Consider the following 72,089-nt stretch of genomic DNA (forward strand, 5'->3'; position numbering starts at 1 on the left):
ACCCAGTATACCAAGGTCAATATTACCAATGACACCACTAAACAAGAGACAAATAATACCACCACACCATGACCACATATTACTACCACATAGTGACTAAATAATACCATCATACGGTTACTGAATAATACCTCCACACCAAGATCTCATATTACCACCACGTAGTGATTGAATAATACCGGCATACTGTTAATGAATAATACCGCCACACCATGACCACATAGTGACTGAATAATACCGGCATACTGTTACTGAATAATACCGCCACACCATGACCACATAGTGACTGAATAATACCGGCATACTGTTACTGAATAATACCTCCACACCAAGATCACATATTACCACCACGTAGTGACTGAATAATACCACCATACTGTTACTGAATAATACCGCCACACCATGACCACATAGTGACTGAATAATACCACCATACTGTTACTGAATAATACCGCCACACCATGACCACATAGTGACTGAATAATACCGGCATACTGTTACTGAATAATACCAACACACCAAAATCACATATTACCACTATGTAGTGACTAAATAATACCATCATACTGTTACTGAATAATACCGCCACACCAAGATCACATATTACCACCACGTAGTGACTGAATAATACCGGCATACTGTTACTGAATAATACCGCCACACCATGACCACATAGTGACTAAATAATACCGGCATACTGTTACTGAATAATACCGCCACACCATGACCACATAGTGACTAAATAATACCACCATACTGTTACTGAATAATACCTCCACACCAAGATCACATATTACCACCACGTAGTGACTGAATAATACCACGATACTGTTACTGAATAATACCTCTAGACCATGACCACATATTACCACAATATAGTGAATGACTAATACCCCCATACTGATACTGAATAATACTGCCACACCATGACCACATATTACCACCACATAGTGACTGAATAATACCGGCATACTGTTACTGAATAATACCGCCACACCATGACCACATAGTGACTAAATAATACCGGCATACTATTTCTGAATAATAACTCCACACCACGATCACATATTACCACCACGTAGTGACTGAAAAATACCACCATACTGTTACTGAATAATACCGCCACACCATGACAACATAGTGACTGAATAATACCGGCATACTGTTACTGAATAATACCTCCACACCAAGATCACATATTACCACTATGTAGTGACTAAATAATACCACCATACTGTTACTGAATAAAACCTCCACACCATGACCACAAATTAGTACTACATAGTGACCTAATAATGCCACCATACTGTTACTTCTCACTGAGTATTTAATCCTTAGGAATATATTGTTGTTATCACCTAACCGTGATTACTTGATTCGTGAATCACATTGGCATAGTTAGATTATGACACCAATTACTGTTACTGAATAAAACCTCCACACCAGTGTATCTTTGTTTCTAATGCTTTCGCACTTTACATTGACACTTATAAAGTAGTAAGGTAGATCAACAAAAAATTGTTATGTTTCCACTTGTAGTGCTTATCTGAACTATTTAGTATTTTTATATTATTTTTATCATTTATTTATACTTTTTGTTTTTATTATTGTTTTTCTTTCATTTAGAAAAAGTGAGGACCAGTAACCTCACTTCTCAATTTTTTGCTGTAGGCTATCCCTGTATGCTATGCTTTCATGAGTCCCTACACCAGATTTGGAGGTGTGTAGGGTCATAGGGTATAGCACATGCACAATCAGATAGCACTAACATAACAATTTTTTGTTATTTTTTATAATACTACCATACCTCCACACCATGACCACATCTTACCACAACATAGTGACTGAATAATACCACCATTCTGTTACTGAATAACACCACCACACCACAACCACATAGTGACTGAATTATACCCCCATACTGTTACTGAATAATACCACCACACCATAACCACATAGGGACAATAATACCCCCCATACTGTTACTGAATAATACTACCACACCATTACCACATAGGGATTGAATAATAACCCCATACTGTAACTGAATAATACCGCACACCATAACCACAGAGTGACTGAATAATATCCCCATACTGTTACTGAATAATACCGCCACACCATAACCACATAGTGACCGAATAACCCTATTCGGTTACTGAATAATACCGCAACACCATAACCACATAGTGACTGAATAATACCCCCATTCTGTTACTGAATAATACCTCCATACTTTTACTGAATAATACCTCCATACTGTTACTGAATAATACCTCCATACTGTTACTGAATAATACCTCTAGACCATGACCACATATTACCACAATATAGTGAATGACTAATACCCCCATACTGATACTGAATAATACTGCCACACCATGACCACATATTACCACCACATAGTGAATGACTAATACCCCCATACTGTTACTGAATAATACCTCTAGACCATGACCACATATTACCACAATATAGTGAATGACTAATACCCCCATACTGATACTGAATAATACTGCCACACCATGACCACATATTACCACCACATAGTGACTGAATAATGCCACCATAATGTTACTGAATAAAATCCACTAAACAAAGATCAATATTACCACCATACAGTGACAATATAGTGATAGATACCAATTCTACACAGGCACTCTGCAGACCATATAAGTGACTACAGTACGTTGACATCCAGTGACTCACATGTTGAGAAGGCAGATGTGAGCCTTCTAAACTTAAACCGATCTAAACTTCTGATATATCTTTATGACATATCAAAAGTTTGATGAAAGTGAAGTTACTCTTCAGGCAAAGTATAAAGGAGACATTGGAGTATGTTGTGATTTGGATCAATATATAGTCTCCATGACAACACTGAAACTGACGGGAATCAGACGGGACATGTTGCCTTTAGAACCTCTCAGTAAGGGTATGTGCACACGCTAACTGCATTTACGTCTGAAATTACGGAGCTGTTTTCAGGAGAAAACAGCTCCGTCATTTCAGAGGCAATTGCTCGTACTCGCATTTTTCGAGGCGTCTTTGACGGCCGTAATTGTGAGCTGTTCTTCATTGGAATCAATGAAAAACGGCTCAAATTACGTCCAAAGAAGTGTCCTGCACTTCTTTTGACGAGGCTGTTATTTTACGCGTCGTCGTTTGACAGCTGTCAAACGACGACGCGTAAATTACAGGTCGTCGGCACAGTACGTCGGCAAACCCATTCAAATGCATGGGCAGATGTTTGCCGACGTATTGTAGCCCTATTTTCAGGCGTAAATCGAGGCATAATACGCCTTGTTTACGCCTGAAAATAGGTCGTGTAAACCCAGCCTTAAGCAGCTCAGGCTTTGGGGGGAAACTTCAAGTGATCACACAGCATAGAAGTAAGATATTAAAGAATAGTTTTCACAGTTTTAATATTCTGGTAGGTCTCCATAATTAAGCCCGATTGCCCAGCAGTATTATATATCCGCTGTTGGTCAGATGCTACAAATGGCAACATATTATAGTAACTCTGTTACCCATCATCCTTGACTATGAATAGCCCGATATTATACAGAAGCTATTGATGAGCCAATTGTAAAGAGGCAATAATCCAACCTCATGTTAGATTAATGTCATCAAACCTTTATTAAAACCTTGTTTTTGCAGGATATATTAAAGAATTTTCCGTCTCTTTTCAAATCTACTCTTGGTTTGCCTTCCAGGTTTCAGATGACTACTTTTCTATGATTGTGTCCACACTGCTCTCAGTCATAGTGACCTCTGAGCCTCTTCTCTTCTATGATGTTGTCCCCTTTTTACATTATCTGGAACCTGATGAGCTTATAGGGCTTCTACCTCCACTACAAGACGACAAGGAGGTGTAAGTTTCTCTAGTAATGCTAATATATCTATTTTATAAGTCTTGGAACTTTGCCTACGGCTGATCATCTAAGGAGTGAAAATAGTACCCAAATAATTGCAATTTGGATGATGTCATGGGCCTATCTAGAGCAGTAGCAGCATTAGCAGTTGTTATGGGGACCCACTGAAATGCAGGGACATTGCTCCTCTGTAAAAAGACAGTGTTGGCTTTCTGCTGTGCGTTGTCCTTTGTGCAGAAGATGTGCTCAGTGGAAAAAGGTGGTAGGAGCCCTTTGCTATTTTGCCCTTTGTATTTTATTTATGTCCCTGTATTATTCAGTTCTGTCTCAGTTGAAGCGTTGATGACATTTTCTTCATGTTCTATATGTAAGCTCATGTAATATCTTGTAGTAGTATAGATCCTCCTCCATTTTGGAAATGACCAGACAGTCTGAAATATTTAATCAAAGCATATTAACCCATTAATGACCAGGCCAGAAAAGGCCTTAATGACCAGCTAAATTTTTTCGTTTTTGCCTCTTTGTCTTTCAGCAGCCATAACGTTTTAATTTTTTCATTGAAGTGGCTATATGAGGCCTTGTTTTGTGCGGGAGAAATTGTATATTTTCCTGAGCAGTTTGAGGGTACAAATAATTTACTGTGTAACTTAAGTCATTTATTTTTGAGTCGGCGTGAATATAGAAAAGGCGATTTTTGGCATTGTGTCTCTTTTTTTTTTCATTTTTAATTTTTTTTAAAATCCCAGTCACATTTCATGCTAAATTACCTGTTAAGTTAATTCTTCGGGTTATTACGGTTGTGCAGATACCTAATATTAGTAGTTTTTTTTAATGTAATGTATGGACAATAAAACGTATTTTATGCTAAATAATTACTTTTTTGCAGACTTTTTTCTTCTTATTTTTTTGTTACACTTTTTTTTAACAACTTTATTGTTTACTTATAATGTATTAGCATATTCCTGCATGCTATTACATTATACTGTTTTATTATGACACAGGCTGCTGTTAGGGAAACACAATGTGTTCCCTAACAGCAGGCATACTGAACAGACAGCCCTGGAGTCCTTTCTAGGTCCCCCAGTCTCTAATTGCGTCACCGAGTTTCCTGTGCGATCGAAGAGGGGAGTCCCTTTTAATCATGCCGCGGTTACTGACCGCGGCAATCAAAGGATTAGACATCTGGGGTTGGAGTTTCCTCTGATCCCAGCTGTGTTCACTAGGCTTCCCTATGTACAGGAGCTGTTCATTACAGATCCTGCTTAGAGAATAAGTGTTCACAGGAGCGCTCATAGGCCTTTTCTACAGTGACGCCAAAAGATGTTGCTGTAAATTGGGGACCTGCACCGCCCACTGTTAAAAGACATTGGGCAGTTGTTATAGGGTTAAGGAATGAGGCCTTTTATTGTAGTACAAAACCATAATAACAAAAAGTTCTCTATTCCAAAGAATCTCAACAACTTACTTTATTAATATTATATTATCAGTCGATTTCTTAAAAAATAAGTTAAATATAAAGCAGGAAATTTATCAACACTGGTGCAAAGTAAAAGTGGAGTAGTTGCCTATATCAACCAATCAGATTTCACCTTTCATTTTGCAGAAAATGAAAGCAGAAACCTTATTGGCTGCCATTGGCAACTACTCCGTATTTCATTTGCACTAGTTTTGATAAATCTCCCCCCATTGATTTTGAGTACAGTTTGTGGGAGTGAGAGGCTATTTTCATTATATCGTTTCCTTAGATCACAGTCACGGGGCTGTTTATTCATATTGGTAACTGACAATGTACATGCTGAATGCTTTCACACTGGCAGAGATACACTGAAAACCTCTGGCAGCAGATTTCTAAAACTGATCCTGTTATTAACAATTGTAAGATATCCTGTACAGGCTTCAGGTCCTCAGTCACTATGCTGGATCTCTGTCCGAAGAACAGCGACTTGCGCTAGGGTTCTGGCTCCGCAGATCAACCTTGTTTCAGAATCTAACCCGAATGGACGACACTTTTATACTGCGAGTAGGAAATCTGCTTCCTCTCTTCTCATTGGATGTGTTTCTGCAGCTCAGTACACAACAGGTAAGAGGCAGTGACCAGTAACATAATGGACAATATGAATTCCAGTTAAAAACAACAGACACTAAAAAAAAATCTTGGTCACCCATCATAACCATGAGTTCCCTATGTGGGGCAATGCAGGGAAAAAGTTATCCTCTCTTTCACCCAGGGCAAATATTCAGCTTAGTACCCCTCCCCCACAATTTAATGCATACAAATCCCTGTATGTGGATTTGCCTAAATGGGTCGGTGGCCCAATCATAAGCTTGCCCTACCTGGGCATGCTGCTGACGGGTAATGGCCTTGCTCTCCTCCCCCGTGCAATGTGAATCTACTGACAAAATAGTATGTGTCCTCCTCATTAACACTTTATTAAAAACTCATGCTTTTGGTTTTAATGGCGTCCCCCCTCTACCCGACACTCATCACCTGGGGCACATGCCACGCCAGTCTCCCATCCCCAGCTACTCCACTCGAAACTATAATGAAAAGTATTTTCTATTAATGAGTGGTTCAGATTGAAGCAAATGTTTTTTGACCTTTTTGCTCTTCTATCAGGTTGTGAATATCCTCCCTTCGCTCCCATGGGATTTAACTCCTCCATACCAGAGAATTGTTGCATCCAAAGTGTTACAGGCACCAAATATAACAGTGCAGGATGTGGAGTTGTGAGTATCGTAGGGTCACCTCTGACAACTGGCGGATCATCTTTGTTCTCACACTCATCTTATAGACACGTTGTTGTTTTTTCCACAGAATGGGAAGATGTGTGTGCCAGGCCGATGTTCAAGATCTGAAACCATATGGCCAGAATATGGATATTTCCTTAGCTCTGAGAAGAAACCTTTTCGAGTGTGTGAGAAGAGGAGACTTCTTTCCAGACTCCATGGTGAAGTTCAATAAATCAACACAGACAATAAAGATACTATACCATTTTCTGGATTTCTTGATTCATAAGCAGGGACGGGACGTGCTCTGTTGTTGCCCAAGTCGGTGGTTTCAAAAGATAACCCGGGCATTCAACTGTCCCTTATCGCTACTCTCCCCGCCATTCCATAGTTTTCCTATTATACTGGAGAACATCGATTGGCTGAATAACATAGCTTTTTTTTTTTAAATTCCGCCCTTCCCTCTTTGTTAGGGCTCTAGACGACTGCCTACTCTGCATGACTTCCATAGATAAATATGGATAGGTACAATGTGAATGATGGTGTTTCATAATCCGTCATCAGTTCCAAGCTCTAATCCTGTGTCTCATTATTGTCGTCTGCTTAGATGTTGGAATTCCTGTTCGGTGATCTGCAGTTTCAGGACATTCGAAATTTCAGCTTGGAATCAGTCCCCAAACTATCTGTGGTCATACGTTCTCTGGGATACAATTTCCTACAGGGTCTGCGCCCAGAGCAATTGCTTCCTGTCCTTTCTGATGTGGCCTCAGTGACACTAACATCAGCTCAGGTAATACTACTTTATTATATGTAGTAATAGCAGGTTAGTGATAGCAACCTCTGTAGCAGTTCTATCTATCTATCTATCTATCTATCTATCTATCTATCTATCTATCTATCTATCTATCTATCTATCTATCTATCTATCTATCTATCTATCTATCTATCTATCTATCTATCTATCTATCTATCTATCTATCTATCTATCTATCTATCTATCTAGTAATCCAAAAAAACAGGCAGCACACCGTAGTTGAAGTGTAAAAAAAGAGTGGACTTTATTGCCCCATGTGTGACGTTTCAGCTCTATCCTCTAGAGCCTTTCTCAAGCCTTTCTCTAGAGGATAGAGCTGAAATGTCGCACATGGGGCAATAAAGTACCCTCTATTTTTACACTTGAACTACGGTGTGCTGCCTGTTTTTGGGATTACTGTATAGCTGCGATCTCGGTCTGCTCCCCAGGGCTTGCACCCACATCTTTTATCATAAACATAAGGGCAAAATCAAATTTAGCATTCATTATACTCACTCCACTAATATAATGAAACGTGAACATATCATACGCTATCATTACAATGACAGAACACTTTATAAAGAATGAAAGACAGGAAACTTATGGATATAATATAAGGACAGGCCTATATTGCATGTTGCTTTGAGATTTGTGTAAAAAGTTTTTTTATTTTCTTTTATATCAACTTCAGATAAAAATCTGCACAAAGAGCTGTAATTTACATATTGTCCACAAGATGGCAGCAGACGTTTTAACAGTTTATTGGTTTCACTAAATGTTTTGGGTTATAGCTTATTGTATATCTAACCTTTATATTTGGATCTTTCTGATTTACGTACAAATAGCATAATAATGACTGTGATAATAACAACTACAAATATATCATATGTTGAGGCAAAAAGTAGCAGTTATTAGAGGGTTTAGCTAACAATAAGTCTCTGTTCACATTGCTGTGGTCTACGTTCTGTCAGGTTTCTGTTGCCTTTTGACGGTAGGAGTAGATAAGTATGCAGCAGAAAAACTGAAACCAAATGGACCAAAAATAACTTAATTGGATCCGTTGCCATGAAGTGGTTTTGTACATAGCCCTAACCAGAACATTTTGCCTTGATTAACACAGGACGGAAAGGCTGCAGATTTTCCACAGCATATTTGCAGCGCTTCTGTAGCAGGTTTTTTTTTTAATAAAAGAAGCATTTCTAGACCTTTTGGGAATATTCCTGAGTGGAGCAACGGCGGTGCTTAAAAGTCCTGCGAATTGGGATTCACATGTATGTGTGTAGGTATGCACACAGTACATTGTTGTCATTTATTTTAATTTTGCATTTATTTCTGTATGTATTTTAGGCACGGGAGCTTGTTCAGAAGGTCCTAAATCCAGGAAATGTGAGTCTGAAGCAGTGTGTGCCTAAATCAATGTATCACAATATATCATTTAGAAATCCCATAAATGCAGAGGTCAGGACACGATTTTATTATAAGTGAGTTGGGCTGAGCTCCAATACCACACACATCACGAGAGAATAGAGTAACATCTTATTTTTGGGAAAAAAAAAATACCCTTTTTCTTAATCTCGTACAATCCTTTCTATAGTGGAGGGAGCAACTGGCACAGCAAGCTCCTCATTTGTCTGATCCCCTGAGGGCAGTACCACCCCTACTGCTCTTATATGACTGTATGCATTAGTGCAAGATTGGTTCTAAGTAGTTCAGACTTTGTCACTTTTTCTAAGACCAAATGTCGGCCATTAATTCCATGGTCATTGAAATGTCCACCATACTATCAATTGTTAGAGCAGCCACATGGATGTAATATTTAGGTGTTAATGTAATCCACCATGTGGTTTATGTATTTACCTTTATTATTTCTTTGTAGACATGAACGTTCTATATTAAACCAAATCTCCCACACACAGGTCTCAGATGAAGTGTTGTCACATTTGGGTTCCTTGGTGTTGGGGATCAGTCCTACGATTCTTCAGACGTTATCAACCAATCAGCTTGTAAAGCTACTGCCAGGCCTGACCAGTAATGCAGATATGCTAAGTTCTGCTCAAATTATGGCTGTCTTCAGGACAATGTGGGTATGTGTAGATGTCAAAATCGTTTCTGTTTTTGTTAATATGGATGTGTCCTTTCATACCCTTCCTCATATCTCAACATATCCTGAGATGTGTGGCGCGAGATGACCAGCTTTGAAAATACATGATTTTGCGAGACTCTGTCACGAGATGTCAATGTAATATATGTGTTTATGTGTGACCTCCCAGTGGTTGTGATATGAATTGCAACTTGTGGAGGGTTTTTATAGCATGTCGCGATATTGTATTGAATTTGTTTTATGAGAAATTGAGTCCTTAACCAAATTAAAGCAAAAGTTAAGGGTGGACACATCTGTATGTAGTGCACTAAATGATGTTTACTCTTCTGGGGCATACATTTCAAAAAACAGCCTTACTTGCTTCTAAAAGGGTTATTGGAGTGGGCACCAGTTTAAGTTGACCTCAACTTTGCTTTACAGACACCACAGCATAAAAAAAACCAAGGGAAGGAGGGTCTACATAGAGGGTAAATCTGCACCAGGCCCTGATTCCAGATTGGTAGTGTGAAAATGTAAACTAGGACATGGGGGGGGGGGGGGGGTGGGGGTATGGGGCCTCTTTACTCAATGTAGGATCCTGTACTTGTATTATATATTATATATTAACATATTTCCATTTGATATGTATTTGTCATATACAGGCATCAGGGAATGTTTCACTAAAGCTTATGGAGCTGGGTCCTCTTCTACCATCATTGCCACTGATTATGTTACGTACAAGAAGCAAAGAAGTACTGTCTAGCCTGTCCAATCTGAGGCCTATGGCTGGGGTGAAGTGGAGCCAGCAGCAGGTAGGACCCTTTATAATCAGTTAATTGTATTGATAATGTCTGCATACATATAATGTTACTTTCATGGTCTTTATAAATTGTACTGAAAGTTCCTGCTTCTCCTGGTTAGTAGAAAAAATCTGGAAACACGGTTTTAGGGCCACACTAATGTTTCATTTATTTACAGTTGTTGAATACTTTTAAGGCCTCATGAATATGGCACAACCATGTGCTTGGAGTCTCTTATGGACTTCAGGTGCCGCCATACAGCGCTGTTTTGCAGTGATATACTTCCCATAGATTTCCCACCAACCATTCACAAGTTAGTCCCCACACTTCTCAAGAGTGTAAAACAAAACAGGAAAATATATCACTTTTTCTAGTAATGAAAGAATTTGTATTTTCTTGTATTTTGTATTTTCATTCTATGACTTGTGATTTTCATTAAATTCTGGAGTTTACTCAGTAAGATATGAACATCAAATATTCTATATAAATACGTCATACTTATATTGAGTGTTCATGTTAATGAGTATTAGGAGGTTAATGTGACAATCACACACTTATCACATTCACAGCAGGGTACCATTTGCAGGCAGTTGAGGGAATTCATCACCCTTTCTATGCCAGTTTTCTGGCGCAGAAAAGTCACACAAGGTCCAAAATTTTATGCTGGCAGAAAAGTGGCGTAAATAATAGAGGAAATCTACACCAGCCCCTAACTGCCGTAGATTTCACTCTGTGGGGCATAGCACGATAAAGGCCCATGCCGAGCCCCGTGTCTTGCCTCCCCCGATCAGACTACCCCCCTTCCTCATTGGGCAATTAAAAAAAAAATGTATGCTCACCTCACTGCTGCTCTTCGCTTCTCCTTTTCCAGTCCCCTCAGGCTCCCTTAGCAGGCCACAGTTCATACGATGTCCTGATGCCGGGCAGCAGTCAGGACGTTGTATGTGATGCAGCAGTCAGGACGTTGAGTGCTGAGTCACATAAAAGGCCCGGTCGCTACTCAGCATCAAGACATTGTATGAGCCAAGGCATGCTGAGCCTGAGGGGACCCGGAAGAGGGAAGCGAAGAGAAGCATAAATTATTTTTATTTTATGTCTAATGTTGTCCAATCGGGAAGGGAATGGTTTGCGCACAGTTGGTGCAAGGTCAGGGGAAAGATGCGACAGATTTATTAAGACGCGTGCGCCCAGGGCCGCCATCAGGAATTTCAGGGCCCCCTACAGCTAAATTTTCTGGGCACCCCTACCGTGGCACCGCCTGTTAACGGTACTCCGTCCAGCACTATATCATGGTACCCAGGGCCGCCATCAGGGGGGGTATTATGGGTACTGATGTGAGAGGCCCGGCCAAACCTAATTGAAAGGGGGGCCCGGCAACCGCCGCGACTTGCCTTTGGTAGAAAAAAAACAGGCTCCTGCAATGGGGCCCGTTTTTTTCACCAAAAGAATGTCGTGAGCTGCGGGCCCACTTTCAATTAGGTTTGGCCGGGCCTCTCACATCAGTACCCATAATACCCCCCCTGATGGCGGCCCTGGGTAGCATGGGGGTCGTCATGGGGGCCGTCAAACACTGCCGCCCGTGCGACCGATCGCGCGCACCCGCAAACTCCCGCGCATGCGCACCCGCGACCGCCTGGAACCGCTCAACGAATTTTGAGGCAGATTTTGACCTGCCCACACTATCTTGCCGCGTTTTTTGCCCGCGGCGATTGAGGACAGCAGTCAAAAAACGCAGGGAAAAATGCATTTTCTGCCTCCCATTGATTTCGATGGCAGGTCAGAGGCGGAACTGCGGCAAGAAAGGACGTGCTGCTTTTTCTTTTTTCCGCGACTGGCTCCCATTGATTTCAGATTAAATCAATGGGAGGCGGTTTTGGAAGTTGTTTGGTGCTGATTCTGACGCAGTGTCCGAGTCAATATCAAGGGCCAAAAACTCTGTGAACTGGGCCTTATTGTTAGGGCTTATTCAGACGAACGTGTAATACGTCCGTGCAACGCGCGTGATTTTCACGCGCCTCGCACGGACCTATGTTACTCTATGGGGCCGTGCAGACTGTCAGTGATTTTCATGCAGCGTGTGTCCGTGTGTCCGCTGCATAAAACTCACGACATGTCCGATATTTGTGCATTGTTCGCGCATCACGCACCCATTGAAGTCAATGGGTGCGTGAAAATCACGCCCAGCACTTCCGCAGCAGTATAAACTATGAATGAAAACAGAAAAGCACCACGTGCTACAAACAGAGTGTCATAATGATGGCGGCTGCGCGAAAATCACGCAGCCGCGCATCATACGCTGCTGACACACGGAGCTGTTATGGACCTTTTGCATGCGCAAAACGCCACGTTTTTGCGCACACAAAAAGCACACGCTTGTGTGAATCCGGCCTTAGGGTAGGAACACACTAGGCATGAACACTGCGGATTTTATGCAACACATTTTATTGTGGAAAATCCGCAGCGTATTACAGTCGCAGCAGAAAGGATGAGATTAGAACAAATCTCATCCACACGCTGCAAAAAAAATGGACCTGCCGTGTGGCTTTTGGCTTTTTAAGCCGCAGCGTGTCAATGTATTCTGTGGAATCGCTGCTCCTCAGTTGCGGAAATGCTGCGGTTCTGCCGCAAAAAGCACACATGAGAAAAAAAAAAAAGGCACTTTTTTAAATTTATAAAAAAGTTTAGACTTGCCCCGGCCGTAGTCCTGGTGACGCGATCCTCTATTCTTAGCGCAGCCCGGCCTCCTGTCATGACGTTTCATCCCATGTGACTGCTGCAGCGGTCACATGGTCTACAGCGTCATCCCAGGAGGCGGGGCTACGTTCAGAAGAGAGAGATGCGTCATCTAAACTACGGCCGGGGTAAGTCGAAACTTTTTTTTCCCTGCAGGATTCCCGCAGCGGACACGCCTCACGAAACCTGCGCCACTATTTGGTGCGGTTTTGCTGGCGGAATTCCCTGCGGCTACCGGGGGCGGATAAGCTGTGTCGTTTTACTCAGCATATTCGCCTAGTGTGTTCCTTATGATGTCGCTCCTGGAGCTGCTGCCGGTCTCTAAATAGGCAATTGGTCCAGTAGAATTTGGAATTATTTTTTTTTGTGAACCAGCTTAAAAAAATACAAAACTTTTGTGTTAGGGCCTGTTCACATCACCGTTCGCTTCCGTTCCGTCTGAGGTTTCCGTCGGGTGAACCCCGCAACGGAAAGTGAAAGTGACAGCTTCCGTTTCCGTCACCATTAGCGCAGTCGACTACGCTATTGATTCCGAAAACCTGCCGGAATGGTGACGAACGGAAACCATTAGCGATGTTTCCGTCACCATTGAGATCAATGGTGACTGAAACGGAAGCTGTGCTGTCACTTTCACTTTCCGTTGCGGGGTTCACCCGACAGAAACCTCAGACGGAACCCCGGAACGGAAGCGAACAGTGATGTGAACAGGCAAAAGTTTTGTGTTTTTTTAAGCTGGTTCACAAAAAAAAATTATTCCAAATTCTACTGGACCAACTGCCTATTTAGAGACCGGCAGCAGCTCCAGGAGCGACATCATAAGGGACACACTAGGCGGATATGCTGAGTTAAACTCCACAGCTTATCCGCCCCGGTAGCCGCAGGGAATTCCGCCAGCAAAACCGCACCAAATAGTGGCGCAGGTTTCGTGAGGCATGTCCGCTGCGGGAATCCTGCAGGGAAAAAAAAGTTTAGACTTGCCCCGGCTGTAGTTTAGGTGACGCATCTCTCTCTTCTGAACGTAGCCCCGCCTCCTGGGATGACGTTGTAGACCATGTGACCGCTGCAGCAGTCACATGGGATGAAACGTCATGACAGGAGGCCGGGCTGCGCTAAGAATAGAGGATCGCGTCACCAGGACTACGGCCGGGGCAAGTCTAAACTTTTTTATAAATTTAAAAAAAGTACCTTTTTTTTTTTTTCTCATGTGTGCTTTTTGCGGCAGAACCGCAGCATTTCCGCAACTGAGGAGCAGCGATTCTGCAGCATAAATTGACAAGCTGCGGCTTAAAAAGCCAAAAGCCACACGGCAGGTCCATTTTTTTTGCAGCGTGTGGATGAGATTTGTTTAAATCTCATCCACTCTGCTGCGACTGTGATACGCTGCGGATTTTCCACAATAAAATGTGTTGCATAAAATCCGCAGTGTTCATGCCTAGTGTGTTCCTACCCTAAGGCCGGATTCACACGAGCGTGTGCTTTTTGTGTGCGCAAAAACGTGGCGTTTAGCGCATGCAAAAGGTCATAACCGCTCCGTGTGTCAGCAGCGTATGATGCGTGGCTGCGTGATTTTCGCGCAGCCGCCATCATTATGACACTCTGTTTGTATGTTTGTAGCACGTGGTGCTTTTCTGTTTTCATTCATAGTTTATACGGCTGCGGAAGTGCTGGCCGTGACATTCACGCACCCATTGACTTCAATGGGTGCGTGATGCGCGAACAATGCACAAATATCGGACATGTCGTGAGTTTTACGCAGCGGACACACGGACACACGCTGCGTGAAAATCACTGACAGTCTGCACGACCCCATAGAGTAACATAGGTCCGTGCGAGGCGCGTGAAAATCACGCGTGTTGCACGGACGTATTACATGTTCGTCTGAATAAGCCCTAACAATAAGGCCCAGTTCACAGAGTTTTTGGGCCTTGATATTGACTCGGACACTGCGTCAGAATCAGCACCAAACAACTTCCAAAACCGCCTCCCATTGATTTAATCTGAAATCAATGGGAGCCAGTCGCGGAAAAAAGAAAAAGCAGCACATCCTTTCTTGCCACGGTTCCGCCTCTGACCTCCCATCGAAATCAATGGGAGGCAGAAAATGCATTTTTCCCTGCGTTTTTTGTCTGCTGTCCTCAATCGCAGCGGGCAAAAAACGCAGCAAGATAGTGTGGGCAGGTCAAAATCTGCCTCAAAATTCTTTAAGGAATTTTGAGGCAGATTTTTTCGGCCTGCAAAATACTCTGTGTGAACAGGGCCATACATAAACAGCACTTTGAGACACTTTACTCACCGTGTCAGAAGAGCTGCTCCCACTCCAGTCCTCTTCAGGCGATGTCTTCGGTCCAGATGTCGTCCTTCACCTCCAGGCTCCAGGCTCCAGAAAATGGCAGGGATCGTAGAACTGCCGCCGCGCAACAACTAGACTCCTCCCCCTCTCCTTACGCAGCCACGCTCTGGAGAAGAAGGACGAGGAGGCGGAGTCGTACGAGGAGGCGGAGTCGTACGAGGAGGCGGAGTCGGACGAGGAGGCGGAGTCGGACGAGGAGGACGAGGAGGCGGAGTCGGAGGCGGACGAGGAGGACGAGGAGGACGAGGAGGACAAGTCGCAGGCGGGCCAGCAGGTAAGTAGACTGCGGCGCTGTCCAGTGTGGCTGTCCTTCCCCCTAGATCTTGTGTTGCGGGCGCACCGCCTCCCTCTCGGCGGGGCGCCTGGTCGTTCGCGCATGGGCGCGCGCGCTTGCGGTCGTTCGCGCTCAAGCGGGCGGTGTTTCGCGGCGGTGATAAGAGGGGGGCCCGCAGCTCACGGCGGTGTTTCACGAGAGGGGGGCCCGCAGCTCACGACATTGTTTTGGTGAAAAAAAGAGGCCCCATTGCAGGTGCCTGTTTTTTTCTACCAAAGGCAAGTCGCGGCAGTGGCCGGGCCCCCCTTTCAATTAAGTTTGGCCGGGCCCCCTACACTACTACCCCTAATACCCCCCTGATGGCGGCCCTGCGTGCGCCTCTTAATAAATCCGTCACATCTTAGATTTGTCATATTTCAAGATGACCTCATTTTTGGAATGACACAGAAACGCATAAAGAAATCGTCACTCATTAGATAGACAGACAGACAGACAGACAGACAGACAGATAGATGATAGATAGAAAACACATGACACCCAGACACCCAAGAATAACAATATTCACCCATGATACACATATTTAGCCTTGTGTGTCACAATGCTATTCATTTATGGCTCTAGATTTCCTTCATGTAAAGTGCAAATCAATGTTGTATGATATGTTTATCTAGAGATATAGAGACATCAAGTCACACTTGTATATATGAATACAATAAATTGTCTTCCTCATGTACAAGGCGCTGCTGCTGATCCGTGAGGCCACACAGATGAGTCGTATATCAGATGGAGTCAGGTTGGTTTGTGATGCCTCTATCCCGCAAACTCTGTTTATGGAAAGATATCTCTCCTGCTAAACCTTCTATACCTCCTGTATGCCACCCCTACAATGATGAACTAATATAAACGAATACATGGTTATTTGTTATAGAAGCAAAATGACTAACTAAATCAGTGGCGTTGCTAGCACCGGGCTTTCGGGGCCCAAGCCACCCCCATTTTTCATAACCAACCAGATACAAAACAGCAGCAGACTAGCATTATCAGGGTCGGAAGGGCCACTGTTTTTTGGCTTTCCCAGCTGAATAATACCAGCCTGCGGCCACCCCAGTACCAGACCATCCCTACACATGGTCGGGTACTGGATCGTACCCAGCTCTTCCCGACACCCCTGGTGGATGTGGGTATGGGCTAATAATGGGTGTTAGTGTTAGCCTTTTCACCTGCTAACACTAAACCTTAGTCATGGACGCTGTCATTCAGCCAGCGGACATAACTAAGGCGGAAGTAATAAAGTTTAAAAAAATACAAGGACATAGAAAAAATATTTTCTTGCAATAAAAACCCCCACAAAATCCTCGTTAACCATTTTATTGAGAATAAAAAAAAGCTGTAATCCAAGTAGTCCTCGAATCAGAAGTAGAAAGCGAAGCAATTCTTATACTTACCTTTCCTGGGTCCAACTCTGGAGCTGCACTGTCAGCTAGCTGGGCCCTATATCTAATCCTATCATGTGTGATAATGTCTGCTGAGCCACTGTATCTAATGCTATCCATAGCCATAGGATTGTAGTATATACATATATAGACTTATATACACATATAAATACATGCACACACATTTTTTTTTTTGGGGGGGGGGGTAAACACCCCTGGACTAAATTATCATATTCACTAACCCTGTTATATTTTCCTGCATCCTTCTGTTATCTGCCATACTCAAACATACCCATTCCCAAATTTTTTACCCCATCCTACTTCCCCATGGGTAGCGTTAACTTGAACATGGCTCCTCTTCTTTATAGGCATCACAAAAATACCATAAAAGTATAAAAGGTTTTGTATCTCTACATCAGGAGTTGGGAAAGGGGCAAGTGGACAAGCACCAGGTCTTCCTGTCCTAAGTTGGGTGGTGTGGTGAGATGTGCCAGCACCAGGTGGGGGTACATATTCATTGCTAGCATCTTCTCCCTTGAAGAGTAACTTCTCTGGTATTTTATTAGGAATCAATCATTGGTGCTTGTCATTCTTTTACCAAATTAATCTACAATTTTTACAAATAAAACCACTTCCTGGAACCTCATCCCATTGATCCCCATTTTTTGCTTCCAAAATTATTCCATAAAATAATTTATATCAACATATCGCACCTTATGTATCTATGTTATGTTCATGTCTCCAAATTCAAATCCTCCATCCCAAGTACATTGTATGATAGCTCTCTATTGTCTTCTACTTATGACTTTTAGGTCCTCAGCAAATTCCGTGACTGGAACGAACTGTGATTCCCTCAGAAGTCTTCTGCAAGATAACACCATACAAGCTATAGAAAAGTTTCGTGATGTCATCAACTCATTGCCCCAGCATGTGGTGAGAATAAATAATGGAGCCTTCGTTCATTGTTTGCACTGAATTGACTTCAGAAGAGTTTTCACTTATCAGCAAATTCTGGAATTAGACATCAAAATAGAAGATATCTGAGATATATATAAATATATGTGATATTTACTGTTATTTAATCTCTTATGCACTACTGCTATACCTCTTATTAGACATACCCAGATAAACAGATGCTGGGGATCTGCTAAATGTGGATGTAGCTTCTCTTATCTCTATTTAGCTTACATACACAGTGGTTGGCCGATCACAAGTACTGGCTGTCTATCACATATGCGACAGATACTATGAAGTTTGATATAACTGTTATATCTATTCCCATCTCTGGTTCTGTTTAGGTCCGCTGTGCACTGGATAAAGTAATCCCCCTTCCTCCATCCTTAACACTGTTGAAAAGTTTAAGCTCACAAATGATTGCCGAGATTCAGTAAGTCAAAGAGATCAACATATATGATAGAAAAGTAATGTTGTATGGTAAAAGTTATGGTAAATCAAATCCCTCAGTGCTAGATGTATCTCACAAGCTTTGGGTTTAGCTGTTCTTTAAGGTACAACTAATTTTAAAACCTACATTTTAAGGTCCCTAAAAGAACTTTAAAATATAATTAATTGATTAATGATTACTACATTAGTGAATGTTAAGAAAGGAATATTTCGGTTCTGAAGAGCTATAACCAGTTTTCACCTATGCACTGCGCGTGCTTGCGCTCCATTTAAAGCCTGTGAGACTGACGGAGATAGCTGAGTACAATGCTCGGACATCTCCGTCAATCCCATAGACTTTGATTAAAGCGGCAGCGCACATGATCGACCGCTGCTCCACTCAAATGGGGGAAAAGGGACCCCTCTTTCTGGCAAATGCTGGGGGTCCCAGTGGTTGGACCCCCCACTGATCTACCAGTTTTCATGTTTTCAGTGGGTAAGGGAAAACTGGTTATTGCTTCACTACTGTACCACCCCTTTGATTGTTCCATTGTTCATTCTTTATTTAGGTACTATATGAAGTAGTTATTTCTACACCGTATGACAGTATGCCATATTGGCGGTGGGGGGGGGGGGCACTAACAGAAGGTACTGCTCAGAGCATCATCCAATGAAATGCCAGTCCTGGAATTATGGGAACTTCCCACTATCAGCCCTATATTGTTTGAGCATCAGGTGCCTTTTATTTATTTTCCAACCTAACTCTCTCTCTGTTTTAGGACCAGTGCTGTGTCTCTACTCCCAGCCAAGAGCTGCAGACAAGTACTGAACATACTGAAATCAGAAGCTCAGTCTGTGGCTGCCTTACCTCAACAGCGTCGCTTCGTCTTGCTTGATGCTCTAATAAGTTGTTTGGTGAGAGGACTTATGTGTGGAGTTTGAATACTTTTCACGGATATATATATGTTTATATAAACACTACTGTTTGTTATCACAAAACTATCTTTCTTTGCAGAATTCAGCAGGAACCACTTCCACACAGGCACAATTTATTGTTCTTGGGGTCTTAACTCCATTTGTCAGAGGCTCAGCTTTTCTTACATTGTCTCAGGGAATGATGCTACAGAATGTGGAACGAGTGACAAATTACTGCTATCCTCAAGAAACACAGCTGCCTTTATCACAACTGCTGCAAGAGACACAGGGCTTTGGGTATGTACCCAGTGATGCAGGAATCCGAACAATTTCAGTATATACTTCAGCAGATCAATCAGTAGATGTTAGGACCTGCACCGATCGTGAGAATGAGAGTCACGAACCCCCGTTGCTCCTCATTGTTAGACCGCAGTAAGGAGGACATTGCATGGTAGAGCATGCATGCTGCCACAGGGGGAGCAGTGATGCGAATCTGGGGGTTTGGGATCCCTGTTCTCACAATCCTGTGGATAGGTGATAATTATTGATTCTGGAAATACCCCTTTGAAGAAGCTGTCTGAGATTAGAAACATAGGTCAGTTTTTTCCCCCCAGAAACAGCATCACTCCAACCAGGGCCGATTCTAGCTTTTCTGCTGTCTGAGGTGAAAATTGAAATGGCGCCCCCCAGATCTTGATTGACATCCCTTGGCTGTTCTACATCATCACCAGCCTCCTCCAACTCTTGTGGATGCCTTGTACTTCCCTGGCATGCCCGCTGCAGCAATGAAACCGGGCAGAGTACACCTCGCTGCACGGTTCGTGCCCAAGTAGTAGAGGACAATGGCGCATCCGAGAAAGTTGGAGGAGACTTGCAGTGATGTATAACAGCCAGGGGATGTCAATCAAGCATGGATAGGTGGGTTTGGAGGCAGGACTAGGTGACTCTTCAAGATAGCGGCACCGCCCGATGACCCTTTAATGAGTAATTAGCATATAGTGTGCACCGTTTTAAAAGTTGATTTGATAGATTTTGCTGCATCTGAAAAAAACACGTGGGAATGTTTGGGAATATTGTCAAGTCATGGTGGCGGTTCAAGGGATTAAAACTACCTGACAGGTTCCCATTAAATATACAATGAATTGAAAACAATTCATCTGCCCTTCAATTTTCTTATTATAAATATATCCTACATAATTGCAGCTCCAGAACAAAGCTCATACATATATACAACACCACAACCAAGCTCAGTACATAAATCCAGCACTAGAACCAAGCTCATACATATATACAGTACCACAACCAAGCTCAGTACATAAATACAGCACTAAAACCAAGCTCGGTTCATAAATACAGCACCAGAACAAAACTCATACATACATACAGCACCAGAACCAAGCTCATACATATATGCGGCACGAGAGCCAAGCTCAATACATAAATACAGCACTAGAACCAAGCTCAGCACATATATAAAGTGCCAGAACTGATCGGCGCTAAAATGTAGATAACAACAGTGTTTTTTTATTTTGAAAAACTATAATTTTTGAGCAAGTTATGAACAATTTTAGATTTATGCTAATAAGTTTCTTAATGCCCAACTGGGCATTTTTTTACTTTTGACCAAGTAGGCATTGTAAAGAGAAGTGTATGACGCTGACCAATCAGCGTCATACACTTCTCTCCACTCATGTCCATTTGTATTCACAGCACAGCGTGATCTTGCGAGATCACGCTGTGCTGTCACATACACCCACATTAACTTTACTGAAGTGTCTTGAGAGTGAATAGACATTGCCTCCAGGCAGGATGCGATGTCTATTCAGACTCCCGACACTTCAGTAAAATTTATGTGGGGCTTAATCACACAGTACAACGTGATCTAACGAGATCACGCTGTGCTGTCATTCAGAGCGTGATCTCGCGAGATCACGCTGTGCCGAGAGTGAGTCCCACAGTAACTTTACTGAAGTGTCTGGAGTGTGAATAGACATCACATCCTGGCTGGAGGCAATGTCTATTCACTCTCAAGATACTTCAGTAAAGTTAATGTGGGTGTATGTGACAGCACAGCATGATCTCGCGAGATCACGCTGTGCTGTGAATACAAATGGACATGAATGGAGAGAAGTGTATGACGCTGATTGGTCAGCATCATACACTCCTCTTTACAACGCCAACTTGGTCAAAAGTAAAAAAACGCCCAGTTGGGCATTAAGAAACTAATTATCATAAATCGAAAATTGTTCATAACTTGCACAAAAATTATAGTTTTTAAAAATAAAAACCACTGTTGTTATCTACATTACAGCGCCGATCAGATTATGAAGGAGATAGGGCACTTGTATTCTGGTGACAGCCTCTTTAAGATCTGGGCTCTGCCTCGGCCATTAAAAAAATTTGATCTTCTTCCGGTGAAGCCATTCTTTTGTTGATTTGGAGATATGCTTTGTGTTGTTGTCGTGCTGAAACGTGAAATTCATCTTCAGCTTTTTAGCAGAGGTCTGCAGGTTTTGTGCCAATATTGACTGATATTTGGAACTGTTCATAATTCCCTTCACCTTGACTAAAGCCCCAGTTCCAGCTGCAGAAATACAGCCCCAAAGCAAAATACTGCCTCCATCATGCTTCACTGTGGGTATGGTGTTTTTTTGGTGATGTTCAGTGTATGAGCTTGGTTTTGATACTGTATATATGCATGAGCTTGGTTTTGGTACTGTTTATATGTACTGAGCTTGGTTCTGGTGTTGTATTTATGTACTGAGTTTGGTTCTGGTGTCGTATTTATGTACTGAGTTTGGTTCTGGTGTTGTATTTATGTACTGAGTTTGATTCTGGTGTTGTATTTAAAAAGACCAAATGCTGTCATAAAATAAAAGGGTAATTCAACAAAGTATTAGTTTAAGGATATTTATGCAACCACATTATGTTTGTTTTTTATTTTTATTTTTCCACTCTAAAACATTTCAGTTTGTTTTTCAATGGAATTGTTCAGATTGTGGGTCACATTAAAGTGGGAAAAAAGTTATGAAATTATTCATCTTGTACTAATTTTGTAACATGACAAAAACTGGCATTCTAACAGTGGTGTGTATACGTTTTATATCCACTGTATATACAGCACCAGAACAAAGCTCAGTACATAAATACAACACCAGAACTAAACTCAGTACATAAATACAGCACCAGAATCAAGGTCAGTACATATATACAGTACCAGAACAAAGCTCATACATATACAGTACCAGAACAAAGGTGAGTACATATATACAGCACCAGAACAAAGGTGAGTATATAAATACAGCACCAAAACCAAGCTCAGTACATATATACAGCTCCAGAACAAGGCTCAGTACATAAAAACAGAACCAGAACCAAGCTCAGTACATAAATACAGTACCAGAACAAAGCTCAGTACATACAGACAGTACCAAAACCAAGCTCATATTGTAATGATGGGGGTAGGGAAACAGACAAGTGAGCCCTAATCTACCCACCACTCAGTCCCTGCCTACTTGCAATGACCCGCCCTAGGCGACGGGTTACAACTGGGCGACGGTCCCTACGCTCAATAAGTGCACAACAGACAAACAGACAAGGGTACACAGAAGCAAAGGGAAATGGGGCAGTTGCCCACGGCAACACTGTGAACAACAAGAGTGGAGAACGAGCCGAGTCAAACCAGGAGTGTACGAGGTACCAAACGCAGAGCAGGAGAGTAGTCAGTAAGCCAGGGTCAATATGAAGCAGGGTCAAATAGTACAGAAGCTGCAGCAGGGCTAGGAAACCAAACGAGAAGAATCACAAGCAAGGAGGAACAGGAAAGGCAGGTATAAATAGACAGAGGGCGGGAGCTAGCTCCGTCTGGCCAGGCTGTGATAGGCTCTCCCACTCCTAAGCCTGCCATCCTGAGTGGTGGAAGATGGAGTCAGTCTCACAGACATAGAAGCAGGTTGATGAACCCCTGACGAAGCACCAGCGAAACGCGCGTTGGGTTAAGCAGAGGTCCCCCTCCTGGTCTTGATCTCCTATTTATCTTCTTATACGCAGGTGTAGGTATACTACTTTACATGTCGTTTTTACTTAGATTGTACCTTATATATATTCTCTATACTTATTTATGTGTTCATCTGTGCAAAGCGTACCATGCCTAGTACCTGCTCATTAATATGTACTTATGCACTTTAGCCATATATAGGTTGTGTCAGACCATTTTTACATCTGGGGGGCTACTCTGCTTTTACGTTCGGATTCCGTTTGTGTTCGAGGGTCCATGGCATTTTATTATGTCTAAGTGTTATACGTTGTCTCCATGTGTCTAATTGACTTTAATAAAGATTATTTGTATTTTTTCAAACACCTGGTCGTGACTTGTTTCTTGTTCTGGTTTTGTGTTAGGAATATGCAAGGTATTACGGGATGTACACTGTATTCAGCTATTTGGGATACACCGTGGATGCCTCATATGAATACACTAACTTATTTTGTTTAGTGGAAGAACAAAGGGCTCCGTAGAATAGACCAGCTGTTGGAGAATCAAGACCTCAAGTTATTCTCATGTTTGCAGTCAGAATTTGGTCTTCCTCATACTCAATTTTATAAATATCTTCAGCTTCGTCACGCGTACGGCATTGAGAGTAGGACTACTGATATCACGGTAATGGACAATGACCTGATCAGAGTTATCGGCACAGCTAGTCATACTTCTGGCCTTATATCTCATCTATACAGAGGTCTTTTAATGAGATTGATAGATGGATTTCCTTCTGTGTTGAGAAGTAAATGGGAAAGAGATCTTGGGCCCATAGAAGAAAGTCAGTGGGATGATATTTTGTTGCGGATTCCTAGATTGTCCATGAATGAGGCGCATCATATCTCTCATTTATTTCTGATACATGGGTTTATAGAACACCAGTTTTTCTGACTGAAATTGAGTTTCGGGATTCCTCAGCTTGTCCTAGATGTGGTGGGGAACCGGGCACGTTAATACACATTATGTGGCAATGTATACAGCTGCGGCAGTTTTGGTCTGAGGTAGTGGACCTTATTTCTTCGGTGTACGAGGTATCGGTAGATTTCACTCCATTTGTTTGTGTTTTGGGGTATGTGGAGGATATTTCTGTCTCTGAGCATGTCACCTTGACTGTTGCCCGTATGTTATATGTAGCTAGGAAGCTTATTGCACAACACTGGCTGGATGATAGACCTCCTACTTTGTCAGAATTTTGTAATAAAATGAATTGGCTAATGTGTATGGAATAACATATTTATACATCTAGGGATGCTAAACACAAGTTTGATAAAATAAGGTCTCCCTGGGTTTTGAGACAGGGCCTGAATTCCTTGCCTGATGCTGTAGCTGAGATGCGTTCTGGACCGCAATAGCTTTCTAGTATATATGTGCTGCTTAATGCAGCTTGAGTGGCCTATGTGGGATTTTGGTAATCATTATATTTATGTATTATGGAATTGTCCATACTATGCAATATTTTTGATATTTTAATATGTCAGAATACTATGTACTCATGGTCATATTTGCTCTGGAAGATGGGGGGATGGGGGATTGTGTCTTTGGGATGTTGTGTTGTATCAGAAATGTTTTTGTTTTTTTTGCAAAAAAAAATAAAAAAATATTTTATTTAAAATCTATCAGGGTTAGAAGTGGACCAGAAAAGGTGTATGTCATGTAAGTGCTCGATATTGTCATCGAGATAAGACTCCCAAAATCTCCTGAGAATTTGGTGAAAGTCATTAGAATGGTACCAATTTGATGGAAATCTCCAGCGCCAAAAATGTGTTAAACAGAAGAGTTTCCATGACAATGGGCGCATTATTAGAGATATGAATATTATGAATACAGGTATCAGCAATGCGATGAGGAAACCAACCAGTAATCAATACGTGCATGTGAATTATGAGCATGATAAAAATGATGAAATTGTGATGATCGGGATGCTGCAAATGCCAGGGATCCATCAGATCCAAATGTTCCATCAGAAATTGGATTGGAGTGGTTCAACCAGATGTGCAGGATCCCCACGAGCACAACCTATCAACTGTTGAACCCCATTGAAATCGCCACCCAAATGTCCCAGGTTGCCATTACCTCCAATAAATTTCTAAAGAAAGCAAGATTAGGGTCTGCAGGTGCATAAATGTTAATCAAACCAAACAATTGGTATTCAATTTTAGCCTTTACCGTAAGGTACCTGTTCGCTAGGTCTGCCAGAGTGTCAATAATTTCATGGTTTACCTGTGAACTAAATAAAATAGCTACTGCTCTAACCTTTTTGGCTTCAATAAGAGGCTTCAATACAAGAAGGGTACTTTCTACTACGAAGTAAGGGATTCTTATTCTTGAGCTAATGATTCTCCTAGACAAAGACCATATGAAGGTTCAATCTGTGAATATGGTTGACAATGTTTTTACATTTAATTGGGGAATTTAAGCCATCTACGTTCCATGAACACAACTTCAAGGTCCTCAGGACAGAGGGTGGCAGATCAGCGTTAGTACTCATTAACCTATCCCGAGAAGGGGGAACAAGGAACTAAGTGAATGAGCATGAACAAGAGACAGAAACCCATCCCAGCGAGCAGGTCCGCCTCTCCACAATCTGATATATATCCCTATAGAAGATGCACACTGTAAATTCCACCCCCGCCCACATGTAGAACTGTATAGCATAATCTAGCTAATAAGCTAAACCATATCAGCAATAAGTACTTAATCATAACAGAAAAACAAACTATAGGCCACCGAGGGGCCATCAGTAATCAATCATGGAATATCGTGATACCATTCATGTTAAGAAGGAGATGCAGGTGGTGAGGCTTGAGTGGCTGAAGGAACAAGATCCAAGGCCCGCCATAGATCCTCAAATAACCAAGCCTTGTCATTGTGAGAAAAACTGAGTTTCGCCTAATATTGAAGGCTAAATCTAATACCTTTCCCTAGTAATACTTTGGAACCCATTTAGTAACTCAGCCTTCTCTTGTTCCCCTGTGACCAACTCCCCATTACCACTATCTAAGGGTCCTACATGTTCAGACCTTGGCTTTTTTGCATTTATATACTTGAAGAATTTTTGGGGATGTGTTTTACTATCCTTGGCCACCTGCCTTTCATTTTGTATTTTTGCTAATTTTATTCAATTTTTACAGATTTTATTACGCTCTTTATAATTTAAAAAGCCTACAGATGTGCCCTCAGATTTGTATTTTTTAAATGCCCGTTTTTTTGTCCTGTATTGACCTTTTTACAGAAGGTGTAAGCCATGTGGGGTTTCATTTTAGTCGTTTATACTTGTTACCTATAGGAATAAATTTTGCACTATAATTACCCAAAGTAGATTTAAAAATCTCCCATTTATCATTTGTACCATTTTTTTACATTAGTTCTTCCCAGTCTATATCCTGAATTGCAGCCCTCGTCCTGGGGAAATTGTCTTTCTTAAAATTAAGTATTTTTGCCCTCCCAGCCTGTGTTTGCTTTTTTACAGTATAGATAAAATGTAACTATATTGTGATCACTGTTACCGAGGTTTTCACGAATATTAACGTTGACATTCCTAACAAGCTCTGCATTGTTAGAAATGACCAGATCCAACAGGGCTTCACCACTAGTCGGGTCTTCCACAAACTGGCCCATAAAATTTTCCTGCAACAGTGTAATGACGGGGTAGGGAGACAGAAGGTGAGCCCTAATCTACCCACCACTCAGTCCCTGTCTACTTGCAATGGCCCGTCCTAGGCGACGACGTACAACTGGGCGACGGTCCCTACGCTCAATAAGTGCACGACAGACAAAACGACAAGGGTACACAGAAGCTAAGGGAAATGGGGCAGTTGCCCATGGCAACACAGTGAGCAACAAGAGTAGTGAACGAGCCGAGTCAAACCAGGAGTGCATGAGGTACAAATCGCAGAGCAGGAGCGTAGTCAGTAAAGCCAGGGTAAAAAACGAAGCAAGGTCAATAATCATAGCAGGAGCAGCAGAGCCAGGAAACAGAAAAGAATCACAGGCAAAGGAGGAGCAGGAAATGCAGGTATAAATAGACAGAGGGCGGGAACTAGCTCCGTCTGGCCAGGCTGTGATAGGCTCTCCCACTCCTCAGCCTCCCAGCCTGACTGGTAGAAGATCGTGTCACTCTCTCAGACTTAAGAGCAGGTGCAGACTGATTAGCCAAGGGCGTCGACACAGAAGCTGTGTCTGGCAGATCCTTTACAGTACCCCCCCCCTTTTAAGAGGGGCCACTGGACCCTTTCTAGGTGGACCTGGCTTATTGGGGAAGCGAAGATGGATCCTCCTGAGCAATACCCCAGCGTACTGTAACTCCTTCAGGGAGGCAGGTTGGACCCATTCAGCCACAGCCTGAGCCTTGGCAGGGTCCATGCGGAATTCATGAGGAGTGAGGATTTGACCCAAAAATGGTATCTCCTGCACCCCAAACACATATTTTTCGGTTTTAGCAAACAGTTTCTGACAACTTCCTGACATGCTCAATGTGGGAGAACCAGTCCTTGGAAAACACAAGTATGTCATCAAGGTACACTACAAGAAATACCCCCAGGTAGTCTCTTAAGATCTAATTTATGAAATTCTGGAAGACCGCGGGAGCATTACACAACCCAAAGGGCATGACGAGGTATTCGAAATGACCTTCGGGCGTTATAAACGCAGTCTTCCACTCATCCCCCTCTTTGATGCGGATAAGGTTATAAGCCCCCCGTAGATCAAACTTAGAGAACCATTGGGCCCCCTGAACCTGATTGAAGAGATCAGGAATCAAAGGAAGGGGATACTGGTTCCTTACAGTGACCTTATTCAAGTTTCGGTAGTCAATGCACAGCCTAAGACCACCATCCTTCTTCCCTACGAAGAAGAAGCCAGCACCTACCGGAGAAGTAGAGGGGCGACTGTAACCCTTGGCCAGGCATTCCTGGATATACTCTCTCATGGCTTCACGTTCGGGACAAGAGAGATTAAATATCCTACCCTTGGGAGCTTAGCTCCTGGTACCAAATCGATTGTGCAATCGAATTCTCTATGAGGAGGTAACACTTCGGAGGCCTTTTAAGAAAAAACATCAGCGAAGTCCTGAATAAACTCAGGTAGAGTGTTCACCTCCTCAGGGAGAGAAATAAAATTAACAGAAAAACATGACATCATGCATTCATTACCCCATTTGGTAAGATCCCCAGTATTCCAGTTAAACGTGGGATTATGCATCTGCAACCAGGGAAGGCCTAAAACCAAATCGGACGATAATCCCTGCATCACCAGTACAGAGCACTGCTCCAAATGCATGGAGCCAACAAGGAGTTCAAAAACAGGGGTATGCTGTGTAAAATAACCATTAGCAAGAGGAGTGGAGTCGATACCCACTACCGGGACAGGTTTAGGCAAGTCAATCATTGGCATAGCTAGAGACATAGCAAATTCCACAGACATAATATTAGCAGAAGACCCTGAATCCACGAAGGCACTGCCGGTGGCAGACCTACCCTCAAAAGAGACCTGAAAGGGAAGCAAGATCTTATTAGGTTTCATATATACGGGAAATACCTGTGCGCCCAAATGACCTCGCTGATGGTCACTTAGGCGCGGAAGTTCTTCCGGCTGCTTATTCTTACACCTAGGACAGTTGTTCACTTGATGCTTGTCATCCCCACAGTAGAAGCAGAGACCATTCTTCCTGCGAAACTCTCTACGTTGTTGGGGAGAGTCGGAGGCCCCGAGTTTCATAGGTTCATCCGAGTTTTCCGTGGAAGAATGAAGCAACGGAACCTCGGGAGCCATCATGGGGGGGTCAGAGGGGAAGGCACAAAAACGTTCAAGTTGTCGTTCCCTGAGACGTCGGTCAAGACGTACCGCTAAAGCCATAACCTGATCTAGGGAGTCAGAAGAGGGATAGCTAACTAACAGATCTTTCAGGGCGTTCGACAGACCCAATCTAAACTGGCACCTCAAGGCAGGGTCATTCCACCGAGAAGCTACACACCACTTCCTAAAGTCAGAACAGTACTCCTCAACGGGTCTCTTACCCTGACGTAAGGTCACCAGCTGACTCTCGGCAAAGGCAGTCTTGTCAGTCTCGTCATATATGAGCCCGAGAGCGGAAAAAAAAGATCAACAGAGGAAAGTTCAGGGGCGTCAGGAGCCAAGGAGAAGGCCCATTCTTGGGGCCCGTCCTGGAGCCAGGACATAATTATACCCACTCGCTGGCTCTCAGAACCTGAGGAGTGGGGCTTTAAACGGAAATAGAGCCTACAACTCTCCCGAAAGGAGAAAAAAGTCTTCCGGTCCCCTGAGAACCGGTCAGGCAACTTGAGGTGGGGTTTAAGAGGTGAGGTGGGGGGCACTACCAGGGTAGCATCATGCTGGTTGCCCTTCTGAACCAGGGCTTGGACCTGTAGGAAGAGGCCCTGCATTTGCTGAGCCAGGGTCGCAAGGGGGTCCATAGTTGTGTCAGGGACCAGGGTAGAAAAGGTATATGGGCCTGTGATTATGTAATGACGGGGTAGGGAGACAGAAGGTGAGCCCTAATCTACCCGCCACTCAGTCCCTGCCTACTTGCAACGGCCCGTCCTAGGCGACGGCGTACAACTGGGCGACGGTCTCTACGCTCAATAAGTGCACAACAGACAAAACGACAAGGGTACACAGAAGATAAGGGAAATGGGGCAGTTGCCCACGGCAACACAGTGAGCAACAAGAGTAGTGAACGAGCAAAGTCAAACCAGGAGTGCACGAGGTACAAATCGCAGATCAGGAGCATAGTCAGTAAAGCCAGGGTCAAAAATGAAGCAAGGTCAATAATCATAGCAGGAGCAGCAGAGCCAGGAAACAGAAAAGAATCACAGGCAAAGGAGGAGCAGGAAATGCAGGTATAAATAGACAGAGGGCGGGAGCTAGCTCCGTCTGGCCAGGCTGTGATAGGCTCTCCCACTCCTCAGCCTCCCAGCCTGACTGGTAGAAGATCGTGTCACTCTCTCAGACTTAGGAGCAGGTGCAGACTGATTACCCACGGGCGTCGACACAGAAGCTGTGTCTGGCAGATCCTTTACAAACAGGTTGAGGAAATGCCTCCCCTTTGCAGTTGAAGCCGATCCATGACACCAATTAATATCCTGGTAATTAAAATCTCCCATTATCACTACAGTACCAGCCTGTGCAGCCTGCTCCATCTGTTTCTATAGCTGACCTTCCACCTCCTCAGTTATATTGGGGGGGTCTATAGATTACACCAAAATTTATTTTTCAGTGTTTACCTCCCTTTCTAGCTCCACCCACAAAGTTTGGTTGCTCAAAATGCTTGCTAAAAAATGATCGTTTTTCAAAATAAAAACCACTGTTGTTATCTACATTGCAGCGCAGATCAGATTATGTAGGAGATAGGGCACTTATAATCTGGTGACAGAGCCTCTTTAAGGAGGCCGGGTTTTTGTTTGTCAAAAAGAAAGACGGATCCCTCCAACCCTGCATTGACTACTGGGACCTCAACCAGATCAAGGTAAAGAAAAGATACCCATTGCCTTTAATCTCTGAACTTTTTGAACGCATACGGAGGGCAACATTTTTCTCCAAACTAGACCTGCGGGGGGCCTACAATCTAATCCGGATTCATCAGGGTGACGAGTGGAAGACGGCATTTAATAACCGTGATGGGCACTACGAATACCTGGTTATGTTCTTCGGCCTGTGTAACGCCCCCACGGTTTTTAAAGAATTCGTCAATTACATTTTCCGTGATCTCCTCTATGTCTGTGTTATGGTGTATCTCGATGACATTTTCATTTTTTCCCCAGATCCAGTAACTCATCAGAGACATGTCCGCAAAATTTTGCTTCAATTAAGGGAGAATCACCTATATGCCAAGCTGGAGAAGTGCGTGTTCGAGAGAAAGTCTCTGCACTTCCTGGGCTATATCATCTCTGATCAGGGCCTCAAAATGGATCCTGAGAAGGTAAAGGCTGTCTTGGAATGGCCACGGCCTCAAGGCTTAAGGGCCATACAGCGCTTCCTGGGATTCACCAACTTCTACCGTCTGTTCATTCCCAACTTCTCCTCACTGACAGCCCCATCTCTACCCTCACCAAAAATGGCATGAATGGCAAGGTGTGGACTCCAGAAGCAGAGGCCACGTTCAAGAGCTTAAAGAAGGCCTTCACATCAGCCTCAATCCTTCATCATCCTTATGTATCCCTACAGTTTTAGTTGGAAGTGGACCCCTCCTCTGTTGGTGCTGGCGCACTTCTGTTCCAGAGAGATTACAAATGCAAGACTGTGGTATGTGGCTACTACTCTAAGCTTTTTTGTCCCGCAGAGCGCAACTACTCAATTGGGGATCGGGAGTTACTGGCCATCAAGCTGGCTCTGCAGGAGTGAAGACACCTACTAGATGGCGCAGCTCATCCAATCCTGGTCTTCACGGACCACAAGAACCTCACAAATCTCCAGACGGCCCAACGGCTGAACCCTCGTCAGGCCAGGTGGTCGCTGTCCTTCGCTCGGTTTCAGTTTGAGCTCCACTACCACCCTGCCGACAAGAATGTGAGGGCCGATGCCTTGTCTAGGTCAATCGAGACAGAGGACACTGTGGAGTCCCCACAGAATATCATTGACCCTTCCTGCATCATCTCTGTCAACCCTCTGCAAGTTAGAGACATTCCTCTGGGAAGGACCTTTGTACGTCTGGCAGACAGAGGAAGAATCCTTCGCTGGGGACACAGTTCCAAGCTGGCAGGTCATGTGGGTGCCCGTAAGACCCGAGACCTAATTGCCCTTCAGTTCTGGTGGCCCATGCTGCCCAAAGACGTCATGGATTTTGTCTCCTCCTGTACGGTGTGCGCAGCAAATAAAGTTGCCCACTCCAGATCAGCTGGTCTGCTTCAGCCACTGCCTGTGTCCGATGCCCCCTGGCGACATATTGCAATGGACTTTGTAACAGATTTGCCTCTCTCTGCTGGATGGTGGTGGATCGATTTTCCAAGATGGCTCATTTTGTTCCACTGACTGGCCGGCCTCTTCATCCAGCACCTCTTCCGTCTGCACGGCTTGCCTCTGCATATTGTCTCAGATCGAGGGGTTCAGTTCACCTCAAAGTTCTGGAGAGCACTCTGTGGTCTCCTCGGTGTAAAGTTGGACTTCTCCTCGGCCTACCATCCCCAGTCCAATGGACAAGTCGAGAGGGTTAATCAGATTATGGAGAACTATCTGCGGCACTTCATCTCCAGGCAGCATGATGACTGGGTGCAACTGCTTCCTTGGGCTGACTTCTCTTATAGCAACCATACTAGTGAGTCCACCTCCTCCAGTTCGTTCTTCATTGTCTACGGCCAACATCCACGAATACCTCTTCCTGTTTCCACTATGTCCCAGGTGCTTGCAGCTGACTCTACCTTCAGGGACTTTCTGCAGATATGGCAGCAGACCCGATCTTCTATTCTGCTGGCGGTCGACCGCATGAAGAAAAAGGCAGACACTAGAATATGAGAACCTCCCCAGTTTCTTCCAGGTACTAAGGTCTGGCTGTCTTCCAAGAATATCCGGCTGAGGGTTTCATCTTGCAAGTTTGCCCCCAGGTTCCTCGGACCCTTCGAGATTCTGCTGCAGATAAATCCTGTCTCTTACAAGCTTCGGGGTCCCAAACTACTTCCATGTCTCCCTGCTGAAGCCTGTGGTCCTGAACCGCTACTCCAGGACTCCTAGTTCTGCATTGGCTCCTGGCGGCCTGTCAGGGACATTCGAGGTGAGGTAGATCCTGGACACCAAGAGAGTAGGAGGAAGAACGTTTTATTTGGTGGATTGGAGGGGATTTGGTACAGAGTACAGAACATCAAGAAAGGAGAACATCAATGCTCCTGCCCTCGTGAAGAAGTTTCTCTCCCGCTCTGGTCTCAAGAAGAGGGGGCATAAGAGGGGGGATACTATAACGTCTATGGCTGTGGACCATCGTCCTGACACCCTCTGACGGCCGCGGCCATGGACGAGCGAGTTCCCTGTGGCATCTCCCTCCTGGGAGACGCCGGCACTCACTTCCTGGTCCGGACACTATATACCGTAGGGCGCGCGCCCGCGCATGCATGGCCTTAAAGGGCCAGTATCCACACAGTTGCAGAATACTGTAATTAGCCCAGAATGCTTCGGGACTATAAAAGGGGCTCTGCCCACTCGATCCTTGCCTGAGTGCTGTTTTGTTACCTTAAGTTTGTCCTTGCAAATGGTCTCCTAGTGTTTTCCAGTTCCCAGTGTTACCCGTTCCTGCTGCCTGTACCTTGTATCCCGTGCTACCGTGCCTCTGTGCCTTCAAGAGTTGGAGCTGTGTTGTGCCCTCCGCTGCATCGACTGTGTCGCACCCCGCCGGGTGTCTGTCTACTGTCGGAGCCTCATCTTAGCCTGAATCTACCGCTACTGTCTACATTGCCTCAGGTACCCTTTCTGAACTATAGACATTGCATTGTACCTGTTTGGCCAGCTGCTATCCCGCTACACGGTATGGCCCAGTGGGTCCACACCCCGCGCTGTGACAGCACTACTACCCACCTGCGGCAAGTGGACCAGTAAGTCCAACATGATGTCGACATGCCTACCCGCGTTACTCGGGAAAACACCGCAAGCGAACTCTAAGGGTATGTGCACATGACCTCTTTTCAGACGTAATGGAGGCGTTTTACGCCTCGAATTACGCCTGAAAAGACGGCTCCAATACGTCGGCAAACATCTGCCCATTGCTTGCAATGGGTCTTACGATGTTCTGTGCAGACGAGCTGTCATTTTACGCGTCGCTGTCAAAAGACGGCTCGTAAAATTATGCCCGCGGCAAAGAAGTGCAGGACACTTCTTGGGACTTAATTGGAGCCGTTTTTCATTGACTCCAATGAAAACCAGCTCCAATTACGTCTGTAAAAGATGCCGCGAAAAACGTGTGCACTTGTAAAAACTTTTGAAATTCAGGATCTGTTTTCTCCTGAAAACAGCTCCGTAATTTCAGACGTATTTGGCATTGTCGTGTGCACATACCCTTACTATTTGAACCAGTCCCTGCAATGACTCTTCCATGTAGACTCAACCACCGAACCTTCCAGCAAGCTCACAAGTTGTTCTCGACCAGGGCTCACAAGTGCGGGGGGGAAAAACCCCCGGCGCCCTCCGCCTGTGGATGCAACTCCCGAAAAACCAACATCTGTGAATGAGATAAAGCATCCGCTAATTCATTGCTCACACCTGGTACATGTCTACAGAGGCGTAGCTAGGGGGGGGGGGCTGGCGGGGCATGTGCCCTGGCGCAGTTTAGAGGGGGTGCCAGCGCCACCTCCTGCACTATAATTGTACCTGTGTCGCAAGGACACAGGTATAATTAGAAGCAATGAATGACTGGGCACGTTCCGTGCCCGGCCATTCAGCGCCTTTCCACGAATGAAGCGACTGGTACCTTTTGTACCAGTGACGCTTCCGTCGATGAAAGGTGCTGACTGACTGACAGGGAAAGTCATCCTGCCCAGCCAATCAGCGCCTTTCATAGACGCTGCGTTCAACCCCCAGGAGACCTGCGCAGAAGAGAGCAGGTCTCCATGGCTGCCGACGGCGTGGGAGCGGGAATAAGGCGAGTTTGAATTGGTTTTTTTTTTGTTTTTTTTTTAATTGTAATAAAAGTGTGCGGCTGTATCTACAGGGGGGGATGACTTTATCTACGGGGGGGGACTTTTTCTTCACGGGGGGGCCTTCATCTACAAGGGGGACTTTATCTATGGGGGGGCTTTATCTATGGGGGGTGTCTATCTACAGGGGGGGCTATATACTGGGGTGGACTATCTATGGAGCACCATATACAGGGGTGGGCTATAGCTACAGGGGAGGCTATATAGTATATAGCCCACCCCTGTAGATATAGCCCCCCTGTAGATATAGCCCCCCTGTAGATATAGTCCCCCTGTAGATATAGTCCCCCTGTATATAGCCCACCCCTGTAGATATAGTCCCCCTGTAGATATAGTCCCCCTGTAGATATAGTCCCCGTGTAGATATAGCCCACCCCTGTATATAGTATCCCACAAATATCTCCCCCTATAGTGCTCCACAGAAAGCCCACCCGTGTATATAGCCCCCTTGTACATATAGTCCACCCCTGTATATAGTGCTCCACAGATAGCCCACCCCTGTATATACTATATACAGGGGTGGGCTATCTGTGGAGCACTATATACAGGGGTGGACTATCTAATGGAGCACTATATACAGGGGTGGACTATATGTACAGGGGGGCTATATACAGGGGTGGGCTATATGTGGAGCATTATATACAGGGGTGGGCTATCTGTGAAACACTATATACAGGGGTGGACTATATGTGGAGCACTATATACAGGGGTGGGCTATATCTACAGGGGTGGGATATATCTACAGGGGGGCTATATACAGGGGTGGGCTATATCTACAGGGGGCTATATACAGGGGTGGGCGATCTATGGAGCACTATATACAGGGGTGGACTATATCTACAGGGGGGCTAGATACAGGGGTGGACTATATGTGGAGCACTATATATAGGGGTGGGCTATCTGTGGAGCACTATATACAGGGGTGGGCTATATCTACAGGGGGACTATATACAGGGGTGAGCTATCTGTAGAGCACTATATACAGGGGTGGGCTATATCTACAGGAAGCTATATACAGGGGTGGGCTATCTGTAGAGCACTATAGGGGGAGTTATTTATGGGACACTATATACAGGGGTGGGTTATATGAGGGCACTATCTATGGGGGGCACTATCTACAGGGGGCTCTATGGCAGGCACTATCTACAGGGGGCACAGTGTGTGTGTGGGACATGGTGTATGGTGCTATTATAATTAGAGGTGTAGTGTATGGCGTTATTATATTTAGGGGCGTAGTGTATGGTATAATGATAACTTTATATTTATTTATAGGTGCAGAAATGTTGGTAAAGTGAGAAGCTGAAGACATGTGAGCGGCAAACTGCAGAAATGGACCGGGAGAATTCATCATAGAGGTCTGGACCGGATGGAGAAAAATATCTAGAATCTGAGTTGTCACCGGTGAGTCACTTAATGTAAATGTTTATTCTGCCTCTAATCAGCACTGTAGTCACTGTATGATCTGCAGCGAGATGATGGGTGGTATGATTATGATATGATTTATTTTTGTGAAACAGCATCTCCCAGCATATCCTTACCATTGTTCGGGCCATGCTGGGAGCTGTAGTTTTACGCCGTACACACCTATATGGCAGGGGTTGCACTAAATTGAGCTGTATTTGTGCTGGTGTTGTATTTATGTACTGAGCTTGGTTCTGGTGTTGTGTATAGAACCATATTGCTTGTAAGATGTACAAATGTGTTACATAAAAAGCAATGACACGTCGATTGGTAGAGAAAACAAACACGGTGAGGGGGAAGGAGATGTCGGGAAAGAGGTTGGGGGGGGGGGGGGCGCCAAACTGAATCTTTGCCCCGGGTGCTGGAGTACCTACCTACCCCTCTGCATGTCTAGCCCGGAACCACACATTCAAGCACAAACATTTCAGTATTAAATGATGTTGCAGTGCCAGCACAGGCAACGAGCCGGACGACAAAGTATTTACTGCCTGGACTACTGCAGTATTATCCGTCCAAAAACAAATACGTCTGTTAGCCATAAACCCACCCCATATTTCCAAAGCAACTACAATAGGAAAAAGTTCTAACATAGTGATGTTTTTAGTTAAACCCGAGGGGCTGCCAGGCAGCTGGCCAGGGCACCCTGCACCAGCGCTTACCTAAAATTCCCCCGAAACCAAGACTACTTGAAGCATCTGTAAACAATTGAAGATCTAAATTGGAAACCTCACTTTCTTGACAAACTGCACAACCATTGAACGAATACAGAAAATACCACCACACTATAAGGTCTTCCCACATGCTTGTAGACACTCTAATGAAATGATCAGGTTTCTGCATGCCCCTCGTAGATAATGACATTCTCCGAGAGAAAACCCTACCCATGGGAATAATGCGACATGCAAAAACCCAGAGACCCAAAAGAGACTGCAATTGTTTAAGTCACCTTCTTAGACTGAGATACTTGCCCCGCCTGAGACACCAAGTTCACTAGCTTCTCGTCAGGTAGCCTAAAAACATTTCTTGTGTGTCTATTTCAATGCCCAGGAAAGACAAAATCATCACGGGGCCCTCCCTCTATTCCTCGGACACCGGAACGCCAAAACGCAACATCAACTTCTTAAACACACCTAACAACATTAACAAAACCGAGAAAGCAACATGAATCAATATACCCCAATATTGCAATAAGTAGAATACATATCAAATTTGATGGGTTGATTCAAGGGTGTTATACCCAAACAGCATCACGACGAAATATATAAAACCAAAAGAAGAAAAAGATGCTGGGAAACCAAAGGGTAATAGAAAAATACAAAAGTTCTTTAGTAACATATATGCCTCATACAATAGTAAAAGAATCCATAGGCCAACAGTAAAAACAAGGATATTCAGCTGGAGATTGTCCAAATGGTCACTGATAATACATGCAATATGTGTGAATGCCCTAATGAAGCCAGTCTGACATATCCATAGTGTAGAGACCGGACCGGACTACTGACGCGGTCACGTGCATCGGACTCCAGCTCGTCGCTGCTGGCGCGACGTGGGCGCGGCCTCTCTAGCCTCCAGGAAACAGCGACCTGTAACTATACAGGGTATATAGCTTCATCATTCAACATACACATCAGGTGCATTAAACCTAGCCTATTGGCTAGCTCCCATATAAAGGGTCTATGACTCCAACCTAACACCACCCCCAGACGAAGGCATTAGCGCCGAAACGCGCATAGGCGTGGATCCCAGCTGTGACTGTCCGGTCTCTACACTATGGGTATGTCAGACTTCCATACTATGGTTTATTGACTGATATAACATACCCTTCTCTTGCTTTAATTTTGTCTGTGCATGTTCATTCTTTCTGCATGTACAATATATGTAGGGTGTCTTAGCATATATTTCACCCTGACTAAAATATCAACCACTGATTGCTAGGATTAATGCATTGTTTGATTTCAACTGCATGCAAACATGCATGCATGTACATCTGTTTTGGCTACTTAAATTACATACATTAGACATTCTTATCGCTTGCACCGGCTTCATTAGGGCATTCACACATATTGCATGCATTATCAGTGACCATTTGGAAAATCTCCAGCTGAGTATCCTTGTTTTTACTGTTGGCCTATGGATTCTTTTACTATTTTATTGTATGACGCATATATGTTAATAAAGAACTTTTGTATTTTTCTATTACCCTTTGGTTTCCCAGCATCTTTTTCTTCTTTTGGTCTTACACCTAACAACATTGCACAAACACCCGAATCCCTCGGACCAACAAAAAGGTAAAGACATGCCAGTCTCAAAATACACTACCCATTCCAGAAAAGAAGCAAACATCTCAAAATAGCAACATAAAATAGAGCAACCCGGCAGACACATGTCCACATAAAACAGCCCATCAAGGTGACAACCCAGTAATTGAAAACAATCCGGATGGACAGGAAGTAAACGAAATGCAGATTCAATGTCAGATTTCGCCAATAACGCCCCAGGACCTGCACTCCGAACTAATTGCACCGCTACATCAAACGAAGTGTACGACACCGCCGCCTCGTCTTTGGAAATCCCGTAATTTACCGAGCCCCCTCGAGGAAAGGATAGGTGGTGTATCATCCTAAACTTCCCGCTACCTTTCTTAGGGCCCAAGCCAAGAGGGGAGACCCTCAAGTTTTGAAAGGGGCCAGCCATTCTACCTAACGCAATTTATTTTGACAACTTCTCCCTAACCATGTTGATGTTATCTCTAACTGATTTTAGGTTGTGTGCTACATCAATACCGACGACGCTTCAAAAGGAATGAAGAAACCCTCGCCAAAGCCATTAACGAGAGCCTCTGCCTCCTGCCTCCTGTGGTACCAATCTAACCACAATACCATTGCGCGGATGCTCACCAGCGTTCTTTGCCATGCCGGAGGGGAACCTTTACCAGGATGTTTGCCCCTGCGGAAGCATCGAAGTGCCGCGTGAGTACCCGCGTTAGCACCACCAAGCCGCACCTCCATGCAGCCTTCGGGCACTAAAAATGGTGTGGAAGTACACAAACAGCTCTACACCCTTTTCGGAATGACGTTGGCAGACTATATGCGCCAGGGTAGCGAAACCCTGGACCCAATTATTGAACGTTCTACAATCCTTTAACTTTTTATCAGAATCTTTCTTGAAAGTGTGCTCCTTGTCCACCGTCACCTGTTCTACCGAGATCAAGGACCAAATATTTACAAACTAATTTTTCCAAATTTTTTCCTTGTTCTCGGGAGATAGATGAGTGCCGAGAGGAGCCACCCCACAAAACAAGAATTCCTACCTCTCCTTGATTCCTTTGCCAAACCTGAAAAAGAAAAAAGGGGCAAGGCAGAAGCGTGACCAACATCACCTCGATCCCCCTTGGCACAAACAGCATGCACCACATCTCTGCTCGACCCCCCCCCCCCTGCTGTGGGCCAGAACCGGACGGTATATTCAATAAAGGATACAGTTGTGCAGGAGACCGCAGCCCTGGCTGAGACTGGACGACTTCTTCTCCAGTTCTTGCCATCTGATAGGGGGTTGGGCCATGCGAAACCCAGCTGCAGCACCCCTGCATCATCTACTCTGGCCTGCCCTCCCTCCCCCAGAATCCCCGGCACCCTACCTGCTGACCCCTCTTCCTCACCTGATTCCAGCTGAAGCGGAGGTGCAGCCGTGAAGGTTCCCAGATCATCGGTGTAGGCCGCACGCAGTGCGCCTGCGCGGCCCATCTCCGCTGCGCAGGCCTCATGGTAAGCCACCATGGCAGCCATGTCCTCCGGAGCTGTCCCGCCCCCATCGGAGCACAGCGGGCGGGCAGCAGAGGCGCCATATGCCGCCAGGCTGACAACTGGCGGCACTACAATCCGGCTGTTATCCGGGTGAGTAGGAAGGAGGCGTGCAGCATGGGGAGGGTTGCCGGACAATTTAAGAGGGATAGGGGAAGGGGGAACCACCTCCCCCGAAGATGTTGAAGGCGAAACAGGCCGGACCCGGCATCTGTGCCTCCCTACGCTAGCGGGGAGAGCAGCCCCTGCTGAGCGGGCAGCTCTCGGAAGGGGACTTGGGCTTAGCCTAATGGGAGGGTGGGTGATTCACTGCGGCCTACCTCTAGTCTCTCCAGCCGTGGGTCCGAGTCTAGGGGCCGTTGCAGCATCCTCACTTTCTTCTTTAACAGGTCCTCCAGCCAGGTGGTGCCTTCGACTACCACCCGCCGTGCCACCTGCTGTAACAGCTCATCAGCCATGCTGTAAAGAAAAGGAAACAGACAGAAATTAAGAAAGGGAAAGAAAAATCTCCTCACCACACGGAGTGTAACTACAAGGTGTTACTTCATGCTGCAGCAGAAGGTAAAGACGGGGCTCCGTCCTTGAACTCTACCCTACAGTGGCGTAACTACCGCCGTAGCAGCAGTAGCGGCTACTACGGGGCCCGCAGCATGAGGGGGCCCGTGTCACCCGCCGGCACGTGCCCCCACCATGGCCGGAGGCTCCGCTAGCAGCCGCTATGGCTGCTACAGCCCGACGCCACTTACCTCCCTGCTCTGCCGTAGTGTTATCTCCCCGCTCTGCCATTAAACAAAAGACATTTATCCCCTATCCACAGGATAGGGGATACATATATGATCGCTGGCACTGATAGGGAGAACGGGGGACCGAAAGTCCCCAGAAGTTCTCCATCACAGACCTCGGACTTCCGGGGTCTGTGTCGGCAGCTCCGTAGAAATGAATGGAGCGCCGGTCTCTCTTGTGCGCATGCGTGACCAGCGCTCCTTTAATTTTTATTGAGCTGCGCAGACGCCAGAAGTCAGAGGTTAGTCATGGAGCGATAGTTCATGTCTGGTTGTTACTCTGGTTGTTACTCTGTGTCCGGGAAGATTACAGGTTATACGTCCGGGAGAATTACACAGCGAGAGGCGACAATCAGGCCGTGAAGTGGTCGCCATTACTACAGACAACTCTCCAGGTGAAATGCGTCCGAGTTATTTGCAGAAATGACAGTGAACAAGTTCATCCTGAGTCTGAACCATGCAGGGGGCGATCTCCCCAATATGAGGACACTGTCACAGGGATGTAAAAGGGGAGCAACAACCGGACCCCCGCAGTTCATCTGAACCGGACTGATAACCACAGGCTTCTTCTATGCATCTGCAGGAGGGCTGGGTGTTGTAATGGGAACGCAGCCTATTTGTCTCCATGTCCCGGGGTATAAATGCTCCTCTTAATTCTAGATCTTGTCCTCTGATCATTCCTCGTATTATGGATTATAACCCAGGTGCCTTCCCTGCAGTCACATCATGATGGAGAAGGCTCAGACATATCAAACATATCAGACATATGTCATATCAGACATATCATTAATATCAGACATATCATATCAGTCATATCAAACATATAGGTCATATCAGTCATATTAGACATATCAGACATGCCAGTCATATCAGACATATCCTTCATATCCTTCATATCAGACATATCAGTCATAGCAGACATATCAGTCATATCAAACATATCAGTCATATCAGACATATCAGTAATAGCAGACATATCAGTCATAGCAGACATATCAGTCATATCAGACATATCAGACATATCAGTCATATCAGTCATATGAGACATATCAGTCATATCAGACATATCAGTAATAGCAGACACATCAGTCATATCAGTCACAGCAGTCTCATCAGTCATATCAGACATATCAGTCATAGCAGTAATAGCAGACATATGTCATATAAATCATATCACACATACAAGTCATATCCTTCATATAAGACATTTCAGTCATATTAGACATATCAGGCATATCAGTCAAATCAGACATATCAGTCATATCCTTCATATCAAACATATAAGACGTTTCAGTCATATCAGACATATCAGTCATAGCAGACATATCAGTCATATCAAACATATCAGACATATCAGTCATATCAGACATATCAGTCATATCAGACACATCCGACATATCAGTCATATCAAACATATCAGACATATCAGTCATAGTAGACATATCAGTCATATCAGTCATATCAGACATATCAGTCATATCAGTCACATCAGACATATCAGTCATATCAGACACATCAGACATATCAGTCATATTAGTCATAGCAGACATATCAGTCATATCAAACATATCAGTCATAGCAGACATATCAGTCATATTAGACATATCAGTCATATCAGACATCAGTGGCGTAACTACCGCTGTAGCAGCCATAGCGGCTGCTACGGGGCCGCTACGAGGCTCCGCTAGCTGCCGCTATGGCTACTACAGCGCGACGCCACTGAACACTACGGCAGAGCAGGGAGGTATCTCCCCGCTCTGCCATTAAACAAAAGACATGTATCCCCTATCCACAGGAGAGGGGATACATGTGTGATCACTGGCAGCGATAAGGAGAACGAGGGACCGAAAGTCCCCTGAAGTTCTCCATCACAAACCTCGGACTTCCGGGGTCTGTGTCGGCAGCTCCGTAGAAATTAATGGAGCGCCGGTCGCTCTTGTGTGCATGCGCGACCAGCGGTCCTTTCATTTTTATTGAGCTGTGCAAACTCCGGAAGTCAGAGGTTTGTGATGGAGAACTTCAGGGGACTTTCGGTCCCCCGTTCTCCTTATCGCTGCCAGCGATCACACATGTATCCCCTATCCTGTGGATAGGGGATACATGTCTTTTGTAGGACACCCTATAGGTCAGATTTTAGCGTTACCTACAGGGGGGCTGTATAGCGTTACCTACAGGGGGGCTGTATGGCTTTACCTACAGGGGGCTGTATAGTGTTACCTACAAGGGGGCTGTTTGGCGTTACCTACAGGGGGGGTCTGTATGGCGCTATCTACAGGGGGGCTGTATAGCGTTACCTACAGGGGGGGCTGTATAACGTTACCTACAGGGGGGGCTGTATGGTGTTATCTACGGGGGTCTTTAAAAAAGGCACTATCTACAAGGGGGGGTTGTGTGACACCCAGGGGAGGGGCGGCCCCAGTCAAAAGTTTGCTATGGGGCCCAGTCTTTCCTAGTTACGCCCCTGCTACCCTATATCCATTATGCCACTCCTCCTTTAGCACATTGACCCAATCACGCTTCTGGGCATTTTTTCAACTTTTTTAACCACCTACTTCACTTCCCTGCAGTCCCTGGCGCTCTCCCTATGCGGTACAGCAATATCTACACACAAGCTTTTGTAAGTCATGTTGTGTGTAGTGAATTCTGCTCAGCAGCTCTGTGGTACTTCTAATACTCCCTATAAGGCTTTATTCAGACGAACGGGAATCACGTCCGTGCAACGCGCGTGATTTTCACGTGCGTCGCACGGACCTATATTAGTCTATGGGGCTGTGCAGACATGTGCGTGATTTTTACGCAGAGTTGGTCCGTTGCGAAAAAGTCACGACATGACCGTTCTTTCTGCATTTTCCACGCATCACGCACCCATTGAAGTCAATGGGTGCGTGAAAACAACGCACGGCACACGGAAGCACCTCCGTACGCACAGCGTTTTTCACGCAACACTTGTTAAGCCTATGTAAATGAGTTGACCAAACTAGACAAAACAAGCACAAATCAGGAAGTGGCTTTTCACTTGCTGGGCACATGCGCACAGTTCAAAACGACATCTGCTGCAATGCCACGTGCGTGCGATGTGGAAAAGCTCATCTGCTTGGTCCATGAGAGGCCACAGTTGTGGAACACAAACGCAGAGGCCTACCACGACCGCACGGGCAAGGAGGTTGGCTGGGATGAGGTCGCGCAGAGCCTATTCGGACAGGAGTGGGCTAAAAGCACCACAAGAGACCGCAAGAGCATAGGTAAGTGCAGATCTGTATTTATGCTAATGCAATCGCCCATGCTGTAGTGTATATCCTTATGTTTCACATTTTCCTACTGTGCTTGGTTGCGGGTGTGTTACAGCATCATTAGGCAGGTGTATAATGTTTAGTGGTGTTTAAGGAATGGCGACGTTTCGGACAAGTGCCGTTTTCAGTGATGTCACCTGGTGACCTTTTTTTATTTATTGCTGTTCCTATGTCCAGTTGATGATGTTAAAACCCGGTGGAGGAGCTGTCGGGATCAGTTCCGGATGGAATTGGGAAGCAGAGGGCGAAGTTGGGACGGCGCGCCCAAAAAGCGCCAATACATCTACACCAAACAACTAATGTTCCTGAAGGACATTATGGAGATGCGGCCGTAAGTACTGACTGTACCTTGATGACATGTGTGTGGTCACTTTAAAATCTGCCAAAAATAGTTGTTTGTCCCTGGTGCCCATGTTAAAAGGAGTAACGCAAAATGTTTCTGGCAGATGCAGTGATAATCTTCTCAACACCGAGGAGGAGGCTGGCCATGAGGAGTCGCAGCCGGTCCTGGAACAACATCTCGTGCTGCCCTTGACCCCCGAGCCGACGGAACCCCAAGCAGCCACCCAGTCAAGCAGCCAACCCCAGCTGCCACGGGACGTCGACAATCCCCGGACGCCACCAGCCAGGCGCCGGCGCAGCCAGGTTGCCACAACAGGTGCCAACGTGGACTCCCGAGTCCTGGAGTACCTCCACCGCTGTTCTGAGGAGGATGCCTGTGACGCGTTTGGCCGAGCGCCGTTACTCCGGCGAGTACCTGACTACCGGATGGCGCGCGTCCAAGGCTCCATCCTTGCCATAATTGACTCCGCCACTCCTCCTAACAATCCACGCCAGTGCTTCCAGGTAATAGAGCAATGGCGTGGATTGCCTGAGGAATCGGTGCCCTCCACTGCACCTCTCCCTTCCCAGCCTGCCAACCCCTTTCCACGGCCACAGTACCAGCGGTCAATGGTGAGCATAATGTCACCTGGTCATGTGGTGCTTCGGGACCGGCTTTCGCTCCCTACGCCAGACCCCAGCAACCCTTTGCCCAGGGCCCCCCGGCAGGGTTCAACCCTCTGTATCAGCACCACTATGCTGTTGAGAAACATCCTCAGCAGGCCCAGGGACAGCATAGTGGTGCTGAAATGCAAAGCTATCAGTCGCCAGCACACAGATTTCATGATTTGTAGCGCTGTGTCGGCAGATTATGGTGTGCTCGTTGTTGTGAGCTAAACCGTGAAGAAAGAGTAGGTTAATTTTGCATCATGTTGGTGCGTTTTTGTGTTTTTTTTGCCACCTGGTTTATGTTTAAAGTGAATTTTGCACATTTAACAATAAAGTGTGTTTTTGGTTGGCAGTAAAATTTGTTGTGTTTGCCTCCATCTATGTGCTGGAACCCAGGTTCCCCAACAGGTCCTTTTAGGTAACATTGGAACATTATGGCCACGTCCCGAGATAGTTGCATGCCATTATTGAGGTATTAGTGTATCTTTTGTGGTTTTGCTCAATTCCTCATACTGTGCTCTGCTGCATTGCAGTGGTGTGAGAAATTCCGGCCAAATGACTTTTGGCTTTGGATTTGTGAACATTGCCGAAGCCAATGCGCCTCACATGCTATTTCGTTTAGGACATGAAAACAAAACAGAAAAACCACCAAAGATATAAGCTCGCAACCCATGTCAAGGGTCCTCATGTCTTGCGAGTCCGTAATAAAAAAATCCCCACCCCAAATTAGGCAAAATTAAAAGAACAAATGCTACATTGGGCCACTAAGCTCCACTAGGACACCCTTCACAGAACATTCTCCTGCCATGGCAGTGCTCCATCGGGGCTGTCAAAATATTGGGCAAATATGTCGCGTACTCGAATCCCAGATGTTTGAGCCCTTCCGAGTGGAATTTGGTGCGGAAGGGTTGATGTAGAAACATTTCCGCTAATATATTCTGCATCACAACCGGCGTCATGTATGCGACAAAAATTATGAAGCACGACACACGCTTGTATGACACGGGTGACATTTTGCAGCGTCAGTTGCATAGTGGTGAGAAAAACACGCCATTTGGTTGACATTATGCCAAATGCACATTCCACACATCTGCGTGCTCTGCTAAGCCGGTAATTGAATATGGGCCGACGGTCATCCAAGCCTCTACGAGCAAATGTGCGCATTACTTGGATGGTGAGGCCAAAACCCTCATCTGCCACGATTACATAAGGGACTGGTGGTCCTTGCGAGCCAGGCAGGAGGCTCGGTGCCGGCACGGAAAGTTGATTGCCCATCAGACGATGGCCCATTCTGGATGTGCGAAAGATGCGGGCATCAGCAGAGCTTCCATAGGACCCTATGTGTACAATGGTAAAACAATAATTGCTGTCGGCCAAGGCCAACAAGACGATGGAAAAAAACTGTTTGTAGTTATAGAATCGGGATCCAGAGTGGGGGGGGCTTCTTGACACAAATATGCTTGCCGTCTAGGGCCCCAATACAATTTGGAAATTTGGTGGTGGTGAGAAAATCCTCAGAAATCGTAAGCCAGTGCTCTGTCGTGGGCTGAGGCATCACTGTGGCCTTCAATCGCTGCCACATCACAACACAGGTGCCGGTCACAATGCACGAAATTGTGCTCACTCCAAGAAGGAATTCGAAATGTAACGAATGATAGCTGTTTCCTGTAGCAAGAAATCTACATGGGCGAGATGCAAAAACACAACACACAAATAAACGTGATGTAGGACATGACACCCACACACCATCCTGTAAGCTGCAATTGTCTAAAACACACATACCTCAACGTCACAAGGAGTCGCTCCTCGGGGGAAATGCAGCGCCGCATATTTGTGTCCTGGTAGGTGATTCCTGGGCGAATCAGGTCCAGCAGAATATCAAATGTCGACACAGACATGCGGCAAAACGACCGAAATTTCTCGGGGTGGCTGCGAAGGTCATCATATAGAGTATGAAAATGGCCTTTGGAGGTGCGCTGGGCCACAAGAGGATGAACCCAAATCCTCCCTCTTCTCCGGGTTCCCTCCTGAAGCATGGGTCGGCGCTCACCAAATCTCAGAGAAACCATCCAGGATATCAGCACACGGCCCAGCGGAGTCAAGGGCATAATGTTGATTTTATACCTGCAAACAAGCCAAGAAACAGCCTACATGACCAAAAGTAGTTTGCAAGGTGCAAAAAGGATGAGAACATGCGTTCACATCAAGCAGGTGTTGGAGAAGGTGTCTTTTTGTAGGCTGCTGCTCTCCATTACTCCACCCTCCGTTGTTTTGACGCGCGTAATAAACGCATGCCATACGCGCGTAAAAACTAACGCAGCCCTAACGGATGCCACACGCAACTACAACGCAACCAAAATGCCGCGTTTTTTACGCGCGCAAAAACGCCACGCTCGTGTGAATCCAGCCTAATTCATAGTAGGGAGAATATTATCCCTTATGATACACTTATGATATCTTAGCTGCTGCAGAGCCTCTTTTTAAAGAGTTTGAGGAGCATCCTGTCCATAATTACTTGATATGAAATTCTTTAATCTGCAAAATAAAAAAAAGTTGTCAGCATCTGACTGTGTATTGTTGTGTTTTGCAGCAGCTGGGGCACAGCTCTGTTCACACTGGTGTCATGGTCTCCGTTTATAATGAAAGCAGTGACACTGCCGAATCCGTTGTTTGACTCATCTGAACTGTGACTGACAGACCCACATTGAATGTTAACAATGTGACTCTGAAAGATAAATAGTACCTATGTAGCACCACTTATCTCTCTATAATCATCCGGTCCTGACTATAGAAGGTGACGTTTAGACAAATATTATTTACAAACATATCAATAGGAAATTTCCATTGACATAACTTATATTATAAAAGTTATCTGGGTCTATATATATTAGTTATATTCTGTGACATATAAGGGATTGGGTTTTGTAGATGGATTTATAGAAAACTGTTTGGAAGACTGAAGGGCCTGTATTACAGAGAATCCACAGATTCATTTATTTCATTGATGGACATTAAGTTACCACAAGTTTTTTTTTACCCCATTATTATATCCTTATATTATGCCCTGATGTACTCTGCTCAGATTACATGTACCCACACATTATAAACTGAAATACCAGAAAAACTTCAAACAAAACTACTACCAAACAAAATCCGCGTTTCAAAATCCAAATGGCGCTGCCTCCCTTCTGAGCCCTACACTGTGCCCAAACAGCAGTTCACTGCTACATATATGGCATCACCATAACAATTTTTGGGGTGTGTGTCTCCACTGGCACAAGCTGTGTTATGACACATTTGCCACGGAAATGGCATCTATAGGGGAAAATTGCAATTTTTACTTTGCACCATCTTAAGCACAATCATTTATGGAAAAGGCCTGTGCCCACTACACCCCTTAATAAATTCCTTGAGGGGTGTAGTTTCCAAAATGAGGTCACTTGTCAGGGGTTTCTTTTATTGTTTCACATCAGAGCCTCTGCAGTTGTGAACCAATACTTTGTAAGTCGCCAAATTAGGCCTCAATTTTACATGGTGCTCTTTTACTTCTGAGCTCTGTCGAATGTCCAGGCAAAAGATTAGGGACACATGTAGGGTGTTTCTAAAACCGGGAAACACGGCATAATAATTAGATAGCTGTCTTTTCATGGTGGCACAAGCTGGGCACCACATATTGGCATATCTATGGAAAAATTGCCATTTTCACTCTGCAACATCGAGTGCACACTAATTTCCAAAAAACACCTGCGGGGTTAACATGCTCACTACTCCCCTAGGTGAATACCTTGAGGGGTGTAGTTTCCAAAATGTGGTCGCTTTCCACTGTTTTGGTCCCACAGGGGCTGTGTAAATGCGACATAGCGCCCAGAAACCAATCCAGCAAAATCTGCACTCCAAAAGCCAAATGGCGCTCCTTTCCCTCTGAGCCCTACCGTGTGTCCAAACAGCAGTTTCTTACCATATATGTGGTATTGCTGTACTCGGGAGAAATTGGTTTACAAATTTATTTTTCTCTCTTTACTTGTTGAGGAAATGAAAAACAAATGTTTTTTTTCCACTCCCCTATTCTAATAAAATCTATAAAACACCTGTGGGGTCAAAATGCTCACTACACACCTAGATGAATTCCTCAAGGGGTGTAGTTTCCCAAATAGAGTCACTTCTGGGGGGTTTTCACTGTTTTGGTTCTACAGGGACTTTGCAAAAGCGACATGTTGCTAAGAAACCAATCCAGCAAAATCTGTGCTCCAAAAGCCAAATGGCGCTCCTTCTCTTCTGAGTCCTGCCATGTGCTTAATGTAACGTCCATGGCCGCAGACCGTCGGGATTACTCACCCCTCGACGGCCACAGCCATGGTCTGGTGAGCGCTGGCCGGCATGTCCTCCGCAGGAGATGCCAAGCTCTCACTTCCGCTCCACTCTGCTGTGTCCCATAGGGTGCATGCGCACACTCGCACCCGGCCTTAAAGTACCAGTGCACACACATGTAAAACATCATTAATTAGCCCATGATCACCCTGTACTATAAGAAGGGCCCTGCCCCTTAGCTCATTGCCTGAGCATTGTTCGTATTCCTCTGTTAGTCTTGCAAATGGTCCCTTAGTGTTATCCTGTTCCCCTTGTTCCTGTGCCCTGCTACCTGTATCCTGTATCCCGCGTTGCAGTTGTTCCTATGCCCGCTATAGGGTTGAAGTCGAGTTCTGCCACGTCTGCTGTGTTATACCACGTCTGGTGTCATCTGTCTCGTCTGCATCACCTGCCGTCAAGATCCCATCTGTGCATAGCCATTGCTACTAAACAGTAGAGGAGAAAAAAAAAACACAAAGCGCACATAGTGCATCAAATGATATAGTAAAAAAAAAACACAGATAGGTGATCAGTTCTGTTGACCTGGTTAGTTGTGCTAGGAGCACAGCATCCTTGAGAGCGTGTTTTAAAGTATTGCTGCCGCCAGGGTTTCTGATCCAGATCCAAAGGGTCCAGTGGTAAATGGTAATTTGAGAAGTTTGAGGAAAAAACTGATTTTCCCTGGCGCTGCTAACTGGTAAAAACCCTTCTTGAGTAGTGAGGATTTAAAACGAGCAAATGTAATATCAGATATTGTTTTATTTACTATGCGTTTCAAGGATCGGCCTCTTAGTGAGGTAAAATACAAATGTTTTTTCCTCAAACTTCTCAAATAGCTACTGTCTGGACTATCACAGGTACCCTTGGGCTTGGACTATTATATATATATTAACTTGGTACACTGTAGTTTGGCCAGCTGCCATCCCGCTTCGGCGGTGCGGCCCAGTGGGTCCACACTCCCACAGATTGTGACACGCAAACAGCAGTTTATGACCACATATGGAGTATTTTGGTACTCTGCAGAAGTTGCTTTACAAATGTTGGGGGGCTTTTTCTTCTTTACACCTTGTGGATATGGTGTTTTTTTTTAGCTAAAACGACATCTTATTGGAAAAAAAAGACATTTTTCATTTTCACGTTTCAATTCTAATAAAATCTATGAAACACCTGTGGGGTCAAAATTCTCATTACACATCTAGATTAATTCCTTGTGTGGTGTAGTTTCCAAAATGGGGTCTTTTTTGGGGTGTTTCCTTTGTTTCACAATATTTTTATTGAATTTTACAACAAAATGTTTAAGCATGTCAATTGTAGCAATAAACAATACATTCAATCAAATAAATGTCGTTATTTAACAATTTCCAAGGTCCAAACAATATAGGGCCTAGGTACTGTTAGAATAATGATACAGATAATGGTGGGAGGGAAGGGGAAGGAGACATACAAAAATAAAAAATTAAGGCCTTATTCACACAAACGTGTATTACGTCCGTAATACGCGCGTTAATAAATCACGCCCGTTGCACGGACCATGTTAGGCTATGGGAACGTTCAGACTGCCAGTGATTTTCACACAGTGTGTGTCCGCTGCGTAAAACTCACGACATGTCCTATACTTGCCCGTGTTTCGAGCAGCTTGCACCCATTGAAGTCTATGGGTGCGTGCAAGTCGCGCATGACACACGGAAGTATTTCCGGGTGACGCGCGTAATTCGCGCTACAGTTGTTAAAGAAGTGAAGGGAAACATAAAAGCCCATCCTTCTTTACTGTTTCGGAACATAAAAACAGAGTGTCATAATGATGCCGGTTGAGTGAAAATCACGCAGCCACACACTATATACAGATGCCACACTGAACTTTTGCACATGCAAAACGCAGAGTTTTTTGCGCGTGCAAAACTGACACGTTCATGTGAATAAGGCCTAAAAGAGAGGGAGGAGTATCACAGGTTACATACATCAGTCTCTCTAATAAAGTGGTATATGAATATTAACCCCTAGCTGCACCACTCAGTAACTTTATGTCGTCGCGGGAGGTTACTTCCCGCACGAGGACGTATGGTTACCGAGTCGGCGACAGTGTGGTCACTCCACTCTTGCTGGGCAGTGGTCCTTTGCCGCTAATTTTGGCAATTTACCCCATTAATGCGCATTTTAGGGGTTTATAGCACATCAGCAGACCCCGCTCTGAAATCGCGTGATTTGACGATGGTTGGCTTGGCAACCTGAGCTCAAACAATGGCCTCCGTGTCTGCCATGGACGGAAGCCTATCAGAGTGACAGGAAGTATCGCCGCTGATTTCAGCAATTAACACGTTAAACAACGGCCTCCAGGTCTGCCATATATAGAAGCCTATGAGGACCATGGCTGGTCTTCATAGGCTAAGGCTGGGTTCACACGAGCACATTAACGTCCGTAATGGACGGACGTATTTCGGCCGGAAGTCCCGGACCGAACTCAGTGCAGGGAGCCGGGCTCCTAGCATCATAGTTATGTACGATGATAGGAGTCCCTGCCTCTCTGCAGGACAACTGTCCCGTACTGTAATCATGTTTTCAGTACGGGACAGTAGTTCCACGGAGAGGCAGGGACGCTGTTTTTGGTCACCTTAGCTCTAAAAAAATGTAATAAAAAGTGATCAAGATGTTGTATGTACCATAAAATGGTAACAAAAAAAGCTACAGCTTGTCCCGCCAAAAATAAGCACTCACAACGCTCAATCGACCAAAAAATAAAAAAGTTATGGCACCCAGAATGCGATGATAAAAAACATTTTATTTTTAAACAAATAGTCTTTTCTTTGTAAAAGTAGTAAAATATAAAAAAAACTATATTCATTTGGTATCACCGTAGTCGTATTGAGACGCAGAATAAAACTAATTTGTCATTTTTACCGCAAGGTGACAGACGTAAAAACAAAAGCCCACAAACAATGGAGGAATCACAGTTTTTTTCCAATTTCAGTTTCCCAGTACATTATATGGTACTTTAAATGGTGTTAATAGAAACTACAACTCCTCAGACAAAAAAATAAGCCCTCACACCACTCTATTGACGGAAAAATACAAAAGATATGGCTCTTGGAAGGCGGGGAGTGAAAAATGAAAATTAAAAAACTTTCTAATAACATTTATGATGAGGTTGGAAACATTGCTGCTAATCTCAATGGGACTAAATACCAGCGTTAACAACTCCTTATAGTTAGCTTCAACCAAAGAAGTGTTAATTGATATTTTTGCAGTTCTCTCAATTTTTGCAAGGTCTTTGATATATCTCTCTCCCAAACCTCCATGTATGGAAGTTTTTGTAGTGGTGTAGACAAGTGAGAGTATATCAGAGATAGGATATGGTGACAGACATATCAGACATATTAGACGTATCAGACATATTCAAACATTGAATATTAAATATTGAGTTGCGTTACTCTGGTAAAACCTTCTGTGTTCCAGATTTTTTTTTTATTACAAATCAATTTCTGCAAAAAAAAAGAAATTTGTAAATTTCACTTCTACTTTGCTTTAATTATTGTGAAACGCCTAAAGGGTTAAGAAACTTTGTAAATGCTGTTTTGAATACTTTGATGGGTGCAGTTTTTAAAATGGGGTGATTTATGGGGGGTTTCCAATATATAAGGCCCTCAAAGCCACTTCAAAACTGAACTGGTCCCTGTAAAAATAGCCTTTTGAAATGTTCTTGAAAATTTGACAAATTGCTGCTATAGTTATAAAGCTTGTAACATCCTAGAAAAATAAAAGTTCAAATAATAATGTTCAAAAAACAATGCCAATTTAAAGTAGACATATGGGAAATGTGAACTAGTAACTATTTTGCGTGGTATTACTATCTGTCTTACAAGCAGATACATATAAATGTATAAAATGCAAATTTTTGCTATTTTTCGCTAAATTTTGGTGTTATTCAGAATTAAATACTGAATGTAGCAACCAAATTTTACCAGTAACATAAAGTCCAATGTGTCACGAGTAGAGATTAGCGAACCGGGACAACCGAACCCGGTTTCGGTCCGAACTTCAGGAAAAGTTCGGTTCGCAGCGAATCCGAACTTCACCGGGTTCGGCCGAACCCGTTTTGACCAAACCCGGCTACATTTTTGGCGCCTGCCACATGTTACATCTAAAATGGAGGATTTCACAAGATCACCTGACATCAGGCTACCCCATAATGCCTTGCAAACGGCTCTCCCAGCCAATCGGGAGGCAGCATAGGGGCGGGCTCAAGCCTGCAATAAAAGTCTATGCACAGGAGCTGTAGGGATAGCATCTCTGTGCAGTAAGGGAAAGCTTTAGGAATCTAAAAGGCAGGAATCCAGAAATCGAAGGGGATCATCCACTACTCACTACTCAGCCAGTGTGTGAATACGCTTTTATAAGGGGCTCATCCCCGTTGCATCCAACTTGCAATACAGGCAGCCTTTGTAGTAGTGGTAGTAGTAGTACTACAAGGCCCAGCATTCCCTGAGTGCACTGCAGCGAGGCTGATTGAAATTCTCATTCATTGCCATTTGCCAAGCCAGTGTCAGTGTGTGAATACGCTTTTAGAAGGGGCTCATCCCCGGCCGTTAACATAACAAACAATCCAACTTGCGATACAGGCAGCCTAGTAGTACTACAAGGCCCAGCATTCCCTGAGTGCACTGCAGCGAGGCTGATTGAAATTCTCATTCATTGCCATTTGCCAAGCCAGTGTCAGTGTGTGAATACGCTTTTAGAAGGGGCTCATCCCCGGCCGTTAACATAACAAACAATCCAACTTGCGATACAGGCAGCCTAGTAGTACTACAAGGCCCAGCATTCCCTGAGTGCACTGCAGCGAGGCTGATTGAAATTCTCATTCATTGCCATTTGCCAAGCCAGTGTCAGTGTGTGAATACGCTTTTAGAAGGGGCTCATCCCTGGCCGTTAACAGGAATAACAATCCAACTTGCGATACAGGCAGCCTAGTAGTACTACAAGGCCCAGCATTCCCTGAGTGCACTGCAGCGAGGCTGATTGAAATTCTCATTCATTGCCATTTGCCAAGCCAGTGTCAGTGTGTGAATACGCTTTTAGAAGGGGCTCATCCCCGGCCGTTAACAGGAATAACAATCCAACTTGCGATACAGGCAGCCTAGTAGTACTACAAGGCCCAGCATTCCCTGAGTGCACTGCAGCGAGGCTGATTGAAATTCTCATTCATTGCCATTTGTCAAGCCAGTGTCAGTGTGTGAATACGCTTTTAGAAGGGGCTCTGAAATGTCTGGGAAAAAAAAGGTTGTGAAAGGACGGGGTAGAGGAAAAAACACCCATGCCGTCTCCTCTTCCAGTCCAAATGTTGGATCTGTTGGTGCCACACCCAGTACCAGCATTTGTGGCACATGTGCCCAGTTCCACTAGTAGCAGCTGCCATGTGCCTGCTGGTAGTAGTATCAGCAAGCCAGACTTGTCCATCTCCTCCGGTGGGCGGGTTACTTTAGACAATACGGCCATTGTGGACTGGTTGGCTGGCTCGCGGTCATCTCAGCAGGAAGACTCTGACGATCTGGCTTCAAGCCGGGTTTCGTTGAATTCCAGATCCTCTACAGTTCCTTGGCACAGTGACAGTAGTAATATGGGTATTTCTAGCGTTTCCATTCCATCATCTATGTCTTCGCTCCCCCTTCCTAGCGGGAAGCCATCTTTCCTGAGAGTCCTAAGAGACATCTCCTCGGGTGCGAAGGAAGATACTGAACAACATAGTGATGATGATGATGATGATGATGATGATTTGTTTTCCGCGAGTCAGCCAACGGAGTGTGTTGCGGCGGTGGTGGAGGTGGAAGCGGTGACCGAGACGCATAGCTGCGGTAGTGGGGGTGTTGGTGGTGGTAGCTGTGGTGGCAGACGCAGTAATGAGGGGGGGCATGGAGCCCGCCATGATGTCACATCACATTCACAACACAGTGACCGAAGTGGTGGGGATGATGAGGAAGGCTATGATGATGATGTTGTTTTAGACAGGACGTGGGAACCAGGTGACGAGGTGATGACGGCGTCAGAGGAGGAGGGTAGTAGTGGCGGCACTGGACGCGATAAACAGCCAAGCCGAGGTAGGGGCAGAAGTCAATCTGCAAAACGTTGCAGCGGTAGGGTCAGCTCAGGAGCCGGTGACGGCGACACAGATGCTGGTGTAGGCTCCCGAAAAAAGCCTGCCAGACAAGGGGCAAGCTCGGGTGGTTGTGGTGGTGGTGGTGGTGGACGTGGTACTACCTCTTTACAGTACTCTGCCGTGTGGCAATTTTTCTGTACCTTCCCGGAGGACGAAAACATGGCACAGTGCCGTATCTGCAAGCAGAAAGTAAGGCGTGGGCAGGGCAGCAATGTAGGAACTACTGCTCTACGTAAACACATGGAACGGCATCACAAGGCCATGTGGGACAATCAACATGCCCCACCATCATGTACATCTAATGAAGACCCCTCTTCCGCTGCTGCTGCTACTCCGAGTCCCTGTCATCTAAGTAGTAGCCAGGCCTTATCCACCATGTCGTTGTCATCATCATCATCACTGTCATCTAGTGCTCCTCCTACGTCCCGTCAGTTATCCATTACGGAATCGTTGTCCAATAAGCAACAATATATACCCAGTCATCCACTTGTCGTGCAGCTTAATTCACACCTGGCTAAGTTGTTGGTGGTGCAGTCGCTGCCGTACCACCTGGTCGACTCCGCCGGCTTCAAGCAATTGATGGCGTGCGCTCAGCCTAGGTGGCGAATACCTAGCCGACATTACTTCTCCAAAACAGCTGTCCCTGCCTTGCACAAGCATGTGGAGGAAAAGGTGTGCCAGTCCTTGCAATTATCCGTGTGCAGCAGGGTACATGCCACCGTCGACACGTGGAGCAGCAACTATGGGCAGGGACAGTACATGTCTTTCACGGCCCACTGGGTCAATATTTTGCAGTCCGATGCACCACCGCAGCAATGCCAGGCATTACCACCTCCACTCTTGTATCTTTCTGGTTCAACTCCGGACACCAGGCGCCTACCATCCTCCTCCTCCTACTCCTCCTCGCCTTCCTCCTTGGAGGTCTTCCCGTCCCTGACAGGACACAGCGTATCTTCCACTCCTCCTCCCTCCTCTTTTCATAGGTGCAAGGTAAAGCGCCACAACGCTGTCTTATACCTGCTGAGCCTGGGCGAGAAAAGCCACACAGGGCAGGAGCTGCTGCTGTGCATCAAGGAGGAAATCGCACACTGGCTGTCTCCTCTGAAACTCACACTGGGCAATGTTGTCTCTGATAACGGCAAGAACGTTGTGGCTGCACTGCGTCTAGGTCACCTGACACACGCTCCTTGCATGGCACGTGATCAATCTGGTCATAACACGCTTCTTAAAGTCATATGTTGGTTTGAAGGGTGTGCTGGCCATGTCCAGGAGGGTTTGCGTTCGCTTTAGACGTTCGTATGCATTTAAGCACGCCCTCCTGGACTTGCAGCGTCAAAACAATCTCCCAGAACACAGCCTGATTTGCGACGTTCCAACATGCTGGAATTCCACCCTGCACATGTTGGACCGTCTGTACGAACAGCAGAAAGCCGTGAATGATTTCCTGATGCAGCAGACGGGCAGCGTTTGGAGCCAGTGTAATTTTGAGCTCAGGCACTGGCAGCTGGTTAGAGACGCATGTCGCGTTTTGAGGCCCTTTGAAGAGGCCACACGATTTGTGAGCCGTGACGCTAGCGGAATGAACGATGTTATGCCGCTGATATTCATTATGGAGCAAACGCTCACAGCGATGATTCAGCAAAGGATGGAGGAAGGATCACATCTGGCTATGGATGTTGAGGAGGAGGAGGAGGATGAGGATGAGGAAACAGGACCTGAAGAGGAGCTGGATTTGGAGATGGAATCACAGGAAGGGATAGGGGACGAGGCAGCCGCACAACATGACAGTGATGGTGGTGATGACGAGTCTGACGACGACCTTGATGATGGACAACCATGGCAGTATGGGGCGGAGATGGAACCAACCGGGCCCGCTGAAACGCTGGCCAGGATGGCGAGCTGTATGCTTCGTTACTTGCGCGCTGACTGTCGTATTGTTAGCATGAAGCAAAGAGATGAGTACTGGATAGCCACACTTTTAGACCCTCGGTATAAAGCCAGAATGGGGGAGTTTTTTGTGCCTTCCGAAAGGGAGGCAAAATTGCCTTATTATCGAGAGAAGCTATGCAGCCAGCTTGTCACGGCTCTCATCGTTCCACCGCCTCTTGTAGAGCTACCTCTTCAATAGGCGGCAGCCGCGGCAGCAGTGGCAGCAGTCAATTCAGTTTGGAAAATATGATGACAACATTTTTACATCAAAATATCCCGACCTGACACACATCGTAGTCACCAAAGGGATGTTCACCATCACCAGGTGCAGCACCTAAACAACCAGGTTCACTCGTACCTGGACTGTGCCCTTTCTCCGTCAGAAATGCTGATCCCAGACCCCATGGACTTCTGGGTCAGCAGATTGGATCATTGGCAAGAACTGGCCCAGTTTGCCATGGGTGTACTGTCTTGTCCACCCTCCAGTGTAGCGTCAGAGAGGGTATTCAGCGCGGCAGGGGGCTTCGTAACCCCTAAGCGAACAAGATTGTCCGCCAACAGCTTGGAAAATCTCACGTTTCTGAAAATGAATCAAGCGTGGATCGGTGAGGATTTTAAAACCCCTGTGCCTGATGCCACTGATTAGATCTGACATTGCTGCTGCTGCTGCCGCTGCCACCTGCTACTGCCGCCTGCTACTGCCGCCTGCTACTACGGGATTCTGTCCTGTCCACTCTTTTTTTAATGTGCCGCTGTTGGTGCTGCTACTACTTCTACCACCAATCCACCCCAGTGCCGTCTGCTACAAGCAGGCCTGCCCCACCACAGGGCTTTGTCCTGTGATTGTCCAGTCTCTTTTTTTAATGTGCTGCTACTACGACTACCACCCTTGCTGTCCATTGGCAACCTCTACTACCACCAATACACCTCCACTGCCGTCTGCTACAAGCAGGCCTGAGGCCTGCCCCACCAGAGGGCTTTGTCCTGTGACTGTCCAGTCTCTTTTTTTTATGTGCTGCTACTGCTACAACTACTACCACCCTTGCTGTCCGTTGGCTACCTCTACTACCACCAATACACCTCCACTGCCATCTGCTACAAGCAGGCCTGAGGCCTGCCCCACCAGAGGGCTTTGTCCTGTAACTGTCGTCCAGTCTCTTTTTTTAATGTGCTGCTGCTACTACCAGTCTACCACCCTTGCTGTCTGTGTTGGCTAGTCTACCTCTACTACCACCAATACACCTCCACTGCCACCCGTCTGCTACAAGCAGGCCTGCCCCACCACAGGGCTTTGTCCTGTGACTGTCGTCCAGTCTCTTTTTTTAATGTTCTGCTGCTACTACCAGTCTACCACCCTTGCTGTCTGTGTTGGCTACCTCTACTACCACCAATACACCTCCACTGCCGCCCGTCTGCTACAAGCAGGCCTGCCCCACCACAGGGCTTTGTCCTGTGACTGTCGTCCAGTGTCTTTTAATGTGCTGCTACTACTCACCCTTGTCAATAAAAAGGGTCAATTTTTGGAGGGCTTGTGAAAAGCCATTGCTTGTTGCTTTTACATCCATGTATGGTAGAACCCCGGCAGGCATCTGCCAATAAAAAGGGTAAATTTTTGGAGGGCTTGTGAAAAGCCATTGCTTGTTGCTTTTACATCCATGTATGGAAGAACCCTGGCAGGCATCTGCCAATAAAAAGGGTCAATTTTTGGAGGGCTTGTGAAAAGCCATTGCTTGTTGCTTTTACATCCATGTATGGAAGAACCCCGGCAGGCATCTGCCAATAAAAAGGGTCAATTTTTGGAGGGCTTGTCAAAAGCCATTGCTTGTTGCTTTTACATCCATGTATGGAAGAACCCCGGCAGGCATCTGCCAAAAAAAAGGGTAAATTTTTGGAGGGCTTGTGAAAAGCCATTGCTTGTTGCTTTTACATCCATGTATGGTAGAACCCCGGCAGGCATCTGCCAATAAAAAGGGTCAATTTTTGGAGGGCTTGTGAAAAGCCATTGCTTGTTGCTTTTACATCCATGTATGGAAGAACCCCGGCAGGCATCTGCCAATAAAAAGGGTAAATTTTTGGAGGGCTTGTCAAAAGCCATTGCTTGTTGCTTTTACATCCATGTATTGAAGAACCCCGGCAGGCATCTGCCAATAAAAAGGGTCAATTTTTGGAGGGCTTGTGAAAAGCCATTGCTTGTTGCTTTTACATCCATGTTTGGAAGAACCCCGGCAGGCATCTGCCAAAAAAAAGGGTCAATTTTTGGAGGGCTTGTGAAAAGCCATTGCTTGTTGCTTTTACATCCATGTATGGAAGAACCCCGGCAGGCATCTGCCAATAAAAAGGGTCAATTTTTGGAGGGCTTGTGAAAAGCCATTGCTTGTTGCTTTTACATCCATGTATGGAAGAACCCCGGCAGGCATCTGCCAATAAAAAGGGTCAATTTTTGGAGGGCTTGTGAAAAGCCATTGCTTGTTGCTTTTTACATCCATGTATGGTAGAACCCCGGCAGGCATCTGCCAATAAAAAGGGTCAATTTTTGGAGGGCTTGTGAAAAGCCATTGCTTGTTGCTTTTACATCCATGTATGGAAGAACCCCGGCAGGCATCTGCCAAAAAAAAGGATCAATTTTTGGAGGGCTTGTGAAAAGCCATTGCTTGTTGCTTTTTACATCCATGTATGGTAGAACCCCGGCAGGCATCTGCCAATAAAAAGGGTCAATTTTTGGAGGGCTTGTGAAAAGCCATTGCTTGTTGCTTTTACATCCATGTATGGAAGAACCCCGGCAGGCATCTGCCAATAAAAAGGGTCAATTTTTGGAGGGCTTGTCAAAAGCCATTGCTTGTTGCTTTTACATCCATGTATGGAAGAACCCCGGCAGGCATCTGCCAATAAAAAGGGTCAATTTTTGGAGGGCTTGTGAAAAGCCATTGCTTGTTGCTTTTTACATCCATGTATGGAAGAACCCCGGCAGGCATCTGCCAATAAAAAGTGTCAATTTTTGGAGGGCTTGTGAAAAGCCATTGCTTGTTGCTTTTACATCCATGTATGGAAGAACCCCGGCAGGCATCTGCCAATAAAAAGTGTCAATTTTTGGAGGGCTTGTGAAAAGCCATTGCTTGTTGCTTTTACATCCATGTATGGAAGAACCCCGGCAGGCATCTGCCAAAAAAAAGGGTCAATTTTTGGAGGGCTTGTGAAAAGCCATTGCTTGTTGCTTTTACATCCATGTATGGAAGAACCCCGGCAGGCATCTGCCAAAAAAAAGGATACATTTTTGGAGGGCTTGTGAAAAGCCATTGCTTGTTGCTTTTACATCCATGTTTGGAAGAACCCCGGCAGGCATCTGCCAAAAAAAAGGGTCAATTTTTGGAGGGCTTGTGAAAAGCCATTGCTTGTTGCTTTTACATCCATGTATGGTAGAACCCCGGCAGGCATCTGCCAATAAAAAGGGTCAATTTTTGGAGGGCTTGTGAAAAGCCATTGCTTGTTGCTTTTACATCCATGTATGGAAGAACCCCGGCAGGCATCTGCCAATAAAAAGGGTCAATTTTTGGAGGGCTTGTGAAAAGCCATTGCTTGTTGCTTTTTACATCCATGTATGGTAGAACCCCGGCAGGCATCTGCCAATAAAAAGGGTCAATTTTTGGAGGGCTTGTGAAAAGCCATTGCTTGTTGCTTTTACATCCATGTATGGAAGAACCCCGGCAGGCATCTGCCAATAAAAAGGGTCAATTTTTGGAGGGCTTGTGAAAAGCCATTGCTTGTTGCTTTTTACATCCATGTATGGTAGAACCCCGGCAGGCATCTGCCAATAAAAAGGGTCAATTTTTGGAGGGTTTGTGTAAAGCCATTGCTTGTTGCTTTTACATCCATGTATGGATGAACCCCAGCAGGCATCTGCCACCATAAAGGGTAAATTTTTTGAGGGCTTGTCAAAATCCATTGCTTCTTCTTTTACCACCTTATATGTATGAAACCTGGCAGGCATCTGTCGCCAAAAATGGTTAATTTTTGTACCTTTTTTAACAATGCATTAAGCATACAACATGCACAAGTGCAGTGGTTTCTGTTAGTTATCACCGTGTCCCATCCGTTTTCCTATAGCCATACATGTTGGCGTAACTTTGACACTAACTTTGCCTTAAAGACAGCTCAAAAGTACTTGGATACACTCATGGGTGACCTAAGAGTGTTATACAGGGCTTCTAGGGCTTTTAAACAGTGTTATACACGATTTTTAGGGGCTTTCTTGTATTACAGGTTCGGTCAGAACTAGTTCGGTCCGAATCGAACTTTTTCATGAAATTCGGCGAACCTGCCGAACCGAACTTTTCATAAGTTCGCTCATCTCTAGTCACGAGAAAACAATCTCAGAATCGCTTGGATAAGTAAAAGCATTCTAAAGTTATTACCACATAAAGTGAGATAATGTATTTCAGATTTGAAAAATAGGCTCTGTCCAGAAGGCCAAAACTGGTCGCAGCAGGAAGGGGTTAAACAGTCCCCAGGGTTTTCCATACTGTGCACCACTGTTTATAAGGAAGAGAGAATGTGACACCAGCATTGTGGTGTGGACAGTGGTGTGGTAATAAGTCATACAACCCACCTTCATCATCCTGACTCTACATCCAGGGATACACTCCTTCTTTTTTGTCTTCCTTTTTTACTCCTTTTCTTTTTTCCCACTTTGCTGAATCCTTAGTAAATTAAGTTATGATAAAACTAAATTAGAAAAAACTGTAAAATCTTTACATTTTCTCCAGAGATTTCCATACTGTGCAGAACTGTTTATGAGGAAGAGAGGATGTGATGGGTTGTAATAAACTCTCTCTACCTAGAAATACTCGGCTTTGTTTCCCCTTCATCAACTTGAACTTTTTAAATCCATATAATGCAGAACCAATAAGAGTCTGTTTATTGTACCCCCTTCTCATATGGTTTCCATACGGTCAGCTATAGTGCAACAAAGACAGCGTCAGGGCTGCAACTAAAAGTTACATCCCCTTAACAGTGACAGCCACAATGTCCACATAACAGTGACAAACACATGACATTTATAGCTGTGACCGCCACAATACTGTCATAACAATAGCCACCACAGCTCCCCCATACCATGACAACCACAGTGTCCCTCACAACTGTGACAGCTACAGTGCCTCAATAACAGTGACATCTACCGTGTCCCACAACAAAGACAGCCACAATACCCTCAATATAATGACAGCCACAATGCCCTCAATACAATGACAGGCACAACACCCTCAATACAATGACAGGCACAACACCCTCAATACAATGACAGGCACAACACCCTCAATACAATGACAGGTGCAACACCCATATAAATGTTGCCACCACAGTTTACCCATAACAGTGACAAACACAGTGCCTCTAAAACAGTGACAACTAAAGATCAAACATCATTACCAGCCATAATATACCCAAAACCATATTGCCCCAATGAAATCCAGCCTGCATGACGAACAGGTACAGTTTCCATGTCAAAGTATCCCCATGCAAAAAACAACCTGTGAACAGATGCCGTAAAGGAGTTGCAAACTGAATCCTCATGAAGTGGAGGTGTCCAAAATGTGTTAAGTATTGGTCGGCAGTGATCGATTATATATCAAAAGTTTATAGCATTCCGTACGATATTATTATGTCTGTTGTGTGATCTTTCTCTGTTGAAACTGCAAAGAAAATACATGGCTAGACCTGTTAGAAACCTTACTTTTTTGGCTAAAAGTCTTCTATGGCGCATTATAAAGAGACATGGAAATGCTGGACTGATTTTCATGCAATTTCTATAGAATAATAAAGTCTTTATGTATATTATTGAAATTTATTTTTCTCTATACAGAACAGCTGTATCTCTCGTTTTACACTGAATCCGTCATTCCTGTGGACCTGACGGGTTCAGTGTCAGCGGGTCACGCAGGATCCACCTGTAATCGATCACATCTAAATTATGAACTTAGATGTGATTGATTACATGTGGATCCTGCGTGTCCCAGCCATGCAGGACCCGCCGACACTGAACCTGTCAAGCAATACAGCTGTATCTCCAAATGTAAAGTTATTTTTTAATAAAGACTAATTATAAAGTTACACTAAGCACACGGACTAATCTATTTATTTATTTAAATAAAATACCCTCAAAGGCGTCCATAGCCTTTAATGATAGATTAACAAAAAGAAAGAGAAAATAAAAATAAAGATTTTATTATAAAAAAAAATTGAAAGAAAAGTCTCACCTGATATAGGTTTCTGCATGTAAGAACAATACTAATCCTATTTACTGACAGCAAACAAAGATCTTGAAAATAGTGAAGACTTGACATATTGAAGTATAGTAGAAGATGGCGCAGCTTTTTATTATAGAATGACTAAGCTTTATTTACATAAAAACAGAAAATGTCTTCATGTCAATCAAAAATAAAGAATTACATTTTCGTCATTCAGGCTCTACATGCATTGTGTATAATGCTCAGTGTCATGCAGCCCCATAACCCTAAGGGCTTATTCAGACGAACGGGAAATACTTTCGTGCCATGCGCGTGAAAAAAAGTCACGACATGTCCGTTCTTTGGGCATTTTTCGCGCATCATGCACCCATTGAAGTCAATGGGTGCGTGAAAACCACGCATGTCACACGGAAGCACTTCCGTGCGAACAGCGTGATTCGCGCAACAGCTGTCAAAAGGATGAATGAAAACAGAAAAGCCCCATGTGCTTTTCTGTTTACAAACATCCAAACGGAGTGTCATAATGATGGCGGCTGCGCGAGAACCACGCAGCCGCGCATCATATGATGCTGCCACACGGAGCTGTCAAGTGCCTTTTGCACAGGCAAAACGCCACGTTTTTGTGTGCGCAAAAACGCCACGCTCGTGTGAATCCAGCCTAAAAGTTCTATAACTAAACGATGTAAGTAATTGGTACAAGTAACCGCCTGGATGAATCATTTTTCATGAAGTCTAACTTGTAGTCTTGTATTACAAAGAACGCTCCACTCCACTACTTCTCCCTCAATTCTAATTAACTAGTCGGTAATTCGAGATTTGTTAACACAATTGATCTGCTTGTTGCTACAACACTATTGTGTAACCATATGAGGATTAGCTATAGCGTTCTAGTTTCCATCCTACTCATGAACTGAGGAGTGTATGAAGGGATCTGAGGTTTTTATTGTGTCCTGAGCGGTGAATGACGTACATAATAGAAGATCAATAGTTAAGGTGTATACTCTAGTAAATGCGATGTCTCATTGGATGGTCAAAGCTCCAGTCCTGTGGCGTATTCACGCTACTATCAGGTCCGGATTATCTTCTTTGCTTTCCATGTGGTACACCAACTATTTTACCATGTTTCAGGAAAACCAGTGTCTCATCACAGACAAGGCCTTTTATTTTTTTTTTAAATAAACATTTGATAAAATTTACCCCAAATCTGTGCAATTTAACATAGCATTGTATACGTCATACATCATCAATTGCATATAATTCTGAACATTCAAATCAGAATAGTGTCTATTAAGAAAATGAAATGATACGCTGATACATATTTGCGACAAAACCACTTGATGTGTCTGCGAGAGACTCAGGAATAAAGTTACAACGAATTAGGTAGACGACCAAGTTTTTCAGTTTCTTACAGTAATTATAGAGGCTCTGTCACCAGATTATAAGTGCCCTATCTCCTACATAATGTGATTGGCGCTGTAATGTAGATGACAGCAGTGGTTTTTATTTTGAAAAACTGTCATTTTTGAGCAAGTGATGAGCAATTTTAGATTTATGCTAATTGGTTTCTTTATAGACAACTGGGCGTGTTTTTACTTTTTACCAACTGGGCATTGTACAGAGGAGTGTATGACGCTGACCAATCAGTGACCAATCAGCATCATACACTCTCATTGCTCCAGCCCATTGTTACGGTGTGATTGTGCAATGAAAGAAGTGTATGACGCTGATTAGTCACTGATTGGTCAGCGTCAGACACTCCTCTGTACAACGTCCAGTTGGTAAAAAGTAAAAACACGCCCAGTTGTCTATTAAGAAACTAATTAGCATAAATCAAAAATTGCTCATAACTTGCTAAAAAATTATCGTTTTTCAAAATAAAAACCACTGTTGTTATCTACATTACAGCGCCGATCAGATTATGTAGGAGATAGGGCACTTATAATCTGTGACAGAGCCTTTTTAAGTACATTTTGCTACTGTAAATTTGTACAGTAGACTGACATCTGTCGTTTAGTTTTTGATTATTTTGTGAAAGTGAAGCTCCAACTTGGAAATATTTGAAAGCTTAATGCCCTGTTCACAGAGTTTTTTGGCGCTGAGTTTAAAGCAGAAACCGCGTCAGAATCAGCGCCAAAAATGGCCAAAATTGCCTCCTATTGATTTCAATGAGAGGCAGAGGCGTTTTTTCTCACGGCCACCTGGTGGCCGCTCGCGGGGAAAGAAAGTGGCATGTCCTTTTTTGCCACGGTTTCCAATTCTGACCTCCCATTGAATCAGTAGGAGGTAAAAAAAATCCACTGCGCTAATGTCCGAGCTTTTTTCGTGGCGTTTCTTGCCCGCGGTGCTTGCATTAGTTTCAATGGCCACGGGCGAAAACTGCAGAAAAAAGCGCAGGCAGTTAAAAATCTGCCTCAAAATTCCTGAAGGAATCCTGAGGCAGATTTTTTCTGCCTGCAAAAAAACTCCATGTGAACAGGGCCTAAAGAAGTTTTTCAGTTTAGAAAAACCCATTTTCATATACTCTATTGGGGAATTCTGACTTAATAGGATCCTCATCTCTTGGCCAGAGTGGAGAGCAGTTACAAAAAGTGTCCCTCGCTCTGGAGGACCTGTCCTGTATTACACAGACAGCCCATTGATATGAATAGACATTGTGTAATGCTTCATTTCACCTGTGAGAGCGCTGCAGGAAGATTGAACAATTACTGCCAGGTTTCTGCACACATGAGATCCCAGCAGGCGGACACTTTGTAATCTGATTATTGTCAAGAGACCCTTCTAACAAGTAGGAATTGCCCTAAGGGGATCACTCTAACCCGCTATTCCATAGCATAATGTTATTATCAGAATCGTTCCCTTTACAAAGTAGGAATAATCTGATAATTAACCATGGAATTTACTGTGTTGCTGACCTCTATTTATCACAATTAGAACACTGATGTCAATGAAATGCTGATAGAGGCTGCCTTGATGCCCATCACTAAACTGACAAAATTAAAGTACTTCTCTGGCAGAACATATTGGGAAATAAACGTTCCCAATCAGAGTTTCCTAATCTAAATCTTGGATTTTTCTTGCTTGTCAAGTGAGCTACTCCAAAAGGAACATTATCATTTTTTTGAAATGTTACCATTACTAACCCGGACTAGTACTGCAATTCCACAAGACAGCATTTCCTTTTGAAGTGATATAATCCTTCATGTAATCTGGTAACCCGACCTGTCAATGGTCATGGTCAATATGAGCTGGGGGATTGCTACAACTTTTAGGTGTCATCTCTCCGTGGCATTTCAAAAGATTTATTATTTATGATCCTGGAATGGTGAAGTGTCACAACAGACAAACACAGATATTTGCAGATAGACCAGAGATATTTCTGCTACTGAACCTTCAGGATCTAATACAGGATGTTATGGCACAGAACGACATCATCAGGGGGGTCTAGATCTAAGGCATGCGTCTAGGCTGTCCTGGGAGACGGTGAGTACCCAGCACTCAGAATTATCTGTAGTTATTGCTCACTTAGGGCTCATTCAGACGAGCGTGTATCTTGTCGGTGTAAAACAACGGCCGTCACACGGAGTCATGTATTTCAATGGGGCCAACCACACCACCGTTGTTTCAATGGAGCGTGTGAAGGGTCCGTGAAAAAATAGGACAAGTCCTATTTTCCTGCATGTCACGCATCCCCCTATAGACTATAGTCTATGGGGGATCCGTGACAACGCGTCCAGCACGGGTGCACCTCAGATGTGAAAAATTGTAGTTTTTCACGTCTGAGGTTAGCTACGCTCGTCTGAATGTAGCCTTGGTGTCAGTAGTTGGGTCCTAAGTATTGACGGTTATATAAAAGAGATACATTAAAAGTGTCATGGCTTGGTATGAATAAATGCATTTGACTTATCCTGAGTTATGCCTAGCTAAGTGGATATAGTAAATGCGTATCAATATTTTCTTGCTTCTTGCAATTGTGTTAACTTATTATTGATTGTCATGAAAAGCATTTCAATTATTGATAAAACAATAGCGCCAAGGCTGTGTGGGACTTACAGTATACATTAAATGTGTTCATTTTACACCAGAAATATTTGGTGGGACCTCCGCTAAAACCTTCTAAGCTTAATGCCCTTAGCCCCTATTGGGCATACTGCGGGAGACAAGACAAGGTCAGCCCATGGACTGTAATAAGCCAACCTTGTGTCTCCTAAGTGAAGCCAAATACAGCCAACTGGAGCCAAAGGTGTCTGGTCACTGTGACCCCCCCCCCCCAGACATTTATGTTATGACCTATCAATAAATGTATCTGATGTAATAAAACAAGACCTGTTTATAGGCTTTTTAGAGCATAGGGACATCATAGCCCCCCTGTCAGCAGTCTCCTCTATGAGCCAGAGAGCCACTCTGTAAGGCTGAATGTAGACGCAAATTTACGGCATAATCTGCAGATTGTTTTGTCGCAATTAATACCACTGCAAATCTGCTAAATAATAGACATGCTGCAGATTTGAAAATTCACAGCATGCCCTCAAAATCTGCAGCATGAAAACCTGCTACGTGTGAATGGTGTTTTGTAAAACTCCATTTATTAACATTCTACTGTAAACTTGCTGAAGATTTTCGGTGCCGAATCCGCAACGAAAATCCACATTAAGTCCCCCACATCTGAACATTCCCAAAGTGCGTTTCCCCTGGATCCAGACGATACATGCTTTACATGGATGACCATTCATTTATATGTCCAGCATATAAAGCTACATTTCCATTGCAGCCCTATGTTTTGATGAGTTATTTCTATCCCCATTTCAGATGTTTACTTCTGAAGTCACTTCCGCTTTTTTGTACTATGCTAAAAAGCAGCTATTTCAGAAATCTCCAGAGTACATCAGTTTGGTTCTATTCACACTGCGTTTGAGCCTTCTATTGGAGCTGGACTTCAGGGATATTTCCCAATATATACCTTCAACAGAACGCCACAGGCCTACAGTGGCATACATATCCCATAGGGTCCCATTCTTTAACCGGTTCAGGACCGGGCTATTTTGAGCCTTCAGGACCAGGCATCGTTTAGCAATTTTTGGCATGCGTTAGTTAAACGGCTATAACTTTTTTATTTGTTGTGCTAGCGACGTGATTTTTGCGATGTTTTCTTTCGTAGACAATGCGGACTGTTTTTGTTATCATTTATATACATGTCCTTTTTGCTATTTTAGAATTTCTAGGCTTAAAGTTTGAAAATTATAGTGAAAAAAAATATGCTTTTTTACATTTCAGCAAATTTTTATTAGTAATAATATAGTTTTACACTAAAAATATAACTTTTATTTATGATCATCATTGTCTACTGTAAATTTTGATATTTTACATGTCTATTTTAGGGTAATTGGGTAAGGGCTGGTGTTACGAAAATGATTTGCAGGGGGGGTTTGGGTGGGTATTTTATATGTATTTATTATTAATTTGTTTTGCACTATATTTTACCTTTATTTTTTATTATCATGGTCTGTCCCTCAAAGATCAAAAAAGACCTTTGGGGGACTTTTTTTTCTCTTTACACCATGTTTTTCCACTGTAACTGGGGCTGCTGTACAGCCCCAGTTACAGGGGAAACCAGTCCTCTTGGGCCCTGTTCACACAGAGTTTTACGCAGGAGAAAAATTCTGCTTCAAAATCCCTTTTGGGATTTTGAGCAGATTTTGACCTGCCTGCACGCCGTTTGCCACGATTTTCAAGGCGTTTTTCGCGGCATTGAGTGCTAAAAAATGCTGCAAATTACGATGTCAATGGGAGGTCAGAGGCGTAAACGCCCAAAGATAGGGCATGATGCTTCTTTTTACCGCGAGACGGTTTTTGCCGATCACTCGGGCATCCAGCTAAAACCCGCGCCGTAAATACACTATGGCGCGGATTATAAGGACCCCAACTGCCAGATGTTTATATACAGCCGGTGGTCGGGAACCAGTTAAAAAATAATGTGTACAACATAATATACATAAACGATAAAATTTTTACCTGCAGGCACCACTAGAGGGAGCTCACTTCATATATATATATATATAAACATAAATTTATATATATTTATATATCCCCTTCCTGACAACCACCAAGCTTGGCAGAGGTCGGGTGGGGGAGTATAGAGCAAGCTCACGGTCTGAGCCCGCTCCATAGAGTGAGCGTGTTGGCTGTAACAGCCGACATTTCAATGTAACAAGCAGAATCCTGCTCGATTAACCCCTTTGATGCCATGGTCAAAAGCGACCGTGGAATCTAAGCGGTTATAAAAAAGAAGGACGGCCCCCTGTAACACTGCATCAGCCCCCATGTGACGCGATCACGGGGTGGCATGGTTGGCATGTCAGCTTGGGGGCCTAATGAAGGCCCCAAATATGCCATCTTTGTACTCCTTGGATTACTGGTTCCAGTCCCCTAGGGTTTCTACTAAAAAAGTTAAATAAAGTTTTTTTTAATATATAAATAAAAAATGTTACATTTTAAAAACACATCATTTCTCATTTTCCGCAAGCGCAATGTAAAAAAAAATTATAACTGGAATAGCCGTGTCTGTAAACGTCCAAACTATTACAATATAATATTATTTAACCAGTACAGTGTATGCCGTAAAAAGTAAATACATCATAAGATGCCAGAATGGCTGTTTTTTGGCCACTTCATCTCCCACAAAAAATAGAATAAAAAGCCTCAAGTACTCCAAAATGGTGGTACCAATAGAAACTACAGCTCACCCCACACAAAAATTATTTATTTATTTATTTTAACCCCAACTGTATGCATTGAGCTCCCTCTAGTGGTGCCAGCAGGTAAGCAACATTTTATCATTTAACAGAAGAGAAGTGAAGGGAAGTTGAGTATCACAGGCCCCACAGCAGTGGTGTGGTCTACTTGTATGGTAAATATGCTCAGGGGCCTCATCAGGGCAGTACAACCAGCACTGCTCTAAGAAGGGACCCTTGTGGTTTATATAAATAAAGCTTAATCACTACGTAAATAAAAAGTTCTACAGCTTTCTAATATACTTTATTCTTGAATTATTCAAAATATTTAAGATATTTGTTTGCTGTCAGTGAATGAGAACACTCTTGTTAACATTCACAGGTTGTATTTACCTAATCCTGCTTTGAAATAAGAACTGTATACAATTGTATCCAATCTAGGCAATGCATCGTGAGCTAAACAGCCTGGTCTCCAAACTGATACATTGTAGTAAACTATATTTTTGCTGCTGTTGATGTATTAAGCTCACAGAGGATTGGATTGCCTAGACTGTGCGCATAGTCTGTTTTGTTATAGATTTTTTAACCCCTTTGTTTCCTACCCTCTCTACTCCTTTTACATGGCATGACTCAGATCAGTATATTCCTATAGACTGCAACTTGTCTGCATGGCACACTACTGGTAGATACCGGCATGTGTGAATATACCCTATACCAGTGTTTCCCAAACTGTGGGTCGTGAGATACGCACCAATGTCCCGGTTTCTACTGTATCTGTGTCCTCAGGACACAGATACAGTTGAATCCAATGCTGGAGCAAGGAGCTGACGGCTCCTTGCACCAGAATTCACAATGCCGTGAGTGGCTCAGCACAGACAGACTCATTGTAGTGACGTCACAGTACCTGTCTGTGCCAAGCCACACACTGCACAGACCGGCGGACTGAGGGATCTTCTCCACTCGTTGTGGAAACGGGGATATGTAAGTAATTATTATTTTCTTTTTTTTTACTAGGCAATATGGGGGCATTATACCGGGTATGGGGGGACTGCTATGAGGAAATATACTGAATCGGGGCATTATATTGTGTGGGGGCAGCAATGGGGCAATATACTGAATGTGGCAGCTGTAGAAGTATTGCACTGTGTGGGGGAGCTAAGGGGCAATATACTGTATGGGGCAGCTATAGGGGCATACTACTGTGTGATGGCAGCAATGGGGCAATATACTGTAAGGGTCAGCTATTGGGGCATTCTACTGTGTGGGGGAAGATATGGGGGCATTATACTGTGTGGGGGCAGCAATGGGGCAATATACTGTATGGGGCAACTATAGAAGCATACTGTGTG

At 44.5% G+C, this 72,089-nt stretch overlaps 2 protein-coding genes across 2 annotated transcripts; both read left to right on the top strand.

Annotated features, from left to right (window-relative positions):
• Window positions 1–6,231: 6,231 nt before the first annotated feature.
• LOC142734844 (stereocilin-like) lies at window positions 6,232–19,856 on the top strand. Its single transcript, XM_075849580.1, has 12 exons — window positions 6,232–6,279; window positions 6,493–6,602; window positions 6,691–6,823; window positions 7,210–7,392; window positions 8,743–8,781; window positions 9,312–9,479; window positions 10,138–10,287; window positions 16,370–16,425; window positions 17,878–17,998; window positions 18,364–18,452; window positions 19,228–19,363; window positions 19,464–19,856. Exons 1-12 carry the CDS (start codon window positions 6,232–6,234, stop codon window positions 19,797–19,799), a joined length of 1,569 nt encoding a protein of 522 aa, XP_075705695.1. The 3' UTR covers window positions 19,800–19,856.
• An 11,322-nt stretch (window positions 19,857–31,178) lies between these two features.
• Window positions 31,179–45,707, top strand: LOC142734843 (uncharacterized). Its single transcript, XM_075849579.1, has 5 exons — window positions 31,179–33,797; window positions 36,299–36,427; window positions 39,251–39,456; window positions 44,537–44,690; window positions 44,806–45,707. Exons 3-5 carry the CDS (start codon window positions 39,399–39,401, stop codon window positions 45,575–45,577), a joined length of 984 nt encoding a protein of 327 aa, XP_075705694.1. The 5' UTR covers window positions 31,179–33,797; window positions 36,299–36,427; window positions 39,251–39,398; the 3' UTR covers window positions 45,578–45,707.
• Window positions 45,708–72,089: the final 26,382 nt, after the last annotated feature.

The sequence above is a fragment of the Rhinoderma darwinii genome, unplaced genomic scaffold (assembly GCF_050947455.1).
Source record: "Rhinoderma darwinii isolate aRhiDar2 unplaced genomic scaffold, aRhiDar2.hap1 Scaffold_984, whole genome shotgun sequence".
Taxonomy (NCBI): domain Eukaryota; kingdom Metazoa; phylum Chordata; class Amphibia; order Anura; family Rhinodermatidae; genus Rhinoderma; species Rhinoderma darwinii.

Coding starts and splice junctions, on each gene's coding strand:
- LOC142734844 (XM_075849580.1), top strand. CDS start 6,232: ATGGCCTTGCTCTCCTCCCCCGTGCAATGTGAATCTACTGACAAAATA. Junction 17,999..18,363: donor ACTCATTGCCCCAGCATGTG/GTGAGAATAAAT, acceptor GGTTCTGTTTAG/GTCCGCTGTGCACTGGATAA. Junction 18,453..19,227: donor CAAATGATTGCCGAGATTCA/GTAAGTCAAAGA, acceptor TCTCTGTTTTAG/GACCAGTGCTGTGTCTCTAC.
- LOC142734843 (XM_075849579.1), top strand. CDS start 39,399: ATGCCGGAGGGGAACCTTTACCAGGATGTTTGCCCCTGCGGAAGCATC. Junction 39,457..44,536: donor CGGAAGCATCGAAGTGCCGC/GTGAGTACCCGC, acceptor TCCTATGTCCAG/TTGATGATGTTAAAACCCGG. Junction 44,691..44,805: donor GACATTATGGAGATGCGGCC/GTAAGTACTGAC, acceptor TGTTTCTGGCAG/ATGCAGTGATAATCTTCTCA.